Source organism: Podarcis gaigeae (assembly GCF_964106915.1).
Source record: "Podarcis gaigeae genome assembly, chromosome: 15".
Taxonomy (NCBI): Eukaryota; Metazoa; Chordata; class Lepidosauria; order Squamata; family Lacertidae; genus Podarcis; species Podarcis gaigeae.
The window spans coordinates 19869493-19941581 of record NC_139692.1 but is presented as its reverse complement, the minus strand read 5'-3'; the positions used below and the strand labels follow the sequence as shown (position 1 = coordinate 19941581).

Sequence of the window (72089 nt, the reverse complement as noted above, 5' to 3'; positions counted from 1 at the left end):
AAATCAACATGCAAATGGAAACACAGCCATCTTTCCAAATTCACACTTCCTTGAATTTTGCAATGCAGTTTTCCAGCCAAGTGGTGTGTACCAAAATGCATACACTAGGGAAAAGTCAGCACATAAAAATGAATATAGTAGTGAAAGTAACGTGCAAATGCATTGCCATAAGGGGAAATTGCATGCAAAAAAGTGTATGTTGGTCAAAACTGCATGAGAGCCAGTGTGGTGTAGTGGTTAAGAGCGGTAGTCTCGTAATCTGGGGAACCAGGTTCGCGTCTCCGCTCCTCCACATGCAGCTGCTGGGTGACCTTGGGCCAGTCATACTTCTTTGAAGTCTCTCAGCCCCACTCACCTCACAGAGTGTTTGTTGTGGGGGAGGAAGGGAAAGGAGAATGTTAGCCGCTTTGAGACTCCTTAAAGGGAGTGAAAGGCGGGATATCAAATCCAAACTCTTCTTCTTCTTCTTCTTCATTCAAAAGGTGTTTATTTGGAGAAATTCACACTAAAATGATAGTGATTCCCCCTCCATTTTTAATTCAATTAGCACCACAATACATGAGATTAAACACAAGCAATAACAACACACATAAAAACACAAAAAATATTGAAAATAACAAAGAGGGCCACATATGCATTATCTTAATGGATTTTCATGGTGGCTTTTCATGAATCCACCATGACATATACAAATGTACAAATTGTGGCAGATACGTGTAGAATTGAATTTAAGATTTGGGGTAAAGGATGAAACCTACCTACCTGGTGCCCTACAGGTGCTGCTGGGGTTCAACTCCTTTCACCCCTGCCCTGGAGGGCTGTCACAGGACCCCCTCCCTGGTCTTGCCTACACGCAATGGCTATCCAGTGGAGGACTTTTCCAGCCTCACTCCCTGAGACTGGAGACCTTCTACCGCTCAGCACATGCTCTGTTGCTGGGCTGTGGGCCCTCCCTTATGACCACTGAAAGGTCATTGCTGGGGCAGATGGGTGGCCAAGGCTTTTAGGTCTGATTGTCCTTTATGTAGGCTCCAACCATTAGCCCAGCACTTTTCATGAATGTCTCTAGTAGTTGATAAGCACCTTGCGCCAATAAGGGATCGTCGAAAAGAGAAGGATTGGCCTTTGCTTGTTTCCCTTCCTCATTTTCAAGATAGAGAAGCATCTGCTCAGCTCATGAAAGAGTGTGATATGCTCTATGAGTCCCTTGAGGGAGGGGAAACTGTAGCTGTTGGCATTATTATCTATAATGGAAATTGCATGCACACTAATTTCTCAAGAGAATGAAGTCTTCTGTATGCACTGGTGTCGCAGAATAAGTTCATGGGGGAAAATAATCATCCATCGGGGTCCAGAGATGACGGTTGAAGCAGCCCAGTAGGAACGACCACCAGCCAAGCTGAAAATGTTTACAATGCATAGAGTTATCCCTGAGCATCCAGCTCCTGCCTTCCCTTGCCCTTCATTTCCTCTCTCATTTAACCAGTCCATGCTGTGCTTGGACAAACCTTTGAGGGATAATGTGGTGATGATCGCAGCCAATTTCCAGCACTCCCAGGGATTTTGCTTGCTCAACACACACGCGCACTCGCGCACGCACACTCGCCGGCCCTTCAGACTCGTGGAAAATTAAAGAACCCTTAGTGCTCGTCATTGACAAGTTAGGATCTCATCCGTCACAAAGTGGATATTGCTACTCCAGGCAGGCCAAGCGGAGACTGATCAGTATTGGACACCCAGCTGTCAGAGAAGGCAACGAAATTAGCTCCTTAGAAATTCAAATTGCACAGCCCAGCCATCATTTGCATGGAAAGTGTTCTAATTCTAGATGGGAAATTGCAAACTCCTTTGAACACAGGCCAATTCAGCAAACGCGGCACTCTGGGAGGCTCTGATTGATGCATGTTGGCTGGTTCGTTCTGTAGGGATCGGGCGCTGGAGGGCTGCAGAACCATTAGCAGGTGTCTCCCCCCCCCCAAATTCAATATTAGAATTTTGTTCTCACACAGTTAAACAAAACAATCATCAACATGGACTGTGAAATCCACCTTGGCATAAAGGGGTGGAGTGCTTGGACCAATTTAGTTACCCTACGTCTAGTAAGGGATGCGGGTGGCGCTATGGGTTAAACCACAGAGCCTAGGACTTGCTGATCAGAAGGTCGCGGTTTGAATCCCCACGACGGGGTGAGCTCCCGTTGCTCGGTCCCTGCTCCTGCCCACCTAGCAGTTCGAAAGCACGTCCAAGTGCAAGTAGATAAATAGGTACCACTCTGGCGGGAAGGTAAACGGTGTTTCCGTGCGCTGCTCTGGTTCGCCAGAAGCAGCTTAGTCATGCTGACCACATGACCTGGAAGCTGTACACTGGCTCCCTCAGCCAATAAAGCGAGATGAGCGCCACAACCCCAGAGTCGGCCACAGCTGGACCTAATGGTCAGGGGTCCCTTTACCTTTAAGTCTAGTAAGGCTTTTTCCCCCAGGGGGTACTCAAGTATATTCAGTACCGGCACCTCTTTTTGTTGCTGTTAAAAAGTGTGGCACTTACTGTAACCACGGTGAGTATCGGCACCTATTTTTCTAGAAGGAAAGCACTGAGTAAGGCTCATCAAAAATTTCATTTGACAGTTATGAGCTCTCTGGGTACAGTCAGAATGTGGAGCCATAACAGGCAAATTAAGGGTGGGGAACCTTTTTTTCCCCTCAGTGTGAGGGCCACATTTCCTCATGGTTGATCTTCCAAAGGCCACATGCCAGTGACAGGCAGTGCCAGAGACAACAGACAGAAGCAAAGTGGATGGAACAGCAGATGGGACTCTGACCTTTGTACAGCTGGCTACATTTCAGCCAAGCCAACACTAAAGGTAAAGGTAAAGGTACCCCTGCCCGTACGGGCCAGTCTTGACAGACTCTGGGGTTGTGCGCCCATCTCACTCAAGAGGCCAGGGGCCAGCGCTGTCCGGAGACACTTCCGGGTCACGTGGCCAGCGTGACATTGCTGCTCTGGCGAGCCAGAGCCGCACACGGAAACGCCGTTTACCTTCCCGCTGGTAAGCGGTCCCTATTTATCTACTTGCACCCGGAGGTGCTTTCGAACTGCTAGGTTGGCAGGCGCTGGGACCGAGCAGCGGGAGCGCACCCCGCCGCAGGGATTCGAACCGCCAACCTTTCGATCAGCAAGTCCTAGGCGCTGAGGCTTTAACCCACAGCGCCACCTGCGTCCCAAAGCCAACACTAGAGATTCCTATATGCACAGAACTCCATTTTGCATGCAGACAAGCCTTATCGCAGTTCAAGGAGTTCAAGGACACGTTCCAGCCCTGCAAACAGAAGTGGCTTGGTGCCCAATGGGATGGGTGGGGCAGAAGGCAGGGAGCCCAATGACAGGCAGCACCAGCTCATTCTAGTTTTGTCCCTGTCCCCCTTCTTCTCCCTGCAGAGTGTGACAGGGGCAACACTGAGACTAAAGAGGAGGAAGCAGAGAGCCGGGGCCACCCTCTGGACTGGCTGTCAGATGGGCTTCAAGGAATTAAGCCTGAGAAGGCTATTAATGGCTATTAGCCATTATTTCTACACCCTGCCTCTATGGATAGAGGCAGTAAATGCTTCTGAATGCCAGTTGCTGGAAAACCAGGAAAGGAAAGTGTTCTTGCACCCCAGGTCCTGTTTGTTTGTTTTTTATATAGTGGTACACACTGTGGGTTAAACCACAGAGCCTAGGACTTGCTGATCAGAAGGTCAGCGGTTCGAATCCCCATGATGGGGTGAGCTCCCGTTGCTCGGCCCGAGATACCACTGTATTTGGTAATTTATTTATTTTTTTAAACTTGTGCTCTGTTTGTTGTTTTTTAAAACCATTTCTTAAATATATTGTATTGATGTATGTCCACACACTAAAAGCTCAAAGTAGTATATAATAGAAATGAGAACAAACCACAAAATCAATATCACAATAACAGTTTCATAATAACAGCAATAATAAATGATTGTGAGTATTGCTTGATGCCAGACACTAATTTAGCACACTGACTGCTTCACCTGAATCAGAAGTAGCACTTTTGAATCAGAAGTACAGTGGTACTTCAGGTTACAGACGCTTCAGGTTACAGACTCCGCTAACCCAGAAATAGTACCTCGGGTTAAGAACTTTGCTTCAGGATGAGAACAGAAATCACGTAGCGGCAGCGGGAGGCCCCATTAGCTAAAGTGGTATCTCAGGTTAAGAACAGCCTCCGGAACAAATTAAGTTCTTAACCCGAGGTACCACTGTAGCTCCAAAATTCCCTAATGGCCTCATGGGAAAATAACCCTTCACAACCACCAAGGGGCTAACCAGTGATCTCTTAGCATCATTTTCTTTCTTTCCTGTTCGTGGGTTTCCCACAGGCATCTGGGCGGCCATTGTGAGAATGGGATGTTGGACTAGATGGGCCATTGGCTTAATCCAGCAAGCTCTTCAGGTGTTATTATGAAGCTTGTTTCGCGTGAGACAAAAATTACAGGACAGGAATTTAGAGGCCAGATTTTTCCATAGCACTTCCTATGAAACACTCACCAGCTCAGGGAGATGCTTCAGACTGTAGCACCTGATGGCTCATTGATCAGGGCAGCTGCATAGCCCTGGTTCTAGGCCCAGCAATTTCTGGCGGTGAATCTGTAGTGGAGATCAACAGCAGAAAGTGGCACATGAGGAGACTCTTCCAATGACCACAGTGCTTCTTTCCTGCTGACAAGCTGGATCAGAAAAATCCTGGCAGGCTACGTCTCAGTGGGCGTTTATGTGATCTTACCTAAAAATGTATCTGCACCCCCCCCTTTTTTTGGCTTCTCTCACAGTTACTTCATCTTGCTCAGAACTTCTCCAATGTGCAGACAAGGGGACAACATCTTTCTTCCACTCCTCCTTTCCCCCCCACCAGCTGTAGTGATGTTGCCTGAAAGAGAAATTGTCTATTTTTCAACACATGGCTCATATATATATATATATATATATGTGGAGGTTTTGGTGTCCTCGGGTGTCTTCCCGTGTAAAAGTTGGGGTGTCTAGGCGACGTTTCGACGAGGTCTCACTCGTCATCTTCAGGCTGGTGCTTTCGGCTTCTTGTTACTGGAACAGAGCGGGATCTCAATGTTTGAGTTCCTATAAATACTGTAGAGGGGGTGTGGTGTCTAGCCTCCAATGTTCTGGGCAGAGAGGAAGTTCCCAGGCTAGTGTGCCTTTTCTTCTTTTGTTCCTAGACACCACACCCCCTCTACAGTATTTATAGGAACTCAAACATTGAGATCCCGCTCTGTTCCAGTAACAAGAAGCCGAAAGCACCAGCCTGAAGATGACGAGTGAGACCTCGTCGAAACGTCGCCTAGACACCCCAACTTTTACACGGGAAGACACCCGAGGACACCAAAACCTGCATTCCTGTACCCGTGAAAATCTACGAAAGCAAATATCTTACCTCTACGGGGAGGAAACCTTCCAGCTGACAAGAACCTACGAGAAACTAGAAGTCCGAAGAGCCACCATCTTATGTGATCTCTTGTTCCTACGCAACTGCCGAGACAACAAATTAATTCCCACATGCTTCCAACTTAAATTCCATTCTAAAACCCCAGCCACCGAAAGGATCCTGAAACGAACTGAACTATCCCTAATCAGAAACGAACTACACAAGAAAAGATACCTACTAGACCAAACCAACAAAGATCTACTCACTCTTCACCTCAAACTCTGTAACAAAATCCACCCTGCACTCTGGGACAAATGCAAACAACTAGCCGTCTGGAGAGCTGAAACGGAGACCTCACATAAGACAGACACACACACCAACAAACTCCACAAACTAGAGAAACGCCAGAAGCCCGGCCACCCTCCACAGCAACCCATGAAACAAACAGTACATAACATATCAGACAGGATCCTCACCACAACTGAAACCAAAGTACTCTCCAAAGGTTTCAACTTTGCAGTCGCCCCGAGACGCATCCCCACGGAAAACATCATATGCGGAGTCGAAGCTAGCCTAACCAAATTCAACCCAGATGAAGCCAATAAAATCAGACTTGAAGTCACCAACATCCTCTGCTCCAGCAAACCACCCAGAAGCAATTTACACAAAGAAGAACAGAAAGCACTCACCAACCTGAGGAAAGACAACAACATAATCATTCTCCCAGCAGACAAAGGTAATGCCACAGTGGTGATGAACACATCGGACTACCAAGCAAAACTATCAAAGCTACTCCAAGATCCTGCCTACAAACCTATAAAAACAGATCCCACCACCTATCTGGAAAAAACCACCAAATCCAAAATAAAAGCCTCTCCTATCAGTGAAGAAATCCAGCTAAGAATCATCCCCAGAGAAAAATCATCCAGATGCCCCAAACTCTACGGCCTCCCCAAGATACACAAAGAAGGAACACCACTCAGACCAATAGTCAGCTCCATAGGCTCACCTCTACAAAATCTCGCTAAATTTCTCGCCAAGCAACTTCAGCCCTATGCAGAATCCATCTCTTCACACGTACCAAACTCCTTCCAGTTCATAGAAACAATAAAGAAGCAAAACCTACATCCTAATGACCTACTTGTGAGCTTCGATGTTGTATCTCTCTTCACACAAGTGCCCATTAATGAAGCCTTGACAGCTATTCAAAACAAATACAATCCCCCCGAATACATCTTGGACCTGACCAACCACTGCCTAACCAACACGTACTTCATCCACAATGGACAAAGATACAAACAGATAGAAGGAGCACCTATGGGATCACCCCTCTCACCGGTCATCGCAAACCTGTACATGGAACACTTTGAAACCAATGCTTTAGACAAGTCAGAACACAAACCCAAACTTTGGCTCAGATATGTTGACGACACCTTTGTAATTTGGCCACACGGGAAGGAAAAACTGGATAACTTCCTCACACATCTCAACAACTTACACCCCAAAATACAATTCACTATGGAAATAGAAGCCAACAACCAACTTCCCTTCCTTGACGTCCTAATCTACAAAAAACCTGATGGCTCCCTAGGACACACTATCTACCAGAAAAAAACACACACCAACCGCTACTTACATGCACAATCACACCACCACCCTGCACAAATAAACTCCGTAGCCAAGACTCTCATCTCCAGAACCAAACGCCTGGCTGACAAAGACCACTTGACAACTGAGTTACAGAATCTCTCAAATGTGTTAATTGCCAATGGATACCAGCAAAACAGGATTACGAAGCTAATCCAAAAGGAAACACCCCCCAAAAACCAAGACACAGAAGAAAACAATGGCATGGCCCTCCTTCCTTATATCAAGGGCACTACAGATAAAATTAGCAAAATCCTCCATAAACACAATATCAAAACAGCCTTTTGCACCAACCAAAAAATAGCCAATATCCTCAGAAACCCCAAGGATAAAATCCAGTTGGAAAACCAAGGGATCTATGAAATACCCTGCAAAGTCTGCCCAGCCACGTACATTGGACAAACAAACAGACGAATAAATGCACGTATCGCAGAACACAAGAATGCCGTCAAAAAAGAAGAAAAAACTTCCTCTCTTTTCCAACACATGAAAGAAACAGGACACGAAATTAATTTTGCAGATTCCAAATTGCTCTTTAACACGGAACATCACCACAAGAGAATAATCATGGAAGCCATCGAGATAGAGAAACACCCTCACAACATGAACAAGCGTGACGACACATCCCGCTTGCCAGACATCTGGAAATTAGCCCTCCCCACAAAAACTGACACCAGATCCAGAGGCACACAGAACGCCAACACCAATCAACCACACCAGACCCAAACCCAGACCCTCTCCACAGATGAATTACTGACACCATCCAGTAGCCAATCCATGGTGGCACCTCCGGATGCTGCACCCCCCTGCAATCCCTACACAGATCTGGCTGACACAAGCCACAAAACCACAGCTCGCCCCTATACACGAAGCCAAGCCAAAGCACAACTAAGTGCAATACAGCCATCTTCTCAGGAAAACTCTTCACAAAGTTCAAGAGGTCAAGACACAAAGACTTTAGCAACTAATCCACATCTAATGACCCACCTAAGTGGTACTCAGGATATCACTCAAGAAATCACTCAAGGTATCTCTCAAGTAATTAAGGAACAAAAGAAGAAAAGGCACACTAGCCTGGGAACTTCCTCTCTGCCCAGAACATTGGAGGCTAGACACCACACCCCCTCTACAGTATTTATAGGAACTCAAACATTGAGATCCCGCTCTGTTCCAGTAACAAGAAGCCGAAAGCACCAGCCTGAAGATGACGAGTGAGACCTCGTCGAAACGTCGCCTAGACACCCCAACTTTTACACGGGAAGACACCCGAGGACACCAAAACCTGCATATATATATATATATATATATATATATATATAGAAAGAGAGAGAGAGAGAGAGAGATATTTGTGAGGACATTAAAAACGGAAAAAGACAAAGCATAGGAGGACCATCTGGAAAGATCGGTTAGCCTAGAAGGAATAATAAAGAGAGGGTGCCCTTTAGTCTGGGGAAAGTAAGTCTGGCTCCCTGAGGGTATTTGGCTGACCATAGCAGAATGCTGGATTAGATGGGCTGTTGGTCTGATCCAGCAGGCTGTTTTGTTTGTTTGCTTCCTGTACAAATGTATCTGAGAGTGATGACACATCAAGTCTCATTACTCCCAGAGCAGCTTGCAACAGTGGCTGCATTCACCCAACACTTTATTCCATTTCTCTGATGTTTCCCTAATTGTTAATTTCTGCTTTATGTTTGAGCTTTCACGCCATGTTAGAAGCCACGTCCGGAAAACTAATGTAATATAGTGCATGATTAGTGTTCGTTTCCATGTTATTTGATTGCGGCGGGGGGGGGGGAGGGAGTCCATTTGCAACCCCCTTGACCCAGAAAGCTGCAAGAGTTAAGTGATGGAATTTGGGGTGGTACATAGTTCTTTTCTGCTGTTTCCGTGGGTGAGTCATGTGCAGAAGGGGTGGGGGGAGTAGTAATGTTCATTGCTGGGTCACACAATGTCCACTGGTGTGAATTAATTTTAGCATGATGTGACTGCATTGTGAAGGGAACATTAGAATATGAGATGGAAGTGTTAGCATTATAATCAGGAAAACCAATGAAATATTACGCAGTCTGAATGCATCCAATGGGCTAACTAGTCACTGCTCTGGGCATCTGAAAGTGCCTTTGGAAAACATTGAGATAAGATAAAGGCAACCCCATATCTCCACATAACAGATACTAGCAAGTTACTAGGGATCCGGCAGTGTGAGAATCTGGAAATGGACCCTTGATCCAGTTCATGCATTGGTCCAGGTGTGGATCAGATCAGGTGAGTTGGCTTGGAAACTGAGCTTGCTGGATTCCTCCTGGCCCTGACCTACTGGGAGCATCCCCTCAGAATGGCATCCTTCTGCAAACACTGTGCACCAGACTTGCTTTCCCTCATTACCCCCCCCCCCATCATTTACAAGGGCTTGATTACAGTGGCAGCTCATTGACATTGCTAAGGTTAATAACTGTGAATTACAAAACAATCCAATTGATTGTAATAATTGCATCATTGAACCAGAGCAACAAACATTTAGTGCATCGTTTGTTGACACCCTCAAGTGCCGTCTTGTCCATTCACCCACTTTGATTCCTCTGAGCATCTTCTGAGCTTGATGTAGTCTACTGTGGAAAGCCAGAGCGGTGTGCTAGTGGCACAGAAATGGGCTGCATGTATCTCAAGCATACAAAGCCTGCAAGTATAGATCCTAGTACAGTACCTGCTTTTGTGCATCCCAAGAATTCTAGCTGGTCCTCATGCTTTTGTAGAATAGCGGGCAGAACATAGGGAAGTCAAAGAGGTGTGCAGTGCTTAACACTGGAAAGATTCTAACATCTTACAATAGTTTATTTCTCTATACCATTTTGCTGTTTCCTGATATCCAAAATGGGAGGCCTGAGACGAGTGAGCAGCTCACATGGACCCAAAGACAATCAAAACTCAGGACCAGCAGTCTTACTCCTCTGTCTTCCATGTCCTTGGAGAGAGAGAGAAAAAGTCTTCCTTGAAAATCTGGATCTCGGAAGCAGGATGAATAATGGAATGTACGTAAATTTAACATAGACAGGCAGCCAGGGCCATCTGTCTTTCTGTCTCTTCTCATTTAAATGCTCCAAAGCCGCTCAACCAATTTGCACCAACAATGTGTCATTTGAAAATGCATGGCGCGCAGGCATTATTTTGGGAGCTTAATTTAACAAATGTTTCACATGGGCCTTGGAATTCAAGGGCTCATCTCTCATCTCTTGGTGAGGGACTCACTGGGGCACCATTCCCCCCTGCACCACATGTTGGAAATCCAAAGTCACCTTGGAGGAACTCGTGGTACTTGAGCTGCTTTGAGCAACCAGGACCCTCCCTGCGAGGGAGCTTGAGCAGTGCTGGTATGGGAAAGAGCAGTGCCATAGATACTTTCTCGTGACTTCTTGACATTACTGGAACATCCATGCTGAGGACATAACACTACAAAGTGTTCTTGTATGTCAACAACAAGCAGATCTAGCAGCAGTCTGGATATGGCCTCCTTGCCCGTTGAAGCTCCCATGATACAACAGGGATTTGGGCAACCAAGAAGCTGTTCAGGGTAGCCAAATTTCACAAGAGGGTCCAGCAGTCTGCATGGCAGTTGTTGTATATATATTTTTTTCACTTCTGCACTTGGTGATAAGAAGGTCCAACAATCCTGTCCAACATTTCTGTGATTCCATCATGACATGAGGGAAGGTAAAGTAAGCCTTGTGCCCACATGACTTCTGCCAAAAGAAAAGGGCTGCTCTTTTTGAGCAGCCTGTTTGTGTCCATCTGGTTCTCCACTACCCCTGCCCACAGAAGCCACACCCTCTTTCTTCCAGGTATGTCTTTCCACTCACATCTTGTGGTCTTGCTCACAAGTAGACTCCCCCCCCCCAACAAGGTCAGTGAGAAAGCCTCTGCTCGACTCAACCAACCCAACAATTAAGGGGCCTTTCCCTATCCTCCCGCATTCTCAAACATGTTGGTTCATGACTTCTGCCATCCCCCCACCATAGATGAAGGAGCCATCTCTTGGAGGTGGAAACTGTTCCTTCAGTGGCTATGCTCTACCTCCAGGGTCTACCTCCAAATACCAGTCGGTGTAATTCACGTGGTGCAGTCAGGTTCTCTTTGCAGGCTTCTACCAACAGGCCTATGGTAGGCCATTGTGAGAACAGTGTGCTGGACTAGATGGGCCCTTTGCTGATCCACCAGGGCTTTTCTAATGTCCTTATCTTCTCACCTCCAGGCAGAAGAAGTTCTTGCAACGTTGCCTTGGCGAAGCAACCTGTTCCTTTAAGAAGTGCAGCTGCTTTTAACACACACACAAAACTGGCTCCAGCCAGGAAAAAAGTAGTAGAGGCTGATTCACAGCAGACAGAGATCTTCTTCCTGTTCTTTGAATAAGCTCTGTTTAATGAGGAAGATTGCCTTTAGTTTAGTTAAGCAGAACCTAGCAGTCAATACCTGCATTCAGAAAGTACTTGAGACAATTAAAAAGAAAACAATAGTGAGGTCAATGTCAAAAAAAAAAAAAAAGATTCAGGGAAGTGGGTGTGGGATTTGAGTGCTGTCTCATGCATATAATCTTACCAAAGAGAAGCAATCCTATATAGTTCGTTTCATCTATTTCTAAACTAGACAAGGTGGACAGGCCATTTTTAAGGCAATAATTTGCTACCTTCTGGCATCTCCAATGGTTGTATCTGAGCTACTGCCTGCTTCAGAGTGTTTGCTACAAGCCTGACCTCCTGATCAGGATGTGCACCTGTGTCAATTTTTGGTTTCTCTCCATTCCTCATTTTTCCACAATTGCACTTCAATTTGCTATTGATTTATTTTCAAAGCACTCATGGACATTTGTCAGCATTGTGGTGCACATTTCTCCTAAAATATATATTTCTGTATGCAATTTTGCCCCGAGACACACATTTCCCCCAATATAATGCATTTTGCATGCTATTTTCACCAATATATGCATTTTTACATGTGCTTTCTCCAAATATATGCATTTGTAACTTTTTGGGGTACAGAACTGCCTCGTAAAATTCAAAGAAGTAAAAAAAAAAAGAAGTAAAAAAAATTGAAGAACAGATACATTTTGCTTTGCGTATCAGAAAGTGAAAATTGGGAGAGGCAGAAGGAACCAATCTGAGTTTTTCCTCTATCTCTGGCTGTCTGACAGTGGGCCACCTGGGCAACTCAGGGAATGATTGGCCAGTCACCTAGAGGTCCATGGCAATAAGTTTCTGGGAAGGTTTTTCTGCCACCATAAAGCCTAGGAACTTTTATAGCCTTACATAATAAAAGTTTACTCAGAGGTAAGCCCCTCTGACTCCAATGCAGCTTACACACAACCAAATCTCTCTCACATTGCCATTTTCAGAAATCCAGTTTCTCGCAAGATAGCAGAACATGTGCTTATTTGGTGACCTTGGGGTTATGGACAGAAAACGCATTTATTCCAGTCTGCTAGCACAATCCACAAGCTGTGAGCGGGGCTCTTGCTGTTCTTTTTCAGAAACGTGCCTCTCTGTATCAAATTTGGGTCAAACAATAAATCTGGCATTAACACACATAAAATAAAACTGGCCCCAGTGTTCCCTACAGAATTTGCCTCATGCCAGACAGGATCGAAGGGTAATTTATCCTAGAAGTAACGACTTTGCATACAGCCGTTTGGTCTAGATCCAATTTGAGGCAGAGTACATTTGGACAGGGAACAAATGCAGGAAAGAACATTGAGGCATTAAAAAAAAAAAAAGCGGGGCAGAACATTTGAAAGAGCCGGGAAAGTATTCTTGAGAACGTTCAATGTCGCCTTAAATTAGACCATAAAAAGTAAGTGCTTTTAAAAAGCCATTTTGAGCACTGGGGGCTGAATTGTCCAAAGCTTGCTTGTGATTTAGGGCTCTGGCCTGGCCTTCAGGATCCTGAAATGAGAGCAGAATGGAGTCCCACTGATATGGGGGAAAACACATTCTTCTCACTCGACATTTCGCGGGTACCACACTCTGCTCATGGCTTCTGCTCCAACCCTTGCCAAGCTGATGCCCTCCAGATGTTTTGGAACACAACTCCCATCCGTCCCAGCCAGCATGACTGCAGATGTGCAAAGAATGCTCTGCTCCATCATGTCACACATTGCTAAAGGGTCTGGTCCACCAGCTGTGGAGTCCATCTCTTCATTCACTTTGCAGCTACCAGTCCATAACAGATATTTAAAAAAGCCAAGAAGGTTTTTGTTCTTTGGGGGTGAAGACTATACACCCTAATAGTTATATATCCTCATTTATTTAGCTCAATATGTTATGAGCAGTTCAGAATATACCTAAGAAGCTTCAGCGTGTGAAATTGCAGGCTGGACAGAACGTGTTAGTGCCCTTGCAAACAGTGTTTGAAACTCCCATTGTTCTAGGCACATTTTGCGACAGGGAATTTCATTAGCACAGTCTCTGAATTCCGGGCAGAGTACTGTGCCTAAGATTTCAGGTTAAAACAGGAGAGTGGAAGGAAAGGGGGACCTTTTTTTGCCTCCTGACGTCTGGCTGCTCTCTGAAGAATATCAGGAGGGTGGGCAGGGAAAGACTAGACCAGGCATGTCCCAAGTCCGATTCAGGGGCCTAATCCAGCCCGTCGTTCAGTCTAATTTGGCCCACTGTGGCAGTTTGTTTCGTGGGGGGAAATCCTAAAATAAAGCTCAACAACTTTGGGCTAAAATAATAAAAAAGGTCAACCACCTCAACAAGTTTGGTCGGCCCTTTGGTCGGCCCTCACGGCCCTTCATTTCATCAAATCTAGCCCTCTTTGAAAAAAGTTTGGACACCACTGGGTCACTAGACCATGTGAAAAATTCACATAATATTTTAGCTGCATTTTCAGCTTTGCTATTAAAAATGTGCCTAGACATTTTGTTGTTGCTCCCATAACCTAGGTTTAAGGTGCCATTTAGCTCCTAGCTTTCATATCTCAGTTTCTAAGGCAGGCAAACTTGGGGAATGCTCTCCCCCAGGAAATGTCTCTTTTTAGGGACCAGATTAAAATATTTCTGTTTGACCATCAGTTTGGATGGTAGTCACTGTTTCTACATGTGTGTCGTGTGTGTTTGTATTTACTGTATATCTTCTAGTGAGATGGGGAAGATTTGCCCTTTTCATAACTACTCTTGGATGAGGGTTTTTAGGCATTGCATTTTATGATAGCTTTACATGTGGTTTTAATGTGTTTTATGCTGTAAGTTGCTTTGGGACATGTGTGTGTGTGTGTGTGTGTGTGTGTGAAAAGCAACCAAAAATACAATAGATAAATACATTAGTAAATAATAGAAACATGATGCAAACCGCCCACCCGCCCACTTAGAGATTAAACTCTGAGAGACTCTGTGGAAGGAAGCTGAACCTCAGAGGCTGACAGCTGTCTAACAACTCATACTAAACATATTTTTGGCCAGGCATTCTGAAAGGCAAAACAATAGGACTGTGGTTTACGTGGGACAGCCTCTAGAAAAGAGAGACTGTCCTGGATAATTGGGAACTACTGGATGATATGAAAACAATTTTGTCTTTAGTTTTAGAACAGAACTGAGGAACTGCTGAGCTTCAAATGTGGCCTGATTCTGATTCTCATCAGTCCCAGCCAACAGCCTGGCTGATGCTCAGGAATGATGGGAGTTGTAATCCAGTCTGTTTCTGATATGGGACACATGGGCATTGTACATGTAAAGCACTATGATACAACACTCATGGCTTCCCCCAAAGAAATCTGGGAGCCATAGGAGTCAATAATAATAATAATAATACCTTTATTATCATTGTACAACCTGTGTACAATGAAAATAAATGAGCCTCCCTCCCCACCCCAAACACTCAATCTCTTATTGAACAACACACCACCTCGCAAGTCAATTTCACTATGTTATTTTCCGTTCAACAGCCTAACAGCCCACAGATAGAAGCTATTTTTTAGCCTGTTGGTACAGCTGATAATACTTCTATATCTCCTGCCCGAGGGTAGAAAATTAAAGATGTGATGGCCGGGGTGTGAGTCATCCCTGAGATTTTTTCTCGCTCTCCTAAGGCAACGATCCCTTGCGATGTCATCTAGTGGACAAAAGGGACAGCCCATGATATCATGTGCTGAATTCACCACCCTCTGTAGAGACTTTCTGTCTGTGGCTGTGAGGCCATTCTAATGGTGTGTGTGCACCATGTCTTGTGATTTAATTATGTGGGCGGGGCTTACTTTGGCCCTCTCAATATTTTATTCAAGTTGGCTCACCTGCATGGAGCTGTAAAAGTGCTGAATGTTTTTAGGAGACTCCTATTCCCCTTGCAGAGCTATAGTTCTCAGAGTTTGTTATGAAGGGGGATTGACTGTTAAATTACTCTGGGAATTGTAGCTCTAGAAGGGAAATAGGGGCCTCCTAACAACTTTCAGCAGCCATGACAATCTGCAGCTCCCATAATTCTTATTGGGGGAAGCCATAACTGTTTAAAGCATGTGTGGTGCTCTAAATGTACAGTGAGAATGTGACCCATAACAGATGCAGGCTGGACTACAACTCCCATCATTCCTGAGCATCTTGTGCATGGATCCTGTGCATTGTAGGGGTTTGGGCTAGATGACCCTAGCCTACAATTCTATGAAATGTATGGTGGCCTTAGAATACGAGGTTTGTATTCAAACAAAACAAGTAAGTGCAAAAAATAAAAGTAAATGACCCTCCCACCACCTCCAAACCATGAGGTCACATATACACAGCAACACGGAACCTCTCTCCTAAGAGCCAAGCTAGAGCTAACCCCTTAAGGCTCCAGATTTTAAATCCAATGCTTGTCATTCTGAATGAAAACTGAAGTGACAAGGCCATGCCCTGCCAAAAAAGAAAACGAAAAAGAAAAAAGAAATCAATGGAAAGGGGAAAGAGGAAGAGACTCTGTCCTTTCAGATTCAGGCTAGCCACCTATGTAGCAGTTGTGCTGCTCTAACTCTGTGAAGAATATTGGGTTTCTATCCTTTACTTTACAATAAAAAACATATAAAAAAATCCCAACCTCAGTGTATTAGTATTTATGATGATAGCTCAGGATGTTTCTTGTTATCCTCTGCAATGTCTAATCCTATATTGTATCCGGCTAAGCTCCTCGGCTGCAATGCTATCGCATGCCAAAGAGCAGCTTGCGACCGACCATTACTAAAGGCAATCACAGACCCAGCAGCGCCGCGGTAGTTATCACCCAAGGACGTTTCTGTAAAATGCAGAGGATCTGATGTAATGTGTCCTGCTTTCCCCATGGGAAATCCAAAGCCTAACATGCCCCCCACTTACTCTTCCATCTCTCCCCCCCCATTCCACCATCTACAACAGGTGCATTGCATAAGCTGAGTTGTTGACCCAGCAAGCTACACACTCTCTGTCTGAAGAGTGTGGCAGGCACAAGCCTTAATGTGGCAAATGTCAGGCGTTTCTGCTCTGGGCAGGGAAACAGGGACTTCTGAGAGTAGGTGAGGTTTGTTCACAATGTCTCTTGATGAGTCTGGTCTCCGCCAGAGAAATCCAAAGGTCTTCAGAAACCAGTCAGCCTAGGGGAGGGGTTTCTACCTGAGCAGCGTCTGCCATGGAGTAATCCTGGCGAGGAGATAAAACAGGATGACTAAATGGACTTGATGGAAGTCCATAAAACTCAATGAAGTGACAGCCGTCCAGCTGCAATATTGTTTTTGCTCCATAAACTCCACATAAGCTATGATCACTTATTCAAAAATGGACATCCTTGTGCATAGTTAGGCTGAAATGGATATTTTACAGGAAAAAAAAGACTAGCACACTGTTGCACATGGAAGCTTACAGATGATGGTGCATCAGTTCTGCCGCTTGAAAGATAGGGGTGCTTGCCCTGCTGTGAAATGCTTGAAAAGGGTGCATCTTGGCAGGGTCTAGAGGGGAAACAACCTTCAGAGATGCAAATGGTATATTAATTTGTGCTAGAAGAGTAAGGTAAAGGGACCCCTGACCATTAGGTCCAGTCGTGGCCGACTCTGGGGTTGCGGCGCTCATCTCGCTTTACTGGCAGAGGGAGGCAGTGTACAACTTCCGGGTCATGTGGCCAGCATGACTAAGCCACTTCTGGCAAACCAGAGCAGCGCACGGAAACACCGTTTACCTTCCCGCTGGAGCGGTACCTATTTATCTACTTGCACTTTGACGTGCTTTCAAAGTGCTAGGTGGGCAGGAGCAGGGACTGAGCAACGGGAGCTCACCCCGTCGCGGGGATTCGAATCGCCGACCTTCTGATTGACAAGTCCTAGGCTCTGTGGCTTAACCCACAGTGCCACTCGCAGCCCTGTTGACTATTACCCTCCACATGCAGCTGCTGGGTGACCTTGGGCTAGTCACACTTCTCTGAAGTCTCTCAGCCTCACTCACCTCACAGAGTGTTTGTTGTGGGAGAGGAAGGGAAAGGAGAATGTTAGCCGCTTTGAGACTCCTTAGGGTAGTGATAAAGCGGGATATCAACTCCAAACTCCTCCTCCTCCTCCTCCTCCTCCTCCTTCGTCCCCATCCCTGATCCATGCATAGCACCCATGCACACATTACTGATTTTAGTTCACCTCCATTTTCTTCTTAGTTTCCTTCTTTGCAACATCAGTTCTCTAGAGCACCCATTAGACTTCCCCTTCCCCACCTTCACATATAGAATCGTTTGATTCACGCAATACATTTTTGTTCTCTCCAGATGCCTCCCCCCATCCCAGCCACATACCACACTCTCCCTGTCCCCAATCCCAACATGATAAAACAAACAGGCCTTGTTCCATAATGTGTTTGCCTGCAATTTTGCTACAAAGGTTCTAATGGGTTAAGAAAACAATGTATTGAGGAATTAGCACAGAGCAGATGAGTCCCGGCCTTTCCCATCGCCACAATGAAAGGCCTCTTTCATAACCGCTTAATTTTCTCTGCTGGTGGGGGAGCCCGGCTGGTCGAGGAAGCAGCGATGGCATTGTGAAGCTACAGGGACTCCCTGCACAGCCAAAGAACATCAGGTCAATTTGTGGATTTTGTTTTGTCTTGTATTGTTTTACAAACCACTCCAGAAAGTGGTGATGGGGAAACCAGTTAGGGATATTGCGGAGGGTGCTACATAGAAAGCAAATAGCCCCCAAACTCCCACTGCAGAGAGACCTCTCTGTTCCAATGTTTCCCAGGCAGAAATTGTGGACTCTGCAAAAAAAGAGAGACTGACATAAAAGGTTAGCAGTAATTGTGCAGAACTGGTATATAAGACACTCTGCTTTTAAAAAATAAATAGATAAGTAAGAAATTCCAGATTTCTCAGGAGAGCCAGCACAACTACACCTCCATGGTGGAGTGGCCTCAACAAACATTTCGACCATGCTGCAGAACCTCCAAGTATCCCTATTTTCCAAGGAGAGTTCCAGATTTACAGAAGCCATCCCAGTTTCTGATTTGATCCCAGAATGTCCCACTTTTCCTTAGTATGTCCCTATTTCCATTAGACAAATGTTGAAGGGTATGGAGTTATGTGACCCTGAGCCAAGGAGATAAATAAGTATTCAACCTTTAGAAGACATCTGAAGGCAGCCCTGTATAGGGAAGCTTTTTTTACAAAAATGTTTAATGTTTTGTTACGTTTTTATATATATTGGAAGCAGCCCAGAGTGGCTGGTGCAACCCAGTCAGATGTGCAGAGTACAGTGGTACCTCGGGTTACATACGCTTCAGGTTACATATGCTTCAGGTTACAGACTCCACTAACCCAGAAATAGTGCTTCAGGTTAAGAACTTTGCTTCAGGATGAGAACAGAAATTGTGCTCCGACGGCGCAGCAGCAGCAAGAGGCCCCATTAGCTAAAGTGGTGCTTCAGGTTAAGAACAGATTCAGGTTAAGTACGGACCTCCGGAATGAATTAAGTACTTAACCCGAGGTACCACTGTATAAATAAGATGGTAGTGATGATTATGATGATGATAGAATAGAACGTCCCTATTTTCATTGGAGAAATGTTGGAGGATATGGATGGTGCACCTATAGGAGTCTTCTTGAAACAACAGCGATGGCCACCAACACGGATGGCTTTAAAAAGGGATTAGGCAAATTCAGAGAGGATGAGTCTATCAGTGGCTACTATTCATCTTAACTATGTTCTGCCTCCACCGTTGAAGGCTGTATGTTTTTGAATACCCGTTGCTGGGAATCACAAATGAGAAGGGTGCTGATGAACACTCTGGTCCTGTTTGCAGGCTCCCATGATGGGCATCTGGTTGGCCACTGTAAGAACAGGATGCTGGTCTAGATGGACCATTGGCCTGATCCAGCAGGCTCTTTTATGTTCTTCTGAGTTGTAATGCAAGACATCTTCAGAGTACCAGGTTGGAGAAGGAGTCATTTGTTTATTTTGGCTCCATGGTTGAACGTGATTCAGTAGGTAACACATGCAAAAGGCATGCACAGTTTGTTTGGCCAAAGACAATAAGGAGAGGCACATGTCCACACTCAGCTGTGATGCCCACTTTGTATCACCTTCAACTCCTGAAAAGACTTGGTGTGTTTAACCGGGGAAGAGAAGGCCGAGAGGGGTATCCCTGATAGGCTGCCATATGGATGAGTGCTGAGACTTCTTCTCCATGGCTCCAGGGCAGGACTGGATTTAGTGGGCTTAAATAACACAAGAGGGTAAATTTTAGGAGAAATCTTTGAACCATCACCATGATATTGGCTGTTAGTGTTGCATTCAGTTTGCACATTAATTTATTATATCCCCGCACATATTTGCAGATCATTTCCTTTGCATTGAAAGGGATGGGGTGGAATAACATCATGACAATGCGATTATGTAATTTACGCAACAATGTAAGGTATGTATCAATCAATATAAGTTTATTGTTCCAGTCCAAGGCCATGACAAACTGCAGCAACAGTATCAATGGAACAATATTGATCGTGCATCCATAATATGAGCCAACATCCATGATGTAAGAGAGAAGTTGTCAGAGGCACCAACAAACTCAAATCCAGCTTGATTTCAAATTAAACCTCTGAATCACTACAATAATTTATATCAATTCTGGGCTGCGTGCTCCAGAAAACCATGCCTTCTTAACATGTCTAGAAACTATTTTTGGCATACCTGCTACATTTTGATTAATTCATTTATTTGTTAAATTGAGTTGCTTTCTATAAAATATTGCCCAGTGTTGATATACAATAAAACTGCACTGGGAACTATGTGCCCCTTCCTTCCTTCCTTCCTTCCTTCCTTCCTTCCTTCCTTCCTTCCTTCCTTCCTTATTTTGTTGTACTGTTAGTCCCGCAGATGTTTTTCCACCTCCTGGTCCATTTTCTCTCTTGTTCCCGACTCCTGCTCTTAACCAGAAACTGAAATATCATTGTTCTGTTTTGTTTTGTTCTCTCACCCATGGGACTACCGCAAAAAGGAAAGAAAAGAAAGCCCATATCAGGGCAGTATTTACTCACTATGAATAAGATCAGCCACTTTCTATGGATGCCCTTTTCACCGAACGGCAACAGGCTGAACTTACAAAAGATTAAATGTTTGCCTGCTAGGAAAAGATGGATCAGCTCGACAAAAGTGGCCACCATAAACCAGCCTGTATGAAAGGTCAATAAAAACTATCTGTTAGTACAGGGAGCTGGGGATTAGGAGCAGGCAAGGAGGAGATAAGGTGTTTCTCAGGAAGGCAAAAGGCCAATTAAATAATGACATTAGAAGGAGGGCTCCCACAATGATCAGCTCTCATTGCAATATTGTAATTAAGTTAGCTCATATTTTAAGAAGAGTTCAGCTGGTTGGGATGGCATGGTTACTTTGGGAAATGAAGCTCCATGTCATGGTTGAGTATAGAAAATAAACATGGTTTCATTTTTAGCATGAAAGATTGGCAGGGCAAAGGCCTCTCTGGAAGTTGCAGCATCCAGATTGGTCAACAAGATGTAGAAGTGTGTGTGTGTGTGTGTGTGTGTGTGTGCGCGCGCGCACCACACTCTGCACATGCTCAGAGTCACCATTGTTCAGCAACCACCCCACATATTCCATAGTTGAATTCGGCTACCCAGAGCAGTTTGCCATGCTAAGCTTGCTTCTAATTGGCTGCATTTTAACATTGCCTTGGTTGATTTGACCTTGCAAGATGAACCCTCCTAAAGTAGCCCAACTTGGATTACTGCAGTTTTTGAAAAGCAGCTGTAGGTTAGTTTAAGAGACGGTGTCTGGGAGATTCATGGTTGGAGGCAGATCTAGTGGTGTCCTAAGTTCAACACTCTAAGCATTGCACCGCATCACAAGTACTCCAGTGAATGTTTATTCAAATGTAAATCCTACTGTGTTCAGTAGAACTTCTTCCCAGAGAAGTGTGGATATATAGGATTGAAACCATAATTTGTTTCAAAAACATCCAACTAAGAGCTTCCTTCCTCTTCCTCTCTTCTGCTCATCCTACCTCTCCTTTCCTGCAGTGTGCTAAGGGGTGTGAAATTGCCTTTCAATCAGAAACAAGAAGGAGATGGATAGTGAAGGCAGCTAGTCTTCTTAGGTGGGCTCTGGACCAGGCAGGAAATTTCCAACATGTTTTCATTCTCCTCTCCCCCAGATCCAGCTGTTAACAATGTAATGATGCCCCTACCTGTTCTTGCCAATGACTGCTGGAGGCAGCATTACTGCTTTATGGCATGGAAGCAGCAGGGCAGCCAGAGTTAAGAGACGGAATGATCAACAAATGATCAAGAGATGCTCAATGAGAGACCGAGTGGAGGAGATTCTCTCTGGGTTGCACTAGCTCCTTCTAAACCCCTTGTGCCTCTACCATGGAATTTTGTTCCCTTCCCAGAAGGGTGGCAATTGGCTGCCTTCCTTTTAGGGCCCAGAACAGTTTTCTGTGCAGGTGCCTTCATGCAGCATTTCATTTCTCTGCTTGGATGAACATGAATGCATCTTCATTCATGAAGGGATGAGTTTGCCAATGGCCCAGCTCTGGGGCAGCAGGTTGGTCTAGGTAGCCTAGGGTGCTTTCTGATTCAATGATTATAATGTTCCAACTGCATTTCAATAGGGCAGATGAGTCAAGGGGCTTTGGTCTGGATTTGCACCAGTTTGGTCAAGGGTCAGTAAGGCCCGCAGCAGGCATAGGCAAACTCAGCCCTCCAGATGTTTTGAGACTACAGTTCCCATCATCCCTGACCACTGGTCCTGTTAGCTAGGGTTGATGGGAGTTGTAGTTCCAAAACATCTGGAAGGCGAGTTTGCCTATGCCTAGCCCATAGTGTCGCATAGCTTGTTTTTTACCAGTTGTGGAAAGGGAATCGCTTCACAACATGGGACAGATGCTTCTCCCACCATTTCCTACATTTTAGTTTCTTGGCAGCTGTGTGCTACGCTAACAGAAGAAAGAAGTAAAAGAAAAAGAAAAAGGTAAGAACCCCTGGATGGTTAAGTCCAGTCAAAGATGATTCTGGGGTTGTGGCGCTCATCTAGCTTTCAGGCCAAGGGAGCTGGTGTTTGTCCACAGACAGCTTTCCGGGTCATGTGGCCAGCATGACTAAACTGCTTCTGGCACAACGGAACACCGTGACAGAAGCCAGAGTGCACGGAAACACCGTTTACGTTCCTGCCACAGCAGTATCTATTTATCTACTTGCACTGGCGTGCTTTCAAACTGCTAGGTTGGCAGGAGCAGGGACTGAACAACGGGAGCTCACTCCGTTGTGGGGATTCGAACCGCCAACCTTCTGATCAGCAAGCCCAAGAGGCTCAGTGGTTTAGACCACAGCACCAACAGTAGAAAGAACACCTATGATGGCCATAAGGGCTGGACTGTTCATCTTCCTCCTGGATGTTCAGTTAATGACAAATACATTTCTCTCTTTATTGTGCATTTATATTCATTTCTGCTTTCATTTCTATTAGACCTTGGCATGCCTTAGGATGCCAGTGCTTCTCTCTGTGTTCCAAGCGTGCATTATTAACAGTCACCAAAGGAGATGGTGCATCTTGCGGAATCCAACTTTCCTGGCCTCAGCAATGTTCTCAGTTCTTTCCCCCTCCTTCCTCACAACACCGCATTTTATCCAGCTCAACAGGGTTCACATGGAGACAAGAGGTGAAGAAGCTTTTCTTGTTTTAACCCAATCTCTAGACATTATTCTGCCATTCTTATCATGTGTTTTTAATAACTTTCCTCAGCATAACACACACGGGCCTCTGTCTCCATCCAGCTTATCAACATGCACTCCAGCTATACTAGGATCACATGGATGGAATTGCAGAAATGTTCTTTTTAAAAAAATTAAAAATGGTGAGATTAACTGTATGCATTTTGTCTTCGGAGTCATTTGAAGATGGGGGCCATCCTGACGATGTCAAGAATGCTTTTCCTGGTTTCCTGCAGATAACATTGGTTTCCTTTTAAGGGGAAAGCCATTGGGGAATCACATAGATCATTTAATTTTCTCTTTCTTGATGTTCCATCCGACATCTGCTTCCCCTCACCCCACCCTCCTCCTTTCCATATCCCAGGCATAATGGACCCAATAGAAGGAAGAAGAATATTAAACGGCTCAAGAATCCTCAGGGGGAAATAGCTTGGTTTTAACTGCAGACTCATTGCTAGAAATAAAAATTGTAAATCATTTATTGTCCGCCCCTCCTTCCTTCGGGGGGGGGGGGGATGACTAAAAACTCTTCCATGTAATTAGAGCAGCATGTTCCTTGTTTTTTTAATTTTATTTTTAATTAGGAGTCTGGAAAGGAACTGCATTGTTAAGGTCGTCTGCTGTCAGTTCCTAGATGGAAATATGCCAGTTATTTATATAGAAAGCTCTGTGGCATTTTCTGCTATTTCCGCTCATCATAGTTGGTTTCCAATCATGATGGTTAATGCAATATTTTCCCCTTCAAATCAAGTTGCGATTAAACTCAGAGCTGCATTATTTGTAAATAATTGAGGGGAGAAAAATCTGGTCATGGGGATCTTTTTAGTCTGCCGAAAGGCAAGCTGTTTAAATGGAGGGGGAAATGCTATAGAAATGGATTCCTGCATAGACACTAATGCATATAAATGATGCTTGAATTACTTCCATATCTGAGTATTTTAAAGGCTTCAAAGGTCACCACTCTATATGCAAGTTGCTGAGTGATTTGGAGAAAGTAACTCCGGGCAACTCTATTACACAGCATGACCCGAGGATTTAAATTGACTGGAGCAACGTCCGAGCTGGTTGACGCCTCCCTAGCAGGAACTACATGATTATAATGTGAAGGATGACCTACAGTAGCCAGCTTAAGTACTCACCCAAAGGCTGAGAGTTTATGGCTTAGTTATACTCACACAAATGAATAGTTGGCTGGGCTGGCAGCCTGTTCTATTTGCATAGGAGGAAGTCAAACTTGGTTGGCTGTACAGATGGTTACATCACTTCCCTTGACATTCTTGACCACTACTGACAGTAAGCAATTGGCTTTCCTTGACTCTGCCAACCTAATGCCACCATTCATGAAGGGGGAGAAGTCTATCTGTGGTAGTTAGTCATGGCAGATAAATAACATGCCACAGAATACCAGTTGCTGAGGAACAACCGTTGAGGAGGGCAGTGGCCATCTGTCCCTGTTTGTGGGTTTCCCTGAGGCATTTGATTCATTACTATTCAAATTATCATGATGGAATGATACCCACCTCAGTCTAATCCGGACCCACCTCAGTCTAATCCGGAAAGGCAGTGGTGTAGCGTGAGTTGCCAGTGCCCGGGGCTGTGCAAAGGTGGATAGGTCAGAGGGAAATGTATGGAGCATACATGCACATTCAATTGCCTAACGGCGTCTGCGTCACCCAGAAGATCTCAGCCACAGAGATAAGAAAAGAAGAGTCATTCCATTGTCTGGAGAAGTCACTTCCTAGTTTGCATAGAGAAGCTGTTTTCAACTGAGCTCAGCAACAGAAGCACACAGCTGTATTGAGGCATCACATGGTATTGACTTTTTACACCCCCTAACAATTTTTTGTCCTGGGCAGTTGCCCTGTGCCCCCCCCCCCATGTCACTGCAGAAAGGCTCTTACAGTCTTACAAAATAGCAGTGTTAAAATTGTCTAAACAATACATCTTCTGATATTATTATCTTGCATGTGGACTGACTTACCAGGGAAGTCTGATTGTACCTGCTGATTGTACCACCATCAAGGGAGATTCCACTAACTAGAACTCAGAGTGGGGGCTTTCAGTCATGACACCCTGACCCTGGAATGAGCTCCCCCTTGAGATCAGGCAGGGTACTACACTGAGTGACTTTGGGTGACCATTAACAACTTTTCTATTTTGCTGTTCTATTGAGTCTTTGCAGTAGCTGTTAACTATTCTGTTTTTCCAATGTGAGAAATAATGCGAGCAGACTGTTGGATCTGCTGTTCTTAAAGGTTTTGTTGATTTAGTTTGTGGCTAATGATAGTATCCCTTCTCTGTGCCCCTGGTTGCCCCTACTGCTGGTCTGCAGTTGACAGACAAGGGAAGAAAGCAACAGAAACGCCACTCACTCATGTTCCCAGAAACTTTGCCTCTGGCTGATCATTCATCCTATTTGATGTTGCAACCTGTGACCTTGGGGTGAAGGGTGGGATATACATTTTAAATAATAAATGAATATAAGGAGCAATGGGCTGTATCCAGCATTCTCTCTCTGCTAGTGCAAAGGGCTGTTGTGCCAGTGGATAGATAAGTTCTAATGTCATGCAACAAATGGCTCCAATGCAACAGCTCCAATGTTGCACTAGGAGAAACTTCTCGCTTCACATTTGATTTTTTAAATTTATCATGTAACAAAGCTACCAGCAACCTGCATACACATTCTTTCATGGAACAATGTCCCTCTGGTGCAAATCATTTCTCAATCAGAACAAGTCTATCTCTAAGTATCTCTAAATCTACCTCAGAACTGCAGTACCTCAAGGACCGCCTCTTTCCATATGGACATACCCAGACCCTGAGATCATCTTCTGAGGCCCTTCTTCATGTGCCCCATCCTCAAGAGGTCTGAAGCATCTTGTCACCCTGGCTTTAGACACTTCAGGTGTTTCTTTTGTTTGTTTGTTTTATGAATCACCTTATTTTAAGATTGCAAGTTTTGTTTTTGTTTTAATAAGAAAAATGGTTTGTAATATTGTGTTTTAACATTGTAACCCAGTCTGGGAGTTTAGTGTAAAGAGTTAATAGTTGTAGTAGTAGTAACTATCCTAGTCAAAAAAGCCAGCATCACAGCACCGAGAGCAGGCAAGTGAGATCCAACAATATCAGCAAATCAGGAACATAGATCACCTTCCATTAGTCAGCAAGAAGATATCTGGAGCTAACATGATGCAAAACCAGGGGAGACCACACTGCCTCTGACTAGGGAGTTTGGATGCATCATGTTGGGTTTTTGTTTAATGGTACTTCACATAACAAGTTTACAGGACATAGTAAATTGGCACATCAGGGAGAGTGCTAGGCAAAACCTTACCCCCTGTTGTGCTGGTTTTCCTACATTCTGGGAGCTTTTTTTGCCTTTTTTAATGTGAGGAAGAAATACCAAAAATTAAATAAAAAATACAACCTCCTCTGCAATCGAAAATGGTTCAGTCCAGAATACTGTACCACTTCATATCTGGTCACAAGTCCATTGGCTCTAATTCACCTCTCACATTCCTCTTTTTGTCTTCCTTTTCTGACTCACACTCTCCCCCCCCCCCCCGCTGCCTTCCTCCTCCTCTTTGAAACAGCTTTTCTTCCCAACTTGGCTATGACTGAACCCCTTTTGCAACAGCTCAGGCCAAAAAGCCCCTCCCGCTCCCGGCCCTCCAGAGGAAATCTCTCTGAGCTCATTTTCCCTGCAGCCCGAAAAGAGCCCTTTGTGATTCTGCACAGCCTTCTATGAAGTGCCTCGCTTGTTTTATGCCCCCTCGTGGAGTTCAATCCAGGTCAGCGACGACACCCACCATTAAATGCGACGCCTCTTCCACGCCACTGCAGGGAGTTCTAATTCTTAGTGAAATAAATGTTTTGTGCTCAGGCACTGTCCTCTTTGGAACCCACCAATCTCTTTCACATCCTGGCCATCTGGCTCACTGTCGTCTTCCACTGATGAATAATAAATATCCTCTGTACATGTCTTCTTCTTTCTTTCTTTAACGTGTTCACACAAAGCCACAGAAAGCCCCTACCATGCGGTTGAGGTTGCATCTGCTGGAGAATGGAGAGAGACTGAGAGGAGGCTGGATTTACTGCAGCTCGGTTGGAGCGTTGTGGACAGAGACGGGGAGATCTACTGCTGCACCGACAAGTATCTGTATCTGCAACCAGAGCTGCTGGGGCTCAAAAACTGTCACCCTCTGATGTGATGCCCATTCTCTTTATGTAGAAGGGTAGGGCATGCTCAAAAGTGAGGACCTTTGCATGGTTTTCTGGGATTACATGAGAGAACTTGAACCTTGAGAAGACGGAAGCACTGTTCCTGTGTCTAAGAGATTAGCCAGTTGCCTGTTTCTGGACAGGGTCACTGCTGAAAGAGCATATTTGTAGTGGGGGAGGGGTTGCTCTGGGATCCATTTCTGTAATGTCAACCTCAGGTAGCCTCAGTGGCTAGGAGTGCCTTTTACCAGCGATGAATGCTGTGCCACCAACAGCCGTTCTCAGAAAGGGTTGAGCAGGCAATTGATGCATTGAGAGCCTCAAGGCATCATCATCATCATCATCATTATTATTTCTATACTGGTTTACATTTTTAAGGAAAAATCTCAAAGCAGTTTACAACCTACATTAAAACATCAGCGAAAACACTACACAATAAAACATTACTGAAGAAAGCCAAATATAAAGTACAGTAGTACCTCGGGTTAAGTATTTAATTCATTCTGGAGGTCCGTTCTTAACCTGAAACTGTTCTTAACCTGAAGCACCACTTTAGCTAATGGGGCCTCCTGCTGCCGCCGTGCTGCCAGAGCACAATTTCTGTTCTCAACCTGAAGCAAAGTTCTTAACTCAAGGTAATATTTCTGGGTTAGCAGAATCTGTAATCTGAAGCGTATGTAACCTGAAGCGTATGTAACCCGAGATACCACTGTACAATATACATTCAAAGCAGCATAATGTCAGGAGCGGGTCTCAAGAGCAGGTCAGCAATATATCACACAGAAGTTAACTCTTTATTCAAGGAAGCAAGGTCTGCTCAAGAGGCCAGGCCTAGTGAGCACAGCAACTTGTCCCAGTAAATCTTGCCCCAATGAGTTGTTAGGACTGAAGGGGCCTGCCTTCCCACAGTAACCTAAGTCTCCTCCTTTTACAGGTCCTTTCCAAGCAATCTGAGACTCCATCACTGTACCTGTCTTTGTTTTTCTGTCTTCATACCTCTTCTGTTTCTGGAGACTAGAGGGAGGGGAGCTGGTCACAGTAGAAGGGGAAGACCCCCGGCTTCTTCACCAGCCTCCCTCATCTCTTCCTCTTGACTCCCCTCCTCTCCAGCCTCTGATTCTGAACTGCTCTCTGCCACAGGATCTTCCCGCTCACTAAACCTTGTTCCCTCTTCAGCTTCCAACACCTCCTCCTCCGTCCAGTCTTCTTCCTATGTGGGATGCCCTTGTGCCTGGTCCAGAGGCTTGAGCTAGTGCAAAAGAATGTTGGTGCAGATAGACTACTGACAACACGTAAGTCTTGCACTTCAAAGCTTGAATCAGCTGCCGATGTGCTACAGGGCCTACATGGCTCACATCCATAGTTCGATTCCACCAGGTGCCATGCATTAGGAATTTTGGGCCTGATTCTGTGGAACTCCCTTCTGGCCCTTTGCGAATATATTTTTATTTTATTCCATTTTAAAGTATCAGGTAGGTAGCCATGTTGGTCTGATGCAGTCAAAATAAATGAAAAAATTGTCCAGTAGCACCTTAGAGACTAACTAAGTTTGTTTGGGGTATAAGCTTTCGTGTGCACACACACTTCTTCTGTTTCAGTGTATCTGAAAAAGTGTTCATGCACATGAAAGCTTATACCCAGAACCATTTTAAAGTAGTTTGTACTAAGTTGTACTATGCCTGTTTATTGAACTTTACCTATGGTTTTTGTTCATTTTAAACACTGTATTATTTTGGCTGGCAAATTGTTTTCTTGATGTGTATAGCACTTTGATACCAACTATGATTAAAAGCAGGGACGCAGGTGGCGCTGTGGGTTAAAGCCTCAGCGCCTAGGACTTGCCGATCGAAAGGTCGGCGGTTCGAATCCCTGCAGCGGGGTGCGCTCCTGCTGCTCGGTCCCAGCGCCTGCCAACCTAGCAGTTCGAAAGCACCTCCGGGTGCAAGTAGATAAATAGGGACCGCTTACCAGCGGGAAGGTAAACGGCGTTTCCGTGTGCGGCTCTGGCTCGCCAGATGCAGCTTTGTCACGCTGGCTACGTGACCCGGAAGTGTCTCCGGACAGCGCTGGCCCCTGGCATCTTAAGTGAGATGGGCGCACAACCCCAGAGTCTGTCAAGACTGGCCCGTACGGGCAGGGGTACCTTTACCTTACCTTTATGATTAAAAGCAGTGTGTGTGTGTGTGATAAAATTTGAGCTCCAGCAAAATCTGGCAAGGCACCATGTTGCTTTTCTCGGCACCTTTTGTCTGATGTAACAAGGTTCATCTTATGTTCTCTGCCATTTTTTGTCCCCCTCCAAAAACACATCTTCATGCTTCCCTCTGTGTGACTTGGATGTTCTTTCCTATATTTTCCTCTCTCCACAAGAATGCATTGGATGGGAGTGCTTTGCTTAATCCTTGCAGCTCTTAACAGCATTCTGGGTTGAGCCTTTAATCTGCAAGTTATCAAATGATGGCTTTTCCCGCTTGCTTGCCTGCTTGTTTTCCTTCTTTCACTGGCAAAAGAAAGAAAGAAAGAAAGAAAGAGAGGGAAAACTGTAGCTGGGTGGAAACAAACTATTATGCTGAGTAGCATTTGTATTGGGAGTGAGGAACCATTTTCAGTCCAAGGGCCATGATCCCTTCTGGGAAACTTCCACGGGCCACATGCCTCTGATGGGCAGGATGAGAGATAAAGGTGAGTGGAGCCACAGATGAGTGAGATTGCACTAGTGGGCTCCACCCCTGACCTCCGTGCATGTATTAAAAGGGCTCTCTGCACATACTACTTTAGCCACATTTTCTCTGCAAACTGACCAAGTGGTTGTGTGCTGTGTTACACCACACCCTTTGCTTTGTTGTGGTGAAATGGGTGGGGTAGTGGTTGGTACTTCAGCAGCTATTTTTTAAAACAATAACAACAACCACAACCCTGCCATTGAGTCAGAAGTTGCATTTTTGATAGGGGTGGCAGCTGTGCATTGAAAGCACATAGTAGCATCTGGCACAAATGTGATCTTCTTCCACAGCCCATGACTCTGCCCCACCAATGAGCCTCTTTCAAGAGGCCTGCTCTCTAAGCAGGTCAGGACCATGGAGAGCTCCCAGTGGACTGCATTGTGGAAGGGGTTGTCTCAGAACAACACCATCTTAGGTAGACTGGCAACTGGCTGCTGTTGGCCCTAAGGAGCTGGCTGATGGGCCCATATTTGGTCTGTAGCTGATGCCTGTGCTGTGGAAAGGATGAGGATTGGACAGGGGGTTCATCCATTGAGTCTGTGGGGAGTGGGAGAGCTCTATCCTCAGGCTGGGAGGGCCCAACATCTCCTCCTGGAGAGGAACAGTCTGCAATTCATCCATACGTTCTCCAGGGGCTGGTGGTGAGGGCATGATGCCTTGTTGGTGGAACAACTTCATTAATGAAATGTTCCAAAAGCATATTGTAGAAGTTCTGCCACCACATCTGCCATGGAGGAAATATATCTAGTGCCCCACTGGGGTAGAAGGTCTTCCCAGAGGTCCTCAGACTGGAAGAACTCCAGTCCAGGGTTGTTCCCCAAGTTTCCATTTTCTTGTAATTTTTGCAACTTTTCCTTCCCCTTGAAAACACACCTGTCCATCATTTTCTCACCCAGATATTCAGCCGTGAAGATTTATAATCACAAAGCAATTCGCTTGGGTGAAGAAAAGAAAAAGGATGTTTAGCTTAATCTATTTTCACATTTGAGTTGGAGTTCGTTTCTCTTTCAATTTGGGGGAAGGTGGGCTTCCCTTTGCTTCCCCTCTCAGTCGTCCTCTGCCAAAGAAACAAAATAAACCTGCAATTTAAAGACAGGTTTGACTGCCAGATTCCCAGGGTCTAGTTTTGATGGAACGCTTTGTGTTTGGCTGCATCTGTCTTTCTGCATAAGAAGCAATGGTGAGCCTTGAATAAAGTTTCAATTAAAGGGGAAACCATCATTATCTCCATGCGTGTGTGAAGCCACCTCTCCCCAATTCCTCACTTTCCTTTCTGTAATAATATAGTAGAAAATGAATGATGTATCATGCTTGTCAGGGAACTGACATCGGAGCCAGAGGTGGAGGCAAGGCTCCCAAGCGATGCCGGAGAAGGGCCCAGCAGGGAGAGAGGGAGCTCATCGGCTGGGGAAGGAAATCAGCGTAACACCAGGAATAAAGGGGGGCAGATGGGGGAATCGGCGAGGGGGCTCCAGGACTCCTCGCCGGAGACCAGCGGGGAGAGCACGGGTCCTCCGCTACCCACACCCACCCTGCGCAGAAGACTTCCGCGCAGGGAAAGTAGGCATAGACTTGGCGTCAAAGAACTTCTTTGCTGGAAGAAGTTCAAGAAACGCCCACTGACGGGTTCTGCTAGCGACTGAAACAGCCACGAAGTGAAGGGCTGTCCAGCCAGGAAAAGGTTTAACCAGGCAACCTAGCCGGGAGTGGCGGCAACTTACGCATGAGCAACCCCATATAACCATTACAATGCTCATTGTCAAAGGTAATTCCATGACATTCCTACACACACACACACTTCTCTTGCCTACCAGAATCCTAAGCCCCTTTCCCCAACAAATAATTTCCCCACTTCATATCCAGGAAGACTCAAGAATCCCAAGTCCTACAGGTCACACCTGCAAGAGCTGTTCAATAACATTTCTGCCAGGTCTATTCAGGCAAGTTCTACTTGAATCAATTTCAGTCCTGAAAAGGCTAAATATTCTAGTCCAAAAATTATCTGAATGATGTGGCCTGATTTGAAATGCACCAGAATGTGAACAACAACAACTACAACAACAACAACCTGCTAGATCAGGCCAGTGACTCATCCAGTCCCGTATCCTGTTCTCATAGTGGCCAAACTGTAAGCAGGACCTGAGCAAAACAGCACTCTTGCCTCCAGCAGCTGCCAAGATAATGCTAGGATACTGGCCTAGCAGGGACAGTGCTGTGTAATTAGGTGTTTGGAGGCTATCAGAGAAGGCAGGTGGACAAAAGAGATAGCACTGGGAGACTGAAGAGTGACACAGTGAACACTGAACCCAGCTGGGTAGAGTAGACCAAATTTCAGTCTGAATTCATAGCAGGGGTCACTGACAGTCTTTTTCCTTCTTATGGAATGAATTTTATAATATTCTCAGAATGGGGCTGTTTCTCAATGCAGCATTATGCCAAGACTTCTGGGAGGAAATGGTAATCTCTGCCTGAAATCTAGTTCCTGAATGAGGTGTCAGTGAAGTTCAGCCTTAAGCAAGATATATATATACTTATTAGTTATACTGCCTAATGGTCCATATAGCTCCGAGTTATGTTCTCTTACTGGCCAAGACTCTCCAAGGTCTCAACCAGTCATTTCTCATGCTTGCTATCTGACATCCCTCTAACTAGAGAAGCCAGGGATTGAAAGTGGGACCATCTCCATGCAAAGCAGGAGCTCTGATGCCATCGAGTTATATCCAGAGACCCCAGCTGAAACATTAGATTCAGACATAGTTCACATATGTACATCACTTGGTGATGGCTAAATTAAGGGGTGACATGGATGGAATGACTACCACAGAGGGTGCCCACACATCCCACCTCTGTGTTGGGCGAAAGTGACAGCCTGAAATTCTTCTAATTCAGTATCTGCTTTACATTTCCCACTTTGCATTCCCATGTATGAAGCTGGGACCTTTGCTCAAACAGCCTATGCAGTAATAAACTGATCCTGGACTATACCAATGTGCCAATGTAGGACATCAGTGGACTAAATGTGTACTTCTATGAAAAAATAGCTTAAAATACCCAGCATGTTGGAAGGAAAACTAGGCTAGAGCTCCTTTCCTAACAAGGAGGGCTTAAGAAAACCACAACCCTGGGAGAGTCATGAAATTCCCCTACTGACAATCTGAAGTGGTACAATTCATAAACAGCTTCTCGACCTCAACAGATGTTTGTGCAAACCAGGCTTGAGTTGACATTATATTAATGATGAGAAGCTGTGTTCACCTAATATCTGCTGCTGATATTATTAATCTTTTTTGGCCATTTTTCAGATGCAACTATGAATATTTCTTGTATAGGAAGCATGACCTTCAGTCTAAATTTGTCTGCTTCATTTTATTTTCTTGAGAGGCATTTATATACGGCTTATTTCTAAGCTAAATAAGTTTTGCCTGTCCTCAGTGACATCACTGCGCAGCTAAATCTGATTGGCTGCAGAGCATCATGCCATTCCACTACAGGATCCCTGACTGGCTAGCACCACACCATGTAAAATAAAGAAGTTTTTGTAGGGTAAAATGACACTGAAGCAGTGCAATTGGGGAAACAGTGTCAGGAAACAGGCTGGGGGAGCGAGGGGAGAGATAATCACCTCCCCATCATGCTCAATAATTAAGGGGATTCTAAATCAAATACATACACCTCCAAAACGTTTTCTTTCTACCTTGAAATCAAAATGGCTGTAGAGTTTGCACAGCTCTAGTTAAAAGTGGATTGGTGGCACATTTATAGAAACAGCAGCAGGATGAGCTGCAGGAATATGCCTGCCTGTGCCTTCCCTGGCCCCTCTGATCATATTAGCTTGCTGAATATTTCATCAAGAGTCACTAAGGATGCACTTGCTTTTTCTTCCGCTTCTGGAGAAAGCCTGGCTCTCCTGTGAAGCTTTCAAGATTTATGCAACGCTCTCTCTCTCTCCTCCAGCTGTCAGATTACTGTGACAGTCTGAGCTGGCATGGGGTTGTTGCCAGCTTCTTCTGCAGCAGAATGCTGATGCCGCTGCCGCATCGCTCTCCCACCCAGGCCACCCGGGGCTTGTTTACACAATCAAAGTTATTCTGAGCTGAAAACACCTTCAAAGTTGCTGCAATATCTGATTTGTTTTCCTTTGCATGATCAAGTGGGCTAAACACAGGCTTAAGCTTCTTCTACGGGATCAGTTTCGCGGGAATAGAGAAGGCTCCAGGATTCATCTCGGGCTCTGCTCACACGTTTGCAGACACAGTGGGCAGAAGCAGAGGCCAGGGCTGCCATTGAAAGCTGGCCAAGAACGGCTTGGTCCTCCCACATATATGGCCTAGACAGGAGGCAGGTCAGGGCTAGAGAACAGATTAAATTCACAGCGGCAGACAAGGAGTCGGGAAGCGGAGCAGAGATTCTTGACTTGCCTCCTTTTCACACAGGGATAAGCGCTCCCATGAAGATTGGGAGAGAGGAGCCTTTTTTAAAGCCTGGGACTTGCCTCCCCTTCTGGGCTTACCTTCCCAGGGCACCATGCTAGTGGTAGGTGGGGCCTGAAGCAAAAGTGGGTGGAGCAACATCATCTTCCCCCTTTGTACAGTAAGGCTAGCAGTCCCTGTTTTCCAGAGACAGTGCCGGAGTTACAGAAGCCATCCGGGATTCTGACTAGATCCTGGAATGGCCTGATTTTCCTTTAAGACATCCCTATTTTTGTTGGAGATGTGTTGGAGCATACAGAGCTATGCAACCCCTGAGCTAAGGAGATAGGTAACCATTCAACCTTTAGAAGACATTTGAAGGCAGCCCTGTACAAGGAAGGTTTTTATGTTTAATGTTTCATTGTTTTTATATATGTTGGAAGCTGCCCAGAGTGGCTGGAGAACCCAGTCAGATGGGTGGGGTATACAGAATACGATGATGATGATGTTGATGATGATGATCCAAGCCAAATTTATTTTGAATTTTCACCTGGCTCATCAATAAGCTGGAAGCAATTCCTAGCTGCCCCTGGACATTTCCATCTTCCCAAAACTTACCTTTCAGCCACAGCAAACTGGTGTAGGTTACTCTCTTGTCCTTGTTTTCATTAGTTAGTAACTTCATTTCATGTTAGACATAACCGGTAGTTACTTAAAATAATTGCGAAAAGGAAGACTGACACACATGCACCCCAATGAGATAATGTAATCAACAGGCTAACTCTGTTTATTACATTAAATTATCAAAATGTCCAGAGGTACTAAATCACGTGGCCTGCATCTGTTCCAAAACTGTATCAGTAAAATCCAGTATTTCATATAAAGCCTGTTTAATTATTTCTTCCACCCCACAAGTATTTGTAGGCTGTGATCTTATTCATCAACACAGAGCCTCACATACCCTTGACCAGCGTTTCTTTCTTTCTTTCTCTCTCTTTCTTTCTTTCTTTCTTTCTTTCTTTCTTTCATTTATTTCCTGCCCTTCCTCCCAGAGGAGCCCAGGGAGTCGATGAAATAGAGGATTTCCAAACGTTTGGGCAGTGCCACACATGCTGTGATTCAAACCAACATATAACAAACACTGTATATTCCTCCTCGTCTTGTATTTCTATTGTTCTCAGTCACAATGTTTGAGGATATAATTGGCTCTCATATGCTCATCTGTTCTGCATTATGCTTGAAAGCATTACCAGCAGGACATGTTTAGTGCAAATGGACTCAGAAGCTTTAGCAAACTACAATTCCCAGAGGTCCTTGATCTATGAACTTGGCAAGGCTTTAGGAACCAATGAAGGCCCATGAAACAGCCATTTCCCCTCCCCATTCATTGCTGATGCTGAAGGGAAGGAATGATAACTCAGCAGGTAGAGCATGAGACCCTTAATCTCTGGGTTGTGAGTTTGAGCCCCACATTGGGCAAAAGATTCCTGCATTGCAGGCGATTGGACAAGATGGCCCTCATTGACCCTTCCAACTCTACAACTCCTGAGAATGGCGGAACTACTCTCTGCTGGTCTAAACACCCAAGGTTGTTTCTCAGATATTTGGGGCCTAAGTCATTTAGGGCTTTTTACACACTAGCATTAGGGATGCGGGTGGCGCTGTGGGTTAAACCACAGAGCCTAGGACTTGCCGATCAGAAGGTCGGCAGTTCGAATCCCCACGACGGGGTGAGCTCCTGTTGTTTGGTCCCAGCTCCTGCCAACGTAGCAGTTTGAAAGCACGTCAAAGTGCAAGTAGATAAATAGGGACCGATCCCGTGGGAAGGTAACCGGCATTTCCGTGTGCTGCTCTGGTTCACCAGAAGCGGCTTAGTCATGTTGGCCACATGACCCGGAAGCTGTCTGCGGACAAACACTGGCTCCCTTGGCCTATAAAGCAAGATGAGCACGCAACCCCAGAGTCGGTCAAGACTTGACCTAATGGTCAGGGGTCCCCTTTACCTTTACCTTTACCTTACACACTAGCATTGACACTCTGAATTGACCCCAGAAACTAACACCATTCATTTCAGTGCAAAGGTGACACAATGCAAATGGCGGGCAAAGTCATCAATTATATACCATTCACAGACTGAAAACAACAGCAAACAGAGGTTGTATTTGCTGGCTTGATTTCCATTCTGGACATGGGGGGAATAAGTGAGCAGCAGCAATTTCCGCTCCAGTTTTCATCAGAATTCTCTGATATCCCAGGTGACACATGTGACTGAACAGCTCAGTGTTTTGTGTTTACAGGTAAACAGATTGTACACTTGTTGAATGTAATGTGTGAACACCCTTGCTCTTGCAGGGCAAGCAGGTGATGGGGACACAGCCATCACCCAGGAATAAAGCCATGGATCTTGGTTGGCGTGGTGACTGTTGCCTGCTCCTTAATCTAGTTGCTTCCTTAATGAACGTGCGGCTCTGTTTTCAAGCACCGAGTTATCGCACCTATCTCACTAGCATAGAATGAGGCAAGCAGAAGGCTTATCGCTTCATTTTGCGAATGTCCCTCACTTCTAATTTACATGCCAGGCAGTGTGACAAACTCAATTTGTAGAACACGGTAAACAAAAGCTCTCTAACTCTGGCTCAATGTAATGGAATAATGTTGTTGGAAACACCCGTTAAGTGGAACAGGAGAACAGGCAGGGCTGGGTGGGGGGCAGGGATAGGAGCATGTCCACTTAATGCTGATCAAATTCATCTAAGCCATAGAAACAATGCATAGTGTCAAGAAATCACAGCCATTAATGACTGACACTCAGTATAATTGTTCCAAATTATCTCTACGGATGATTCCTAAGTCATTCTCACTCACTCAGATTTATTTATTTCAATCATGTATATGCCGACTTCCATCAGAAAATATCCCAAAGTGGTTTACAAAGGAAACTGAACATTAAAAGCTGGAAAAACTTCAAAATCCATAACACAGAATTTCGTGCGATCCATACCCACACAAATTCCACACACCCTAACATACTCCTGTCTCTAAATCAGCCTGCACCTGCATACATTCAATTGCACATTTGCACACCCCAAACCATACTGGTGCCCCAAACCATACAGTTTTTCACGCATCGTGATTTTTGTATAGCGCGCACACACACACACACACACACACACACACACACACCATTACTCACAATTATCTTGCCAGGTCAAAAGTTACGAAACCAATATCACGATATGGAGTTCAAACTGGTTTTGGATGATATATTGATACATCACTCAGCCCTACAAATAAGGTAAACTGCATCGACCCAACAATGAAGAATAATGCTTTGGATTTTCCAAATGCACACCCTCCTCTAAAATACATAAGAAATTCCAGACCCAAGTGCCTTGCTTCCACTACTGGGGAGCAGCAGTAAACAGGTTGGCACATTTACCCTGCTCTGCATTCCACTTTCCCCCTGAAATACAGGTTCTCCTCCTGCTGCATGTCCATCCAAAGCCCATTGCCTTTGCTTCCACCACCTCCCCTCCCCAACTCACTACCATATGTCAGCAAGATGGAGAAACACTTGCCTTTTCTTCCTGTTTGAATCACAAAACCCACAGAGAGAAAGTCTAAAATTAGAGCACGCCAAACACAGTGGCATCAGAGTAAATTAATTTAATGTCACTCCAGCAGAGTTTCCCTCTGGGGAGAATGCAGATATTCCTGGGAAGAGGCTGATAATAATAAAAAATACCTCCAGGTGGAAGCTAAAATAAATAAACAATTAAAATGGCACCGATGCTTTCTGTTCTTGGTTGCAATCCCTGGAGTCAGTTTCACATGATTTGTATGTCTTTCGGCAGGGAAGTAAGGGGGGGCACTGTCATTTTGGAGTCAGCGGGTGCTTTTCAGGGACCAGGAGTTAGATTCCTCTTCGGGTTGATGGTGTCAAGGACCCCGAATCAGAAGGGGAAGGGTATACAGGCCCAGCCCCAGAGATGTTGCTACCCAATGAGACTGTGGGGCCAGGGTCACTCTAGCCAGAAGATGTGGCACAGCCATTGTCAAAGGGCTCCATTGAAGAAGACCCAGTAAAACCAGAACATCTCTCACTCTGCAGTAGGAGGCTACCGGAGAGGGCTGGACGCTTTAAGAAAAGCAATGCCTTTTAGTATGGGCGGGTGGTGGGATGCTGCCACCACTATACCCAGTTGAATCCCTGTTTGTTCTTTGCTGGAGCAACATTGGAGCTCTGTGTTCCTAGAGCACAGCCTGAGTTTTGCCTTCTCTACCTTCTCTTGCCTCAGTTTACCCTGTATCCGGCCTGAGTTCTGCCTTGCCTAGGCTCACTTTGCCACACAGCAGGGCAACACTGGCTATACTGCCTCAACCTAGGGGTACTTGCAGATTTCAACCTGCATGGGCTGGCCTGATCTTTATCTCCTGGGCTAATGTGCAGACCAGTACAGGGGATTTCAAACTTCCTAATTGTTCCAACACAGTTTTTAACTATAAAAAAGGTATCTAATGCAGTAAAATATGTCTGGTGTGTGGGGGGGGAATACATTTAGAAATGTGTATTTTGAGAAAAATGCATTTAAAAATATGTGTTTAAAATGTGAATTTTCATGCAGATCTTTTAAAAAAGAAATATTAATGGGGAAGCAAGACAGAACAGGCTTCGGAATGGATTGAAAACAGTATGATATGTCCATCTCTACTTGGATGATGCTTAGCCAGTAGTGAAAAGTCTTCGCATATATCCCCCTTGCCAGCTAGTTTCCAGGAACAATTTAAGTTGCTGGGAAGAGCTTGGCTGCTAGACCAGGCCAAAGGCCCACTCACTCCAGCATCCTGTTCTCAGAAAGGCCAATCAGATGCCCTAATGAGAAGCCCACAAACAGGAGATGAGTACCATCTCCCACTTGTGATTCCCAGCAACGGATACTTAAAGGTTGTGAATCCGTAATACTCCAAATTCACATTTACACACGGATTTCCCTGTGCTCCAGCACCCCAGAATGAAACCATTCATGTCTTACATGCTCCATCAATTTCCATGGTGAATTACTGAGTCCTTTTCTGGCACTGCAAAAATGTGACGTGATAATGCACAGTGATGATTCTGAGCTTACTGCTTCCAAATGACACACACACACACACACACACACACACACACACACATATATATATATATATTACTATTAGCTAATATGAAAACAAATCACCTGTACTTGGCCAGCTCTTTGGTTATGCAAAGGCCCATTCTCCAAACAAAAGGAAATGTACCAGGCTATCTATTTAACAAAATTAATTGGATGTTGGACATGATTCCTTATGTAGGGAAGATAGAAAGATGGTGTGTGTGTGTGTGTGTAGAAATCTCTTACTTTCTTCATGGTCGTAATACAGCCTACTGTGCAAAGATAGTAGTCACAGATGTAGCTCCACCCTCTTTGCCATTGACAATGCTATTTTTTGTCTCTGGCCCTGCCTTCCACTGGCATATGGCACCAGTGGCGTAGCGTGGGTTGTCAGCACCCAGGGCAAGGCAAGTAATTTGCACCCCCTAACCCGGTAGGGGCAGAGAGCTGTGAGTGCGAGTGCACCCCCCCCCAGATGTTGCGCCCAGTGTGGCCAGCCCCCCCCCCTGCACCCCCCATGCTACGCCACTGTATGGCACACAGAATGGTGCCCTCAAGAGGCACAACTCTGTTTTGTTTTTCAAAGCTGAGTGTATGAATGAAATACATTTCAGTCCTAACTTGGTCCTACAGAATGCCAGAAAGTTGTAGCCACAAGGACAACCTTATGTACACCACAAACTTAATGTACCTTTAATGGGCTAACCAGGAAAACAAACAGCCATTGGTCACCTGGTTTAAAAGGTAGTAGGTGAGGTCAAGGAAGCAGTTTCTTTAAGCTCATAAAAAGTCAAGAATTTTTTCAAGGCCATTTTATTCATTAGTGCTTTTCTGTGGCTTTGTAAAATTGAGCACTGGCTATGGTGGGAAGGCAGGGAGATCAGGCTGGGGCAACACAAAGCCAGCTGTGCAGAAGAAAGGCAGGCCACAGGAGACACGCAATTAAGGCCTCTTTGAAGAACTGTCCAATTGATTTTTTTCAAGTTACAATTGAGCTGCTACGTCAGGGAAAGCGGACTCAGCGTCCCTCCAGTCTGGAAAGCTACTGGGCTTTGTTGCGGCTTGTTTTCCTCTCCCCAGAGGCTGGAAAAAAAGGGGCAAAGAAACAGAGGAATACAAAAGCTGCTGGCCTGGGACAGGGTGGAGACACTGACTTAGTGTTGTTTAACACAACGTGGTTTCCAGACCCGGACATCCTGTTGGATGTGATTTACTCTGTTCAACGGATCCTACAGGCAATTTGCTCCGCAGCAATCACAAAACAGAGTCAGGCCTGAATCCTAAATTTGGACACAACAGAAAGATTCATTCAGTCATATCCCCCACCCACGTTCTTTCTCCCCCTCCACAAATAAATATCTGCCCTACTCCCAAAGATGGGGAAAGACTTTCAGTTAGATTTGCATTTCATTGTGAACCTACCTTATTCACACTTCCCAAATGCAGCTACCCTCCGATATTCATATTTCTCTCGATCTTGTGATGCAATTCTCCAACCAAATAATGCATAGGCAGCTTGCATCATATGTGAGGCTTCAGTTCCAAGGGTTACACATATACATGAAAATCACATACAGCCAAAATTACCTTTGGAGTCGCCCCATGGCTAACCAAACCACCTTCTATAATGATGAGAGGCAGGAGGTTGTCTGGAGAAGCCCTTAAGCAAAAAAGCTGAAGATGCAATAAGCACTAGCTTTTGCTATCAATGTATGGTGCCCCCTGCACAATAGGCTGAGATGAGATAGGCTTGCCGGAATCACCTGCATGTGCAGGACCTGGCTTTAAGGAACACAGGCTGTTTCCATTCTGAAACATTCAGCTGTAATGTCTCATTTTTTATGTCCTAAGCAAGGAAGGCTGTCTCATTATTCTCTGAAGAGGAAAGTGTTGTTCTTTGCAACTGCAGCAAACACAAAAGAGCACTTGACATCTATAAAATATGTTTAGAGTACAGACTTCTGTGACAGTTCTGGAGGGTGGAGAGCAGACACAAAAGGAGGCAACTATTTTGAATGGAATTGCAGCAATGCAAAATAGCAGTTTGAAGTCAGTGGGAGGATTTTGCTTCTGAAAACCAGGAGTGGGGGTCCTTAATGGTTTTCTTGAGCTTGGATCAGAAACAGTTGTCCAACCCAGGCATGGCCTAATTTGTCTTGGAGCCAATCTAAAGACTACACTACAGCTTGATACAATTTAAAATGAAACTGAATATCATTGAGATCAAATGCTTTAGGAAAACTGGCCCAACCTCTCATTATTTATATATTTCTACTGGAAGTCTTAGTTTCTGTATTGTTACAGGATAGGGATTGGGAACCTCAGGCTAAAGGCCTGAATGTGGCCCTCTGTCCCTCAGATTACCATTAAGCCACACCCCAACCCAGGGATACACCGCTCACCAGCCCTCCTTCACAGATTCCTTCAGTACTTTTGCCAAGTTGTGTCTTGCTTGTCTGGAGGGAAAGATGCTTCTATGGTTTTACATAAAACTCTCTGGCTATTGTGTAAAAAGGTAGGAATTCATTACTCCAGCCCCTTTTGCCTCTGGCCCCTTGTATCCTTGTTTGTTATAGAGGTTTGTCCCACCCACCAACCTTTCTCCACTCCTTCTCAGCCTGATCTGAAAACTAGAATCTGTAAAGGTGAGGTGCAGTTGTTTTCCCTCCTTGGCTCTCAGAGTCTTCACATAAATAACACTAGAGTGTTGGTTTGTTCATATTAGCCATTCCTATGAAACTGTATTATCTGAACATTATAAATCCAAGTCCTGGCCTGGTTTTTATGAGCCCCTTCAGAATATGTGGGAACAATGTCATTTAGCAAAAACTCCACTTGCAAAGGCTTTAGGGAGCCTGTTTCCTGCCACTGTTAATGAAGCATGTTCATTTGGTAATTAAATGAGAAGGACCAAGAAAGAGTATTGAGAAATGGCCTTTAAATAAAATACAGCTGGCTTTTCCTGTAACTGACATCCTTTTTATAAATCCTCAGCCTAGCGAGAGTCGTGTCACTATCATTCTGCCCAAGACCTTCCAAAAGGTGTTTATGAAGTTATTTGTTTTGTGATTTAAAAGTTCCAGAGGCTTCTTTAACCATTCAGGGAAATTAAAATGGGCAGTGAAATACCCGACACTGAAATTATCAGCGTATTTTATTAATCTGTGGATATCCCCACAAATCTGTAAGTATCCAGGGCATACCTACAAAACAGACTTTAACTGCTCTGTTTGTGATTGCCTCTTCCCAAGGAAGCATAGGATTCGTGGTTCTGTGAGGTAGAGCTCAGGATCTGTAGTTCAGTGGTTGAACACATGCTTTGGAGGCAAAAAATCTCAAATTCAAAGCCTGGCATCTCCCAGTAGGTTTGGGAAGACACTGGTCTGAACCCTGGAGAACTGCCACTAATCAACCTTGATTATGTTAGACTAGATTGGGGTAGCAAATGTGGTGCCCTCCAGATTTTATTGGACTATAACTCCCATCATCCTTAACCATTGTCCCTGCTGGGTTGGGCTGATGACAGTTGAAGAGCCCAGAAATATCTGGAGGACATGCCATATTGGCTATTCCTGAACTTAGATGGTTCAGCAATCTCATCAGCCTCACTGAACTACCATCCTTAAGATTCCTTGGGGGATGTCCTGGCAGCTAAACTGGTATAAAGCCAACCTAACTTTGCTGCATACTGTAGATGTGTCCATTGAGTTTATCTAGTATTTTGACACAATTTGTTCAGCAAGCCGAAATGCCAACAAAGAGCAGAGACTAATCAGTTTTCTCAGGGAAAAAGAGTTCCACATTCTGTGTTCTAAAACTGAAAAGACCCTGTTCATTCACATTCAGGCCAATTAGACCTCTCAGGGACATGGGACATGAAGGAGGGTGTTAATAATAGTGGGTTAGCAACCCTACCACATGTGGAATGGCAGTCATTCAAACATCCCAGTTGCAAAAATGGGTGGGCCAATGAATTTGTTTGTTTCACTTTTCTCAGCAAGACAATGCTATCCAAGGCTCCTAAGTTTATGGCTTGGAATGCAACACCCAGGCAATCTGAATTCTGCAGGGTGTTTTCTGTGTGCAAAAAAGGTGAACATAAAAATGCTTATTTTGGGGAGTAAAAGATGCTTACAAAATGTGCATTTTATTGGTGAATGCACTGAAAAGAGAGTATTTTATGTAACCTGTACAAAATGCATGTGATGGAATGGACAGAATGACCTATGGACCTATGATTCAGTTCCAGCAAGCGTGAAATGAAATGGAATTAGGTTTTCTGTCCATCGCTAGTCCCAAATCGTTTAGGACTTTATATGTAAATCCTATAGACAAGGCCTATCCTTTTCAGCCACAGGCTTGCTGGTGATGAGAAAGAAATTAGAATCAATTCACATTTAAAGGTGAATCTACCTAATTCACATGTTACAGAACAATATATGAACTGAAACACAGCCAGCCTTCAAAATTCACACTTCTCTGAATTTTGCAATGCAGTTCTCCCACCAAGCAATACATGCAAATGCACATACTCAGGTAAAGTGTGCATAAAAATGCAAACTTTTGTGAGAATAACAAAAATGCATTATATTAGAGAAATTGCACTCCAGATATATTTGTAGTAGGCAAAATTGCACACAGGTATGTATACAGTGGTAGCGGGACGCAGGTGGCGCTGTGGGTTAAAGCCTCAGCGCCTAGGACTTGCCGATCGAAAGGTCGGCGGTTCGATCCCTGCGGCGGGGTGCGCTCCCGCTGCTCGGTCCCAGCGCCTGCCAACCTAGCAGTTCGAAAGCACCTCCGGGTGCAAGTAGATAAATAGGGACCGCTTACCAGCGGGAAGGTAAACGGCGTTTCCATGTGCGGTTCTGGCTCGCCAGATGCAGCTTTGTCACGCTGGCCACGTGACCCGGAAGTGTCTCCGGACAGCGCTGGCCCCTGGCCTCTTGAGTGAGATGGGCGCACAACCCCAGAGTCTGGCAAGACTGGCCCGTACGGGCAGGGGTACCTTTACCTTTACCTTTATGTATACAGTGGTACCTCTGGTTGCAAATGGGATCCATTCTGGAGCCCCGTTCGTAACCTGAGCAGAACACAACCCGCGTCTGCATGTGTGCGGGTCACGATTTGCCACTTCTGTGCATGTGTGTGACGTCATTTTGAGCACCTGCGCATGCATGAGCAGCGAAATCCGGAAGTAACCCATTCCAGTACTTCCGTGTCGCCGCAGGACACAACCTGAAAAGATTTAACCCGAAGCATCTTTAACCCATTGGGAAAGATGGAGGGCACAAGGAGAAGGGGACAACAGAGGGCGAGATGGTTGGATGATGTTCTCGAAGCTACCAGCATGAGTTTGACCAAACTGTTGGAGGCAGTGGAGGACAGAAGTGCCTGGTGTGCTCTGGTCCATGGGGGTCATGAAGAGTCAAACACAACTAAACGACTAAACAACAACAACAACAAATCTTTAACCCAAGGCATGACTGTATATTTGGAGAAATCTGCATTAAAATTCTGGTGAATTGTCATGAGGGTTTCCTTTGTGAGGGTGAATCGCAAATTGATGTGGAAATGTGGATAGATCAAGAATGAAAAAAAGGGGAGAAAATGAAAGATTTTTTTTTTAATTGCCTGCATAAGCCTGGTGGCATAGAAAAATTTTCAGCAGGCATTTAAAGGTTGAAACAGAAGGTACCTGCTGAATCTCCATTGGCAAAGCATTCCACGGGACTGAGCCAATGACAGTAAAGGCTCAGTTTCTTCTTGTCGGATGAGCCTTGTCAACACAGGGGACAAACAATGGTGCTTCTACAGATGACCTCAGTGGGATATAAGTTGTTCAGAGCTTTGTAAATTAATACAAGGACCTTGAGTCTGCCTCAGTAGTGGATAGGCAGCCAATGCAGATGTTTTAACAATGGCCTCACATGTTGTCAGCCATGTGCCCCTTCATCAGTCTGGCTGCCGCACTTTGCACCAGCTGGAGCTTCCAAACCAAGTCCAAGGGCAGCCCCACGAAGAACACATTGCAGGATTCCAGCCTCAAGGTTACCAATGTATGGTCTACAATGGACAAGCTATCCCTGTCCAGGAATGCCTAGAGGTGGCAAACCAGACAGGGCTATTAGAGGCATTCCTAGCCACAGAGGACGCTTGGGCATCTAGTGAGAAAGATGTATCCAGTATGTTTGGTGCAAACACCTAAAAGGAATCAAACTTCAAAAGAAAGAAAGAAAAAGGAACTCCAAATCCAGAGGCACATCACCTTTTCAAGGAGAGGTGATGCTTTAGGGATCTCTGCAGTGTCACTGGAATCAGAATCTGTTTTCCCAGATGGAATGAGGATAAGACTCAAAGAAGACATTATGGCCAATTCTATTTTATGCTCTTCATATGTCATTAATTTCCCATTACACGGTAAATGAATTATATACACAAAATTTCATAGCTTTGGTGGGAAAACAGTCGCTGGTTTTTTGACTTCTCATTAATCTGGTGTCGCCGGCGTACAAAACAGGGAGATGTTTTAACGGCGGGCATTGGCAGATTAACAAATTGGCTTTGCTAATATTACACGGAGTATCATTAAACTGTCAGAAAAGTGCTAAAACAATAGTGTCGAATGGAAGCAGGGAGCAAACTGGAGACCCCGCTCTGCTGGGACTCCATCTATTAAAGAAAAGCAGAGCAGACGTTTTTGCTTTTATGTCACACAATAAACTTTGGCTTTTAAGGGGGGTCTCAAAAATGGCAGGAGTGTTTTGCTTGAGGTGAAGCATTCAGGACAGCAGCTCCAATGTGGGGCTCAAGCAAGGCCAGCCCTCCCATGAGGTAGAAGCCCATGGGACAATTCCCTCATGGGTGCTCTTCCTGCTCCTCCCACTGCCAGGATCGGTCAACAGTAGCTTCCAACGAGATATTGTGAGATCTCACTGGAAGCCACTGCTGCAGGTTTGCAACCCCCACTAAATGAGGCTGGAGGGGTAGTGTGTGTGCCAGCAGGAGTAGGACCTTTCCATTTCACCTCAAGTGGCAATTTGGGGTGGGCCACCCCTTGACTCAAGCCTGAGCAAGTTTGTTGTTGTTGTTTAGTCGTGACCGACTCTTTGTGACTCCATGGACCAGAGCACGCCAGGCACTCCTGTCTTCCACTGCCTCCCGCAGTTTGGTCAAACTCATGCTGGTAGCTTCGAGAACACTGTCCAACCATCTCGTCCTCTGTCGTCCCCTTCTCCTTGTGCCCTCCATCTTTCCCAGCATCAGGGTCTTTTCCAGGGACTCTTCTCTTCTCATGAGGTGGCCAAAGTACTGGAGCCTCAGCTTCAGGATCTGTCCTTCCAGTGAGCACTCAGGGCTGATTTCTTTAAGAATGGATAGGTTTAATTTCTTGCAGATCATGGGACTCTCAAGAGTCTCCTCCAGCACCATAATTCAAGTTTAGAGCATTTAGGAAGATTGCTAAACAGTAAAGCCCAGACTCAAGCATGGCTGGCTGCAGCTTGGTCTGAATAGAGAGCTCTGTAGAAGAAGCTCTTCCAGTTCAAGGGACCTTCCTTGATTCAGCAGCCATGAGCTACTATGGCATGGGGAAAGGCAGTGATTCTGTGGGGTCTTCTGGGCTGGTGTTGGATGGCAGGAAAGGCAGAGAGGTGTTGTGATCATGGCCTCCTGCTATGCTGAAGCTTCTTCAGAAGTGGGGACCATCATGGCCAGCTCTGTGAACAATTCCTTCACACCATCTGATTCACCTCCCAAGTCCATAACCTTATTCCCCAACAAAGGGAATGAGTGATACCAAGGTCATGGCACAAAGAAGGAACAGCCTTGAGAGCAGCCACCAGAGAGGTAGATGTGAGATATGTGGAACTAGGCTTGGGAAGAGCTCTCAGGGTTGGCTCTGAGATGGGGGCACATTTGTAGAGGTTCCTCATCCCTAATGTAACAGATACATAGGCAATCAGGCTTTAATACTGGGGACTTTTTCCTTTGAGGTGTATAGGGAGAAGTGGCTAGGGAGAAGTTTCTAATTCTTTTTCAAGAAAGCCCATCCACTCACATCTCCTTTAATTAAACTTACACCAAAGGACAGATTGACACAAAGGCCAAATGCAACATCTTTTGTAATTTCTATTTCTTCACATGGCTCCTATCCCCTCTTCCTGAGTTATTATTATTTTTATTAAAAAGTAATCCCCAAGAAATAAATCTCTCCCTTTTCGCAAGCCGTTGAAGAGCAGCCTGTTTCTTCAACTGATGTTGAAGGAAATAGCCTTTCTTTACTGAAAACTATGGTCCGCAGTGCAATGCAAGGCACCGTTCTTTTAGGGGAGTTAATTTCTCTCTCTCTCTCTCTCTCTCTCTCCACTCTTCTTAAAGACAACAGATTAGAAAAATAAATAAATTAGGCTTCCCTGGGAAAACTCTTTCCTTGCAAGAAATCAATGGCTAATTTGTGGCTGAAAACATTGCATGCCTACAAAGCTCTCCTAGGCAGTGACACAATCTATCTTTCTCTCCCTATTTATATTGGTTCCAGTGACCCTTGTTCCACCATTGCTGCTGCTGTACCCAAAGGTCTCCTGATTTTTTGAATGACTCAACCCATTCAGCATCGCCACCCCATATGCCTGGGACTCTAGCACAATACCCACTGAGCACACACTGATTGTACCAACACAAACTGCCCCAACCAGAGATGATGGGAGTTGTAGTCCAGAACATCTGGAGGGCACCATGTTGACAATGGCTGTTATACGCAGTGCTGCTTCTGACCCACAATTCTATTCATTGAGGGATAGAACTCCGTGGGGTGAGGGAAGTGAGGGCAGCCTCTCTAAACTGAAGTGTCAATATTTAACCTTTTCACTACAGTTAGGATAACAGAAAAGCAATAGAAATATTAAAAAAATTAATTTCCAGTTGTTGTTGTTTTAATGCAAGTAAGAGATGGAGGTTGGATGTTGAACGGGTCAGGACAGAAAAAAAATAACCTCTTTGTATAGCATGTAGTTAAGCTATGGAATGTCTGCTTACTAAATGTAGTGATGGTGGACAACTATCTTGGATGGGTTTAAAAGAGTCCTTTTTTGTGTTCTTAGAGAGAGTCTTCTCCCCCAGCCCGCCCCACGCTCTCTCCAGAAGGGTCAATAAGCCTCAGATTTTGCCATATGCATGTTTGGCCGGCCTCTGGATCTAGGTGAATAACTCTGAAAGATAGTTTCCAAAGAAGTCACAATTTGATGCAATGTCTTGGGTGTCTCGTATCACTTGACCTTCTTCTTGAGTTTGAATTTTTACCCTTGTTTATTACCACATTGTGAGCTCTTCCCCTGACTCCAAGGTGTTCAGGGTGGTGTACATGAGACCTATCTAGGAATTGGGAGGAATTCATTTGGTCCACTTTTTACATTGGACTAACCCAATCTGATGCTTCCGGAACTTGCTCACAGATTTTACCACAACTCCCAGCTGGATTACACACTTCTCCAGGTTTTGAAATGTAGTTTAGGTACTCAAAGAATGTGCATAAAAATAGCTATTTTACTTAAAAAGTGCATACAAAATGCTTATTTTACAGATGAATGCATTGGGAAAGTGTGTACTTTTACATTTTAAAACAGCATGTTTTATGCAGAAAGTATCCACAAAATGTGTATAATTTAAATGTGGGCTCTTAATGTGTGTGTTTTAAGTACAAAATGGGATAGACAGGACCTGTGATTAAGTTCCAGAGAGATTTAAATGGGATAGAGTTATGCCACTCAGTTCTGACAACCAGTGATGGCTGGTGCCTATCGGGACAGGTAGGGTGAAAGGTGGGGAGGTCAGGAGTGTTGGCATGCAGAGGACTGCAAGGCCAGCTGGCTACCCCAGCTGGGTCATCTCCTTCTAGCCGTCCCGGTGCGAAGACCCATCGGCCTCTGATCCGACGTAAATCAGCGACCCGTGCTTCAAAGCCAGGGCACACTATTTCAGCAGAGCGAACCGCGCACACAGAATAGGCTTGAGGCTTGTGGAAGCATACTACAACTACGGATTTATTAATCATAAATCAGGACAAAGAAACATGCTGTCTCTAAGAGAGACAGAGAAAAGCAAAAGCTATGCACAACGGAAGTTCCCAGCAAGCTGTGCTGGTATGTAAACAGACTTGTGACACGCAACAGTTCCATATCTGCTCCTTAAGGTGGAATGGAAATCACAACATCGAGTAGGTGGCACCAGACCAATGTCCCCATCCTTGTCCCGGCAGAGTTCTACAAGGGCAACACTGAGACAAAGGAGAAGTAAGCAGACAACCAGGGCTACCCTCTGTGCTGACTGTAAGTAAGAAGGCAGGTGGTCTTGGAGGAATCAAGAGTGAGATTGGTGGGCCAGTGCCTAATAGACCAGTCTCCACTACTGACAACCCTGCAAGGTATGTTAAGGTGAGAGATAGCAACTGGCCTAGGGTCACCCAGTGAGTTTTCTGGCTGTGTTGGGATTTGAGCCTTGGTTTCCCCAGTCCCGCTCTGGCATTCTTAACCACTACACTGCTGTGGTGGCTGTCATGGCTTCAAGCTTACAGAAGGAAACAAGAAGTCTAGGGCTGATGTATCTCCAACTGGAGTATCATGATTTGTTTTGTTTTTTAGACCCAGTGAAGCCCAATGCTGGTGATTGAAAGCCCATGAAGCCTAAGACTGGTGGTCTGTAGGCTTCATGGGCTTTGAATCACCAGCTTTGGTCTGGAACCCTCATAGACATAGTCATCTATGCCTGGCTCATCAAAGGAATCGATGGCTTCCCATGCTACCACACTTGGCCAGTGGCACAGAGAGCATTCAAGGAAGGCAAAGAAATAGTAATCTGCATGCCAAGGGGCTTGTCCTTTAAGAACTGCAGTCTGTAGGCCAAGAGGGTGGAGCTTCAGAAAGGTGGATACAGGAGGAGGAGACTTATAAGGCCCAATTCACCTCTGGAACAAGTTCCTTACTTGGAACTATCCATGGTTCTGAAGCCACCAGCCCACCTTGCAGCCTTGCTCCTGTGGATACTGACAAGGTCAAAACAAGGTCACAATATTTTTGTGAAGCTGTTTACTTTTTACTCTTCATTCTTGATTAAAGCAAGGCCTAACTTTGTTTGCTCACATCCATCCCTTGTTACTCCCATCTTCCCTTTTCTCCCTTTCTTGCCCAGCTCTTTAGGCTGGGCCTTGTCCTTCCAGTGTGAGCCACTCTGTGGTGGCATTATCTGGGAATTAGCTTGCTATCTACCAGTCAGAAGCTCTCCCTATTCCCAGTTGAAGACCCATCTGTTCTTCAAGAAAAGGATTACCTAAGTGGCAGACTTCCAAGCTCCAAATTGGAGGCACCAGAAACCATCACCAGCTCCCACATCATGGTTACACTTTTTTTTAACTCAGTGGCCTGGGAAGGACCACCATTAAGAATGTATTGGGCAAGACGCCACCTGAATGAGACGCAGACAGCAACTGCAACCAGGCAAAAATCTAATTCAATGCACTGCAGCACAGGTGGTTTGGAGATTCCTATCAGCAACCCTAGCCTTGCTCTGCTCTTGGCAAATGTGCTGAGGTCACCTTCCTAATCCAATCTTTCTGTGATGCAGTCTGTTCCCCAAGCCATCCTGGTCCTAATTGAGTTACATTTAAAAGCTACATGCTGTAATTTTGAACATAACACCGCTTCAGCAACCCAGAGGGAAAGAGGCGGTTGTTTTTCCTCGTCTGTGTTTGCAAGAGACAAATTACCTTCAATGAAACATGTCTGCACCATCGAAGATCAGGTTGCACAGGAAAAGGATGCTCAGCCTCCATGAATTCCATGTCTAAGCCTGCCTGTGCTGGATCATATGCACAGTGATTATGAATAGCAGGAATCAGCTAGACTAGACGCAGTGGTTCTCAACCTGTGGGTCCCCATATGTTGTTGGACTCCAACTCCCATCATCCCTGAGCTCTGGCTTGCTAGCTAGGGGTGATGGGAGTTGTAGTTCAACAACATCTGGGGACCCACAGGTTGAGAAAGGCTGAACCAGAGGGAGGTTGGAGCCTCCACTTCAGGTGTAGGCAGACTCAGCCTTGGAACTTGCTGTAAGGTCTCTGCCTGAAGCTTGTGCACTCAGACCTTTTCTAAGGCAAAGTTGTAAAGACTTCCAAGGAGTACAAAATGCCCCCCAAGCCCCTCCCTCCATTGATTCCATTCCCAAGGCTGTGCCAAAAAACTCCTTCTGTAAAAGCATTTTTTCAACAATCAATGAGAAATGAAATTGCATTCAAGAATTATCAAATAAGAATCAAAATTTGTTAAATTATCATCGGTTGGGTGTGGGTTTCAAATTTTGGGGCAGGGCCTAATTTTACTTTCAAGGTGGCCAAAGCAGGTGTGTGGGCATCCTTTCTTTCATTATACAAGTCATTCTCTGATGGTTGGCATTCTGCAGTCTTCCTGGGTGCCCGTGCTTCCTGAAACCTCCATGATGTCATCAATTGTTTCTCCACACCCCTGTAAGCTGCCTAGCAGCTGTTTATTGGAGGAAGATGTAGCCTGGTGGGAGGGGTGTCATTGGAGAGAGTTCAGAGGGGCAGATGGAGAGTTTACGAGGGCTGCATTCAATCCCCAGGCCTGATATTATTCAACCCTAGCTTGATCGATTGAGCTAATGAAGTTACACAAAGCACTGCTCATTGCAGATCCTGGCATTTAACAAAGAAGTGACATTTAGTTATTCCTTTATCTGTCTTGAGGCTTCATTTAATGTGTGTGTGTGTGTGTGTGTGTGTGTGAGAGAGAGAGAGAGAGAGAGAGAGAGAGCAACTGTGTAACTTTAAAAGTTATCTGATGGATACCAAATGTTGCACTGAAATGCACTCTCTTTATCCGTCAAGAGCTGACAATATTGCAGCCTTTTCTTGCCCACATTCCAATCTACACATTATAGAAATTGAGATCTTTCATCATTCTCTCTGCCCCTAGCCTTGAGCAATGCTCTCCTCTGTCCCTTGATGCATTTTGGGCACCTTTGAAATCTTTATGGCTTTCATATTTGTGCCCTGCCAAAGTCCTTGGACAGGATAGCTACAAATTGAAACCAGTAAATAAAAGCTTAAATAGGTTAGCACAGAGAAATAATTGATCTGACACCAAGCACATCCATTCCACACACCCCTTTGCAGTCTATTTGACCTGCGGTCATGTCAAGAAGAAGGGCCAAAATAGCCCCCAACCCTCTCTAAGGAGCTTTTGTCCTAGGTAGATGCTGTCTAAACAAAGCTGGGAGGTCAAGCAAAACCCTCACAGTCTGAATTATGAAAGGTATAAACAAGGCAACCCATAATTTCTCTTTTATTACATATACTCCAGTTTTCTTTGGCAGTGCCGATAGCTGTGGTTTATGAGGACCAATTAACTCATGACGGATTTCAGCGGCTGACTGAACTCACTCAGTGAGCTTCTCCCTAGTGCATCCATCCCTGTACTGAGAAACTCATTCTCTGCTGAGCAGTGGCTTCAGCAGTGGCGAGGTGAGGCATCCATGGCACCCTGGACAGCTCCATGCAGGGCTCTGACTGGAGTCTTCGTAGAAGAAGAGTTCAACAGTTGCTTCAGCACCAGTCATCCTGACACTGAGCCTTAAATAGGTGCTGCAGCTCTGACTCAGTAGCTTGTTCCACCTTCTGTGACAGGAACTTCTTCATTTAAAATGACCCAGCTTGCTTTAGTAGCTGTGGAAGTCAATGGAGTAGGGGAGGCAGAGGTTCCACTAGGGTTTCTGAGATGGGAGTCCTGAGAATATAAGAATATAAAGTTAGCTTACTGAATCAGGCTAGTAGCCCTTCTATTCCAGCATCCTCTTCTCACAGTGGCCAACCAGATGCTTGTAGAAAGCCTGAAAGCAGGACATGAGCACAACAGCAATTTATCTAATCTTTAGAGTTAGAGGAGGACAGAATGATGTCCTTGGGTCAGAAAAGTGCTGGCACATCACGCCCTATTTGCACAGGTTGTTCTGGTTTACTTTGTACATTGTGGACTATCTTTGAGGACAATGCCCTCTTCAAATCCCCAGATTCCACGTTCCCAGCCTCATCCCCTGAAGAAAGGGGTCCCAACACCAGGTTTGAATCCTGTGGAAACCTACTTCACAGACAAATTCTAGAATCATAGAGTTGTAGAGTTGGAAGGGACGCAGATGTTCATCTAGTCCAGCCCCTCGGCAATGCAGGAATCTCAACTAAATCATAGATGACAGATGGCCATCCAACCTCTGCTTTAAAATCTCCAAGGAAGAAGAGTCCACCACATCCCAAGGGAGACCTTGCACCCCTTTTATGGTGAGCTTCTGGCTATTTGAAAATCCTATATTATATGCCGACTAGGTTCAGAGCAAGTTGAGTTTTCTTTAGCTCAGGTTCAGTGGGTGAAATGGCCATTGCAAAAGTTCATATCCTGCTCATATTTCAACTCAGGAAATTTCGTGCTTTGTCAGCAAATCTTCAGAATTTTCCTTTAATGCTTGAACACTTTTCACACCAGGTTTGAAGAATGAGAGAATGAGTTTTAAAAGCTTGTTGCCAAATCTTCAGGGAGCACACTTTCCAGGCAGTGCTTTTACCCCAAAATCTTACAGCAGGGGTGGGAATCTGATGCTCTCTATATGCTGTTGGACTCAAACTCTCATCACCCCTGACCATTGACTATGCCAGCTAAGGATGGTGTAAGTTGAAGTCCAACAACATGAAAATGGTGTTGCAATGGCTAGCTTTGATCCATAATATATTTCCATCTGCAAGTGTGTGTGTGTCTATTTCAATTTAGAAGAAGTTATTTTATCTGCATTCAAACTCTGTTTTGGAGACTTACTCCATTTATTCTCCATCTGTGGAGAAGATTCATTTAAAAGTGGGGAGGGGTTTCTTTTGCTAACAGCAGATGGGGCAGGCTAGCAAGAAGCCAGGCGTCATGCTTTCTGCACTCCCTTCTTCCCCTTTTGCTAAAGCAAGAGAAGCCGAGACGTTTTATTAAGCCCTCTGGAACATGTTTTATTATTGTTGTCAGTTGTTCATGGAAACTCTTCAGCGTTAATAACTTCCCGCTCACCGCAGGCCCGGGCTGCCTCGCTGAGGGGTTTCCTGGATCTAAATAAACACAGTGTGCTTTGCAAAGCGGAGGCAGCCAAAGTTCTCGGCATTCACTTAATGCTCCCTCGGCTGTCACTCTTTGCTGACAAACTCCTGGTTCTAAGATCAGCCCAAGCGCAAAGCCGGAAGAGAATGGAGAGACTGCTAAACCAAACTGACTGCACTTGAGTTCATCTCCAGGATCTGGGGAACAAAGCCAGGCTGGGGAGATGGGCAGGGAACAGGGACGCAGTGCTAAAATTGGAAGAGCATTAGGCTGTTATGATGGCTGCCCACAGCCATGTCCCCAAGGAGAGTACATAGTCCTTCCCCAAAGAAGAATAAAAACATGCAGACAGCTGTGTTGGTCCATTATTGTGTGTGGACAGGCAAGTATGTGCACATATGTACATGCACACCCTCCAGAGAGCAACAGTTTATAGTTTAATGCCCATTTTATTAGAATCTGCATAACAGCTATCCTGTGCATAGTTTCTTCAACTCCACTGGGCCTAGCAGTGCTTACTTCTGTCTGGGTTAAACTTGTAAAAGAGTATCAGCCAGCTGAAATGCAGCCTTTAGCCTTTAATCATAAATTGCAAAGAAGTGTTACCATTTAACTCATTGCGTTGACATCAATAACTCCAGCTCTGAAAAACTTCCCTGGATCTGCATCCTTGCTCACCGATAACAATGGAGTAAACTGAGGTTGACTTCAGTCTTGATTCTTGGTGCTGTGGTTACTGGAGGGTTTTCTACTCCTGCAGCACACTTCCAATTTTTATTTATTTTTACAACTCCTCTGGAGATTTTGATGTCAAATGTCCATCAGATATTCTGTAAATCTTCTAAAATTGGGTAACAATATTTCCATTAGATGGCATCTGAGGTCAGATTTGATACTGGGTTGTTGACTTGAAAAGATATTTATATCTGACAGCAGAAATCTTTAAAGATTTTCCTATTTGCCATATGCTGGAATGAAAATAATAAGCAAGCTCGACACTCTGAGAATATGGATTTTCAGATACAATTGCAAATTCAGGCTTCACATTTGAAATTCTGTATTTATTTATTAAAAATGGTTTTATGTATATATTTGTGTGAGAATCTTAGCCATCTTTTAATTCATAATTTTATTTGTACTCTACTTGAAGAATTCTTGGATATCTCAGTTGGTTAGAGTGTGGTGCTGATAATACCAAGGTCACAGGTTTGACCCCCGTATGGGGCAGCTGCATATTCCTTCATTGCAGAGGATTGGACTAAATGATCCTTGGGTCCCTTCCAATTCTGTGATTCTCTGAAGTTTATACAGTTTCTTTAAAAAAAATTTTTTGAGGAGAATCTCTATTTTTTTAGAGAGGGGAATATGGAATAAGAACTCACTGTTGCAAGGGAAACTGCCCTATATATGAACACTTCATTGACCTCTCTCTCTCTCTCTCCCTCTCCCTCTTCCAGCATCCTTCTTCTGTGTACTAGGAGATAAGCACTTTGGAAATGCATGTGGCTGCTGCAAGGAAGTGTCTCACCATTAAAAAAAAAAATATCTAATGTTGTTCACAAAGGATGGCTTCTGGAGGCCAATTCTTGACTACATTACCGACACTTAGAATATATTACTGACACATTTGATTTTTCATTATCTGCAGTTCCAAAGAAATCAGCATTAGGAAGCCATTCCCTGCAAGAGGGAGTCTGCCTGCCTCCCATCCTCTCTCCAGAGCTCTCTCTTCAATCGCTTTCTGGAGATACTTCAGCCAAGAACACCAAACACCATTTTGTTCACCTGCCTGACTTTAAGTTTGCAGGTGACACCACCATAATGGGTTTAATAACAGGTGGAGACGGATCAGCGTATAGAGGGGAGGTCCAAAAAATATCTACATGGTGCCTAGGGAACAACTTGCACCTTAATATCAGCAAGACAATGGAGATGGTGTTGGACTTTCGGAGGAAGAGAGGAGAACTAGCCCCACTGTACATCGGGGACGGCTGTGTGGAGACATCTCTTACTTTAAATTCCTAGGAGTTTATTCAGTGAAGACCTTACTTGGAAAATAAATACAACCCAGGTGGTTAAGAAAGCCCAACAGAGACTCCATCTCCTCAAAATATTGTGAAAGAATGATGTCAATCAACATTTGATTATCTCCTTCTACCGGTCAACAATAGAAAATGTCCTTTCATACTGCATCACGGTGTGGTATGCTGGTTTGACATCAACTGAAAGGAAGTGCCTACAGAGGGTGGTGAATACAGCACAATATATTATGGGCTGTTCTGTGAATCCACTGGATCAAATAGCGGAAGAACGTTGCCTCAGGAGAGTGAGGAAAATTCCCAGGGATGATTCACACCCTAGCTGGCACTTTCTTGATCTCCTGCCCTCAGGCAGAAGATATAAAAGCATGATTAGTCGCACCAACAGGGTAAAGAACAGCTGCTATTCGTGGGCTGTTAGGCTGCTGAATGAAAAGATAACAACAGGGCAACTGACTTTCGGATTTGGTGTAGTGTGTCAGTAAATGAGGGGAATTAAGACTAAGAGAGGTGAGTGGGGGGTGCTCATGTAATCTCACTGTATACAAGCTGTAGAAGTGACAATTTAAATTCAATTCCAATTTCAATTCAAAGCTCTCTTGAAGATGAGTTTGTGGACAGCCTTCAGAGCTCAGCTGCCCAGCTGGCAGGGCCAGCTCTAAGTCTGGAGGGCCCTTGAGTAGGAACCCTCTATGAGGAGTCTGTCTCCCCACTGCCATGATCACCAGTTGCTCCTCCACCTCCTGTGCCCCTTCATTCTCATTGCTATCACCTGCTTGTTTGCCAGTGTGCCAGACAGACCTTGGGTCAGCCTCCTGGTGACCCAGAAACCAATCAGGGCTGGGTGGAGTGTCCATCCTATCAGGAGAGAGTAGGAATTTAACAGTTGGATGCTGACAGTTTAACTGTCAGATAGGGCTTGTCTTTCAGTGAGTTTTAATTAGGGCTTGGAAAGCACTGGTTAGGGTTGAATTAGGGGTTAGCTAGGGTGGGTAACCCAGATTGTTTCCTCGAGGGGAATGTAAAGATCATAGACGAGGCCGGGAGTGTTTTATTTGTAGTGTAAAACCAATAGGCATTCTAGGAGGAATTAGTTTATTCAGAGACAAGCTTAAAGGGTGAAATTTAGGAAAGTTCTCAACCTGCTAGAATTAATTTTAGCCAAGATTTCATTTCATCATCAAAGGAGGTGATTTCTGAATGCCCATTTCAAGGAAGTTCTATGGAGTTTTGTAGTCTAGATCGGGGGGGGGGGACGTGACCCCACACAGGTGTTTTATACCTCATTTTAGGAGGGGACAAAAGGTTGCCTGCTCTGCACACAATTTCAATTGTTCAAAGAATGTGATTACAATTTGCCTCTATTGTTAAAGCTCAAGCTTGCAGATAATCACTTTGTTTAACTTTGTTTCTCTTCCCTGCATTCTCAGTGGATTTTATTTGAAAAAAGTGTCAGAAATCCCTTTCAAGCTGCATTTATTATTGTTAATAATGGACAAAAGTGTTCCTTTTAAGAACCACCACCAGTACAAAGCAGGAATATTTTACACTGAAGCAGTCCTGTTGCTATTGTAATAGTAATTTTCTTAGCTGTTTGCGGGGGGGAGGGGAGGTGGGCAGTGTACTCAGAGGGAACTATATTGGTCTCGGGAAAGGAATGAGAAAAATGACAAAGGTGACAGCTTATTAATAGGAATGTTCCTGGTTTTCTGCTCCCAAAACCATATAATTGCTGTTGTGGTTAAGTGTGCCAGACAGGCAACAATCTTGCAAAATGTCTTTGCCCTGACTATCCCTGACCTGGTTGCCCTCCAGATGTTTTACACCTGAGACAGGCAGGCATCAAAAACCACAGCCTTAATGCGCTGTGAATAACCTTGTCAGATGTATCATGCCTCTGAACACCAGTTGCTGAGAGTTGCAGTTGAAAGCACACCAAGAACTCTGGCCAATATAAGTTTCAATAGTGGGAGTGGTCCCTACTCGCAAATCGATAGTCAATTGTAACAAAAACTAATCCATTCAAAAGTTTGTAATCCTTGTCAGAACACATACTTTTGAATGGATTAGTTTTTGTTACAATTGACTATTGATTTGCGAGTAGGGACCACTCCCACTATTGAAACTTATATTGGCCAGAGTTCTTGGTGTGCTTTTTTCTTGGTATATTTAATAACAAGAACTCCAACTTATTTAAGGAGAGTTGCAGTTGGGCAGAATGCTGTTGTACTCAGGCTTCCCACAGGCATCTGGTTGGGCACTGTGAGAAGAGCATGCTGGACTAGATGTAAGTTTGACTAAGGTAAAGGTAAAGCTACCCCTGCCCGTACGGGCCAGTCGTGACCGACTCTAGGGTTGCGGGCTCATCTCGCTCAAGAGGCCGAGAGCCGGCGCTGTCCGAAGACACTTCCGGGTCACGTGGCCAGCGTGACGAAGCTGCAACTGGCGAGCCAGCACCAGTGCCACACACGGAAACGCCGTTTACCTTCCCGCTATAAAGCGGTACCTATTTATCTACTTGCACTTAGGGGTGCTTTCGAACCTCTAGCTGGACAGGAGCTGGGACTGAACGGTGGGAGCTCACCGCGCCACGGGGATTCGAACCGCCAAACTTACAATCAGCAAGTCCAAGGCACTGAGGTTTTACCCACAGCGCCACCCGCGTCCCTTGTAGGTTTGACTGCAGAACATCAAAAGCTTTTGTTGGACTGGGGATGGGAAATCTTGGGCCCAGGGGCCAAATGCAACTCTCGAAGCTTCACTGCCTGGCCCTTGGAACTCTCACCAGACCACACCTTCACTCCCTTGGTCACACTCCTCCCTGCCTTCACCTCTTGACTGTGTTCTTTTTGGCTGGCATGTGTCCTTGAACTCTGATTCTGTCTGTTGTTTGCCTGGATGGAGGATAGAGAGGGGTGTTTGAATATCTGTCAAATCTAGCCTATTGTACAAAGGCAGTGTTTTTTCTCTTTAAAAATGTTTAGGAGTACTCCCATTTTGACTCAAGAAAACCACCATTTTATAGTTCAAATTGGGAAAAATAAATACAGCAAAAGGACAAAAGGACAAAGAGCACGCATTATCACACAACACCGTTGCCCCATCTTTTGTTTTTACAGAGTCATCATTAACTTTACACTTCTTTGCTGGCTGTGATGATGAAAAATGGTTAGTAATTTTCCTACTCATATTGAAATACTGCCCCTCAATGAGGCCAAACTTTCATCAGTAAAACACCGCACATCCACATTCCACACTGCTTCACACATTAAACGCTCACTTCTGTCTGAAACTCAGGAAACACCGTGACAGGAAATGAGGCCGCCATCGGGATTAGCAACAGAACTGACTATTCACTGTGTTATTCAACGGAACTGACGAGTCACCATGCTAGAGAAGAAACTAAAAAAAAAAATTCTTTTAGTTTCTTCACCCGTTAGGATTCACGAAATGTTTAGGGGTATGTGTATTCCTGCGTCCCTCCAGAAAAAAAGCACTGTACAAAGGTAACATTTGCATTTGTTGCTCCACCTCCTTTTGCATGGCATGTGGCCCTCAGAAGGTTGCCCAAGATGGGAATGTGGCCCTTGGGCTGAATTGTTTTCTTCTCAGCCTCTGAACGTAGGGAATAAAGTACCCCACAGGCCTTTACCTGAGAGAAGTTTACAGCTGCCATCCCAGCATTAGCAGATGAGTGCCTGAGGGAGGAACAGGTGAGTGAGTTGTTCCTTGACTGCTCTCCCTCCTCTTATACCTCCTCTCCTGTATACCTGAAGGACTGTCTCCACCCCCATCGTTCAGCCCAGACACTGAGATCCAGCTCCGAGGGCCTTCTGGCAGTTCCCTCACTGCGAGAAGTGAGGTTACAGGGAACCAGGCAGAGGGCCTTCTCAGTAGTGGCGCCTGCCCTGTGGAACACCCTCCCAGCAGATGTCAAGGCAATAAACAACTATTTCACTTTTAAAAGACGCCTGTTTAGGGAAGTTTTTAATGTCTGATGCTGTATTGTTTTTGATATTTGGTTGGAAGCTGCCCAGAGTGGCTGGGGAGACCCAGTCAGATGGGCGGGGTATAAATTATTATTATTATTATTATTATTATTATTATTATTATTATTATTATTATTTTGTGCAAGGAGCTCACTTGCACCTGCCTCCTCCTCCTGCCACTGGGAAGTAAAACATTCTGAAGCCACAGCTTCCTCGGGCAAGGCTGTAAGTGACTGTGGCTAAACAGCTTTCAGATTGCTGCTATGCAAGCTACAGAGAGAGAGAGAGAGAGAGAGAGAGAGAGAGAGAGAGAGAGAGAGAGGTGCACACACACACATACATCAACCTACACTGAGCTGCTTAGAAACACTGTGCACTGGAAAGGAGACCAATGTGCTTTTTAAGCCCACGATGCATGTAATTGCAACCATAGTGAGAACAGTGATTTAAAAATTCAAAACTGCATCATTTTTTTTAAAAAAAAATCACATGCCCAGCTTCACCAACATACATCCCCAACTTTAGCGGTGCTGTTTTTCAGTAAGCTGGAAATAAAAGGAAATTCTCCCAATTCCTATTTCTTGTGCTGGTCTCACCTCTCTCCATTTTGAAGTTTTCTTTGCTTCTTGACTCCGGAGTCTTTGTTGATAAAACCTTGTGATACACCTTGGGAGAGTTGCTGGCAGTGCTGAGTCTCCCTCCCCATTTCCCCCCACCCTGTCATGGCACAGCCAGCCTTAGTCATTATTCTTTGCAGTCTGTCAACACGTTCACATATCCTGAGTCCTCATATCTTTCCCCCTACTGGCTATCTTCATTCCTCTATTTCTAGTCTCGCAGCCTTCATGAACTAATGACTACTGTCTCAGCAGAACTCTTCGCTGATGGGCTTGTTCCCTTCTTTTCAAAGAGTTCCAGGCTGTGATCACTGTCATTTCTTAGCTCCAGTCCTCTGCCCTTACATGCTAACACCAGGAGTCTGACAGCTGCAGAAGTGACAGTCATTGAAATAGGTGAAATGCCATGGGCAAACTGGAAATCCAGGGAATGTGGTCATGGCTCCAAGGACCTGGGAAAGGCCTTCCAGGTAATGGGCAGAAATGTAGAGCCTTAGTCATCTGGATACACTATTTATTCAAATCCCCAAAGGGCTATCGCACAGAAGAGGGCCAAGACTTGTTCTTTGTTGCTCAAGAGGGCAAAAGTCTAGATTGAATGAGCTAAAGTTATTAGACGGTAGATTTCAACTGAGCATTAGCAGAAATGTCCTGCTGGTCAAAGCAATTCAACAACAGAAGCAATTAACCTAGAGGGCTCTGTGTGTGTCAGACCTTCCAAGTGTCCCTATTTTCCAGGGACATCCCCGATTTACAGAAACTGTCCTGGTTTCTGATTTGATCCCAGAATGTCCCGCTTTTCCTTAGGACACCACTATTTTCATCGGAGAAATGTTGAAGGGTATGGAGTTATCTGACCCCTAAGCCATCTGAAGATAATCCTGTATGGGGAAGGTTTTTTTAATAAATGTTTTCTGTTTATATATGTTGGAAGCCACCCAGAGTGGCAGCCCAGTCAGATGGGTGGGTTATAAATAGTAAAGTTCTTCTGATTATTATTATTATAGGATAGGACGTCCCTATTTTCATCAGAGAGATGTTGGAGGGTATGGTGTGTGTGTGTTTGTGTGGACTGCCCTTCACGGGAGGTCTGCAGTGGTGGGCGTAATGTAGCACTGGATCTCCTGTACTAAGCAGGGAATCAAAAGAGACGATTTACAATTCTAGGATTCTATTTCTATTTCTTTCTTCTAACCAATCTCAAGGCTTTAAAGGTAGCCTGCTTCCATCATAGCATCATTTGCTTTAGTCTGAGCTTCTGATTTCCTGTGCAAATTGAAGACACGGGGGTTCTGGTCTGGATCAGGACCTGTGAGTGTTCATGTGAAGATTAAAGCTCCAAGTCCCTAACTGATGCATACTGACAATTTGTATAAAATAAGAGGTGAAAAAGGTAAAGGACCCCTGGATGGTTAAGCCCAGTGAAAGGTGACTATGGGGTTGCAGCGCTCATCTCACTTACAGGCTGAGGGAGCCGGTGTTTGTCCACAGACAGCTTTCAGGGGCATGTGGCCAGCATGACTAAACTACTTCTGGTGCAACGGAAGGAACACTGTGACGGAAACCAAAGCGCATGGAAATGCCATTTACCTTCCCACCACAGCGGTGCCTATTTATCTACTTGCACTGGTGTGCTTTCTAACTGGTAGGTTAGCAGGAGCTGGGACAGAGCAATGGGAGATCACTCCATTGCAGGGATTCAAACCACCAACCTTCAGATCTGCAAGCCCAAGAGGCTCAGTGGTTTAGACCATCTGTATAAAATACCTTGTACTTAAAGGCATAGCTATGTAGCTAATGTAATGTGTAGTTTGGCCCTCACAGTAAAATAAGGTTCACATATTGTTTTGGGGAAGTGTAAGTAGGTTTTCTTTAATACCCAGTTTCCCTTATATACCTAACCAGAAGCTCGTTCAGGATCCTTGGAGGGCTTTGGAGATGTGATTCTATTTTTGCTTGGTAATTATTATGGATCCTTTTGGGAATCATCTTCCCTTGCCCATCATCCCAAATGCTAGTACAGCAGGATGTACAGAGTTTGGAAAGTCTGCAAGGAGGCAACTGCAGTTCAATAACTGGAAGTGTCTCCACTAAACACAAACCCCACCAATCTGTTTTGTTTTTTTCAGGTTTCATCATGTGAGAGTAATTACCAAGACTGCTGAATTGTCACGAGGCAGAATAAAATAAAGATTACAAAGAACTTTGCTCACTAAGAAGCAGCTCCATAAATGATAATAAAGCTCTCAGAAGCAAATAAACAATTGAACTGAAACTGCAGAGAGGTATGAAAACGCCAGCTACATATTGACGTCCTAATTGACTTATGGGGTAAAGGTCTGGATTTGAACCCAGTGAAATAAATACCCTTAAACTAGAATTATTTGGGTGTAAAGCCAAAGGAATAATGTGGAGAGGCTTATTCAAAAATAAAAATGCAGAAAGAAAGAAAACAAAACACAGTCCGAGGACGTTTTTGTACTGAAGATCATCTTTAACTGGGATTTTATGGTTTGGCCTTTTAAGCGTGCTGGGAGGTAAGGAAAGAGGGGGGAGTATGTATTCCCCCAAGTCAAAACCATTAAAGTAAAAAATGGGTTTCAATAAAGCATGACATAAAAACAAGAAATAACTGTAAATGCAATAGAAAGTAAATGGCATCACTCCCCCCCCCCCCCAAGTCAGAGCTGCCCGTTGTGACCGCATTTTTGTGGCTGCAGCGTGATCGCAATCCGGACCTCATTTCAAGGAATTTACAGCTTATGGTGATATAAAAATGATTCTGCAAGCACACACAAGCATTTCTGTTTTGCCTGAAAAATTAAGCGTGAGAAGCTATTTGGCCTCGCTCCCACCTTGTTCTCGAGCTGAGCAATACTTTACTAAGCTGGGCAAAGTTGGGTATCATTTGTAGATAAAATTTGTTCCTTTTCTGGGTTGATCCGGGCGATTAGTTGAGGCAAACCCCCAAAGCAAAAACATTAGAATGTAAAAGAAAGCACCCTAATGATTCAGCCCAAGCTCCATGTTTCTAGACCACATTGTTTTCAACAGCCTCTGGGAAGTTTGCCTCTAGTAAGCTTGTGAACAGACATGTTATGCCAATACCAGCCCTGGGGGCGCATCCATTTTGCCTGCTCACTGCCCATTGATTTGCTTCTCTTTCTGTGCCCAAACTGCAACAGCTCCCAGAGAAATAGGGAGCAGGGCATGTGGAGGTTATGTCTCCCCCTCCTCACTCCTTTCACTGCTCTATGGACAGGCAAGGCCCAGGAGGCTCCAGGGATTGGTGACGGGCACCTGGGGGCACCAGGTTGGGTAGTGCTGGTGTAAGTCTCATTCACAATTTGACTGTTTTCTTTTGCATCGCAAAAATCCATGGCTCTTCCTTTTTACTGAAACTCAGCCTGCTCAAGAGATCTGATGGATGAATGGCTTCTTAATTTCCAAACTCAAGATGAGGCCCTATTCTGAATGAAGAGGCTGCATAATGAACCTCAAAATAAGTGATTGCCAAAATCCGAAAGCGGAAACACCATGCGAAAAAGGTGGAAAGGGAGAACAGGATAAAAAGAAGAAAGAACGATTTGATGTGCACAGTGGGGCTCTATTTCTTCAACAATGGATGGCAGCTCAACATCCCAGAATATTACTATGCGCCACTTAATATTTCAATGCAAAACTGTACAATTCAGTTCCTCCATTGCAAGAGTCACAGTTTCCTTCCAGGCTGTAATATATGTGAGCTCATCTCCATTGCTGTCACCCACTTGCTGCGGGAAAGGCTGATTGACAAGTGATAATCAGGAGGAAATAAGTTTGCATTTAATATTTTATTATTTCTGCTTGAGCAAATGTGTGGGGTGCTTCATGCTGTGCATAAAAGTTCCTGCTTACAGCTGGTACACTGAAGAGGGGCAGATGACCTGCTAGATCTGGACTTCAATAAAGGGACACTTTACAAGGCAACTGGGAATCTGCTGCTTTTAAATAGGGGTGGGAGTGATTATGTAGGAAACTGCCCTATATAGAGTCAGATTGTTGCTCCGTTGAGCTGAGTATTATCTACATTGACTGGCAGCAACTCTCTAGCGTTTCAGGCAATGAATATTCCCAGATTTACCAGGAGATGCTGATGGGGACTGGGCCTGGGGCATTCTACACAGACCCTCCAAGTGTCCCTATTTTTACAGAAGCCACCCTGGCTTCTGGTTCGATCTCAGAATGTCCTGCTTTTCCTTAGGACATCCTTGGAGAAATGCTGGAGGGTATGTACTGCATGCAAAGCAGACACTCTACTACTGATGGTCAGATACCCCTAAGGAGCTCATTTTGTTTTATGTTGTTTTATATGTTTTAAAATATTCCTAGGCTTCTCTATCAGGGAATACCTATCCAAAGTTGCTATGCTCTGCCTCCACTGGTTCTGAATATGCTTCTGAATACCAGTTGCTGGAAACCACAGAAGAGGAAAGTGATCTTGTGGTTGGGTCCTATTTGCAGGCCGAGGGGTTTCCCATGGGTATCTGGTCGGTCACTGTGAGAATAAGATGCTGGACTAGACCAGCCTTCTGGTCTGATCCAGCAGCCAGGCTCTTCTTACATTCTTGCGCCTTATCTAAACACGACCCCCATCTACCTGTGCTTGTGGCCCATTGTCTTTTGATGCATGTGGCAGCAGCAAGACCCCACGTTTGACAACCAGCGAGCCCTTCAGCGTTCCTTATTTAACATTCCAAGGCTCGCCAGCCACCGAACTTCCATACTTTGATGCTGTGCCAGTTCAGCAGAGTTATTTTTTCGGCTGCACGTCGAGTATTAATTTCCGTTAACACTTTGCCCTATTAATCACTTTAACAATCAAATTAAGACAATTATTTTAATGAGCTAATGGATAGTAAAGAGCGGAAGACACACATTTATGACCACTTACAGCCAGAAGACTTTGATAAAAGTCAGCCTTGTCAATAATATATTAGACCATAAATGTGCTCAGCCAGGGGCAGGAGGATGGGATGGTGACTGTGATGGATTTAAATACGAGGGTGCCTCTGTTGCCGATGTAATGTTTATGGCCTCAGTGACTATTACAACCAAATGTCAGTCATGGGGAATATATATAGGCTGGGATTCATTCCTCCCGGGTGCTTCGTTTATGAAGGCACATGGTCATACCACTCCTGTCCATCTGTGGCCACCTCTCCTAATTCCTGCCCCAAAACATGCAAGTTCTTACTTGGAAGGAAGAAAGAGATCTTTACTCAGGGAAATAGCAGTCCAGGCTCAGCAACAGACACAGTGCTCAGGAATCACAGCTCAAGAGTTCAAAAGCAAGGCAAGAAATGCAAAACCGGAGAGAAGTGACAAAGATGTCCCAACAAATTTCCACACCCCATCCACCAAGCTTTTGAATTTGAGGCATAGCATGCTCACTTGCAAGGCTCACTAACCTTACAGGAATGTTGGAATTGCAAATTTTCACTCAGTCGGGTGGGGTGAATCTGCTTCCATCAGCAAAGGCAGCACCTTGTTATACAGGCAACAAGGCTGAACCCTCCTGTTAGTCTCCTGTTCAGCTGCTGCCACCTCCTGTTCCTCCTCCCCGCTTGAGCCACTGGGTCTGACTCCGTGTAAGGCATGTTCCTATGTTCCTACTTGTAACACACCTTAGAAGAATTTGTATCCTCAAAGGTGGGCTGTAAGTAATTATAATGAAGACATAATACACTGCTTTCCACGTGCTTGGGACAAAAGGGTTTCTTGCTTCAGTCAATGCCTCATTAGCAGCCATTGTGCCCCATCAATGATCAAGCAATACTAAAGATTAAAGGAGTAGTCACTCTGGAGAACAGAACTCTGGGGCTCACTATGCAGCCTGCAGTGTACCCATTGGATCACTTACCCTTTTGTAGAATCATGGAAGGACTATCGAAGGTAATCTAGTCCAGTCCTCTTCTGATGCAAGAAATCCACTGCTATAGCATCCCTGATAGGTAATCATCCAGCTTCCACTTGAAAACCTCTAATGAAAGGGAGTCTACATCCTTCCAAGGTCACCTGATCCACTGTCTCACAACTTGTACAGTCAGGAAGTTCTTCCTAAATCCATTTTCTTGTAACTTGAAGCCACTGAACACAAGATCATGAGAAGAAGAAGCTGGATCAGGCTTGTGACTCATCTAGTCCACCATCCTGTTCTCACAGTGGCCAACCAGGTGGCTATCTATGGGAAGCCTACAAACAGGACCTGAGCACAAGAGCACTCTCTCTTCCTGCAATTTCCAGCAACTGCTTTTCAGAGGCAGTAAAGGTAAAAGGTTAAGGACCCCTGGATAGTTAGGTTCAGTCAAAGGCGACTATGGGATGCGGCGCTCATCTCACTTTTCAGGCTGAGGGAGCTGGCGTTTGTCCACAGACAACTTTCTGGGTCATGTGGCCAGCATGACTAAACAGCCTCTGGCACAACGGAAGCCAGGGCGCATGGAAACACCGTGCATCCAACAGTGAAGGTGGAACATATCCATCACGATTGGTAGCCATTGACATCCCTATCCTCCGTTAATTTGCTGGATCCCATTTTAAACTGGGTTTGTGTCCTACCACCTGAAGCAAGGAGAAAATATATCTTGTTCATGATACATGTGACAGCGCTTCAGATGGTATCTTCTTAATTATCTCTCCTCCGGGCTATTGTAGCTCGGCGGATGTATCTGAGCAGCCATGCAGGTGTTGCAGAAAGAATGAATGGCAGAAGCAAAGGAAGGTTGACGTTGCCATCCAGCCCAGACAGGGAAGCAGATGCTGGGATCCAAGAGGTGCATGCTGATTAGGAAGCATGGAGTGAAACCTCTTGCACCAAGAGTCTGGAGGGGAACCTGCCATCCATGGAGGACTCTTTCTTGCTCTGGGGGCTGAGTGAGAAGCCAAGCACACTTATGCTGGTCCTGGTGCCCTCTTCAGGGTCTTTGCAACCTTTGATGAATTGATGAACATCATGCCATGAAATTATTTTGGGGAAAGGTGCATATTTATTCTCTCTTACCCTACCCTTTCAGATACAGTAACTGAGGCAGAAATGATGGATGCCTTACCCAAGGGAACACAGAGCAACTGATAAACTGAGCTGAATATATAAGTCAAGAGCTGCAAATCCTTAGCCCACAACTTTCCTGTGAGAGCCTCAGAAATCCCAGAAGTATCTGGTGGATGACTCTTGGATAAAGACAACTGGGCAAAATAGGTCTTTGATCTGACTCTCTGCAAAACGTCCTGTGGCCTATTTGCTGTTTTTGCAAGCAGAGATGTACAGCCAATGGGTTTCATCCAATGCTAGTCCTCCTCAGAGTAGACCCTTTGAAATATATGAGTATGGCTTGGTACCATTAAATTTAATGGGTCTGCTCTGAGTAGTAGCAGAACATGTGCTTTGCATTTAGAAGGCTATATATTCAGGGCTGCAAATGTCCTCTGTCTGAAACCGTGGAGAGCTTCTGCCTCAGTCAATCTAGACAAGGCTGAGCTAGGAGGGTGAACGCTCTGGAAGCTGTTCCCTAAGAATCCCTTCCCATTAGCTTTCTTCCATTATTGCTTTAAGAGCCATCTCCCGATGAAATTTATTAACATCCATTTTTAAATTAGGCATCTGAAAAGACACTGTATCCTGGACTTCAGGTTTGTCGGTGGCTCGTGAGCAGAGAAAGTTCCTACCCATTAAGGGAATTCATTAAATCACATTCATGAAGGTGATGGCTCTCCTGATGAACTAAGGACTGGGAACTTCTCTTTCAGAGCAACTCCATACTTTTCATAATTTAAGCCCTAGCAGTGGAGTGAGCGGGGACTATAAAATGATTACATTTCAGGTACTTTTTTTGAATTTTCTGCTCAGGGTCTTTCACGCCAATTACAGTTTCAAATCTTGAAAACTTTAACCTTTTTTAAATTGCAAAGTCAATCCCCACCCTGCAGCAATATATAAATATATTGCATGTGTATATGAATTCATGACCACAGAATTCTCATTAATTCGAATCCAGTTTAAATGGAGAAGCTCAGGTGAATACTAGCAAATAGTTTTGTATATTTAGGTTGGCTGTTTTAAATTTTAAAGTGCTCAGCACTTTTTCCTACACTTCTGCCAACATTAAGAATTGCTGTGCTTTTTCTTGATCTTCCAATTTTTTATAGCACTCCAGTATTTGTCTCTAAATGCAGGTCCCGCCCCCCCCCCCACTGAAATGGATCAGTGTCTTTGCTTTTCTCATTTGATTGTCTCATAAAATGCATATACTGCTGGACTGTAAAACAAAAACAACCTCAAAGCAGTTTACAAAAAGAATAAAGCAATGAAATTATTGGTAAAAGCGATTAAAAACAAATATCTAAAACTTTTCAAAAAAATACTTAAAAATTAATAATAAGCTAAATACCTGATTAAAACATTCAGTGCTTTTTTTCCCTTTAAAAATGTTTAGGGGTACTCTCATTTTGACTCGAGAAAATCACCATTTTACATTTCAAATCGGGAAAAATAAATACAGTAAATGGACAAAAGTACAAAGATTCGCAATGTTTAGGTGTATGCATAGCCCTGAGTCTCCCCAGAAAAAAAGCACTGAAAACACATGTCAATATTTTACATACCTGGATAGACTTGCCAAAACAAAAATATTTGTAGCAGGCACAGAAAAGAGTACAGTGACGACACCTGCCTGTTATCAATAGGCAGGAATTTTCATAATGTGGGTGCTGCCACACTGAAAGCTTGATTTCTTACAAATGCAAAAGAAGTATTATGTGGAACATTTTCTCCCAAAGAATCCCAGGTACTGTAATTTACTCCTCACAGAGCTATACTTCCCAGTAGCCTTAACAAACTATTAGTTCCGGGAATTCTTGGGCAACAGTCTGATATAAATATATGGTATGTACAAAGCCCCAAAGTCTTCCTATTCTTGTTACGTGCCCTAGGAGTGGGGGAATCAGGCCCAGCCCACCCACGAGGCCAGGTGAGGGGGCTGCCTCAGGTGGCAAGGTCCCCAGGGACACAAATCCCCTCCCTTGTTCCTGATATTGATCTTTACTCATCCCTTCTTCCCTGGTGAGGAAGGGGGTGCCCTATTTTGGGGGTTGGCTGGTACTTGAGAGAACATATGCCCCAGCTTTGGAATACAGTGGTACCTCGGGTTACATACACTTCAGGTTATATACGCTTCAGGTTACAGACTCCGCTAATCCAGAAATCATGCTTCAGGTTAAGAACTCTGCTTCAGGATGAGAACAGAAATCGTGCTCCGGCGGTGTGGCAGCAGCAGGAGGCCCCATTAGCTAAAGTGGTGCTTCAGGTTAAGTACAGTTTCAAGTTAAGTACGGACTTCTGGAACGAATTAAGTACTTAACCTGAGGTACCACTGTATATTTGGTGGGAGAGATACCACTCCATACCATATTGGCCCGAATATAAGCCACAGCTTTAAAACTGGAGGGGTGGGGATAAAAAAAAGAGAAAATACCTGAATATAAGCCTCTCCCTTCCTCGCTGTTTCTGGCTGCATAGTGGGCAGGGGGGGAGCTGTGCTGCGTTGCCGGCGGCCTTTCCCCTTCCTCGGTCTCTTCCTTCCTGGCCTTAGGGGAGAGGACGGGGCACTTCGCTGTGCTCCTGGTGCTGTTTTCTCCACGCTCCTGGCTGCATACCGTAAGGTTGCCAATATAAGCTACATTTTAAATTTTCACGGTCGGAATTTGGGGGAAAACTGCAGCTTATATTTGGGGCAATACGGTACAGTGGTACTTCGGGTTAAGAACTTAATTCGTTCTGGAGATTAGTTCTTAACCTGAAACTGTTCTTAACCTGAAGCACCACTTTAGCTAATGGGGCCTCCCGCTGTTGCCGTGCCACTGCTGCGTGATTTCTGTTCTCATCCTGAAGCAAAGTTCTTAACCATAGGTACTATTTCTGGGTTAGCGAAGTCTGTAACCTGAAGCGCCTGTAACCTGAAGCGTATGTAACCCGAGGTACCACTGTACTTCTACTCCATCCTTTCCACATTGCTGTCATGTGCTCAGTAGTGCATTGTAAGATCCAAATCCTTTGCCTTTAGTTTCCTCACCATGACACACTGGTAGGATTGCTCTGTAAGAACTCCAGAATCATCTGGCACGAATTGTTTCTCTGCCCTGCACGCCATAGCACTTATGTCATGTGGTGCTCTGTCTGCCCCCCTCACCCCACATACGTATTATCTTCTCTGCTTGGTGCTGCTGCCTCCCCTGGTGGGAAAGGAAATTACGGCAACCTGTGTCGACCATTGCTAGGCAACAACTGAAGGACACTCTCCTCCATCATTTCTAGATCGATAGGGGGTGATGAAGGAGCACATCCTGCAGGGTTCTAGCAACAGCTGTGTGTCTTGCCTGGCCCTTCTTGGGTGTTGGAGACATGAATAAAGTATATGTATTTGTGTTGGTGGGGGGGGGGGGCATCTCAGCAGCAGGCTCCTCCCCCTGACCCACATGCATGCTTAGAAGGTCTGCAAAGTGTCCCCAGGG

At 44.8% G+C, this 72089-nt stretch overlaps 2 long non-coding RNA genes across 2 annotated transcripts; one reads left to right on the top strand and one right to left on the bottom strand.

Annotated features, from left to right (window-relative positions):
- Positions 1 to 53097: 53097 nt before the first annotated feature.
- LOC310832400 lies at positions 53098 to 57855 on the bottom strand. Its single transcript, XR_014558256.1, has 2 exons — positions 57708 to 57855; positions 53098 to 53555 (listed from the first exon to the last, which is right to left on the bottom strand). It is a non-coding gene; the product is annotated as an uncharacterized lncRNA (long non-coding RNA).
- Positions 57856 to 57898: 43 nt separating this feature from the next.
- LOC310832404 lies at positions 57899 to 64070 on the top strand. Its single transcript, XR_014558261.1, has 3 exons — positions 57899 to 59226; positions 59610 to 60648; positions 63671 to 64070. It is a non-coding gene; the product is annotated as an uncharacterized lncRNA (long non-coding RNA).
- Positions 64071 to 72089: the final 8019 nt, after the last annotated feature.